The sequence below is a fragment of the Sturnus vulgaris genome, chromosome 26 (genome assembly GCF_052056855.1).
Source record: "Sturnus vulgaris isolate bStuVul1 chromosome 26, bStuVul1.hap1, whole genome shotgun sequence".
Lineage (NCBI taxonomy): Eukaryota > Metazoa > Chordata > Aves > Passeriformes > Sturnidae > Sturnus > Sturnus vulgaris.
In genome coordinates this window covers 30,001-90,552 of record NC_142268.1, presented here as the reverse complement: position 1 = coordinate 90,552, position 60,552 = coordinate 30,001, and the positions used below count along the sequence as shown (strand labels likewise).

The window sequence follows — 60,552 nt, the reverse complement described above, 5'->3', positions numbered from 1 at the left end:
ACAAAAGAATATTTTGGTTTACTGATAACTGGGCAGCTCAGAAGTTACTACTTGACTTAGTTGCTGCTCCCATCTGTTGCACACATAAACAGAGCAAAGCAGACGAATTCTCTCGGAGCCTGAGGTCTTTGACTGGCCCTCCAAAAATGCTGCCCGCTAAAAAACAGACGTGGGGGAGGAAAGTTGTCAGATACAATAGAGCAAGAAAAGGACACGGGCTTCAAAGTGCCCTCCAGCAGACCACGGAAGTGACCTGTCTGGAAGTGAAACCAGCAGTCTGCTTCCCCAGCCTCCTGGAAGCCTCTAACAGCTACACAGGCAGTGAGGGGAGAGAACAATTCAACCTAAAAATAATTTTCAGTAGCGTTCTGCACTGCTGTTAAAAATACTGCAACCAGGGAATGTGGTGTGGTGATAACTATTAGGCCTGTAAGTCTGGTAACTGGGGCTTTTAGCTCAAACATCTCGGTATGGCTACTTTGAGCCTTGTAAAAGCTGCGTTAAGTCCAATTTCTTGGGTAGTTCTACTAGCTCTAGCCTTGCTTTTCATCTCCTCAGTAACAAAGCAACTCCCTCTCGAGAATGTTATTTACTTTCCATATGATGTGCCTACCAATTTCTGGAATTGCAAATGTCTTTGGACACATGCGTAAATTTAAGTTTCAAGAAAGCTGTCAAGCTAAAACAAAGGCTTGCCATAATGCAGAAGAAAATGTTTTATGGAAGAACTGAGAGGTCCCTACCTGGGCATAGAATTTGCTATACTAAGGTGTGTTCCAAACGGATCTGCCATCTAAACAAGCAGAAAAATAGTTGGAATGTAGTGAGTTCAATTTAACTATTGCTAGAAATAGGAATTATTAGCAGAGCTTGGAGCATGATATCACTAGCAGCAGTAAGACGCTTTTAGCTTGCTTCTCATAAATTACTTGTAAAAAGCATTTGTACCTAGTGTGTAGCAATTAATATTTCCCCATTTTCTTCCCCCCCGCCCCCCAGTCTCAGGTACTCCTTTTATTTTACCCTTTTCTGTCTTGTAACATCACCTTCCTTTATTTTATTCTATCTTCTGTTCTCAGAACATCGCAGCATCCTCTGTCAATGTGAAAGCATTTGTTCATCCTGTCTTGGAACGGCTGTCAATGTTGCCCTCTTCTGGATCACTTTTTTTTTTTTTTTTTTTTTTTTTTTTTTTTTTTTTTAACAATATGTTGCTAAATGTCAGGAAAATTAATCCACAAACACCAGCGGTTTATGTCCAAAAAGGAAACAGAGGAGTCCTTTTTGCTTTATTCGAATAAAGGGAGAGGCCATGGGACATTCCCCTGGGATCTCTCAAATTTTTGGAGGACGCAGCCTCCTTTTTATCCTATTTTCCCGGCCGCATTTCCCTCTCTCTTTTCCCATTGGCTGAGGTACTTGAGAGGCACAGACTTCCCGGAACGCCTGATACCTGAAATTCCCCTCTAATGTAGAACCCTCCCTTTTAATTTTTAATTCTTATAGAATTCATAGTTTCCCCCCGTTGCTTCTTTCATCTTTCGATATCCAATTTCATTTATCAGCAGCCCCGCAGTTTGTTTGTAAAGGCAAATATCTCTTTCCATTCATCAATCAGTGGAATCCATCCCATTGTTTCTTTTATCTCTCAGTGCTAGCCTTATCTACAGGCTGATCCACAGCTCATTTGTAAAGACAAATTCAACATTCCTCTCAGCTAATAAATGAGAAGTTAGCTGAAAAAAGTAAAAAGTGGATTTTTTTTCTGGTGTGTGTCGGACAATACAGTGGAGAGAATTTGCGGGAGGATGATCGAGGATATCCTATTGTAATATCGTTCTCGGACATTTTACTATTTTAGATCATCAGTTGTATTCTGAAAGAAATCTATTTTAATGATATGTGTACGTTTGCACGAAGTTATAGTTAAATATAGCTTGCGGCTGGGCTCTTTAATGAATAGGGGTATTTTTGGTTTTAATTCAATATTTTATGCTTGTGGTGTGTAGTGTGCTGATTTATTTTTTAATGTTATTTACTACGTGCGCTTTTGTTTTTGAGTGAAGGTAACTTTCTGGATGGTTTTGTATTTGAGGCAGAATGAATTGAAGTAGGTTTTTAAAACTGATTTTTCATATGTACGATGGGGAGTTTAGTAGGGGCAGCTCTGATGGTGGGGGCTTGGTTGTTAATTTTATCAGACGGCTTTTGTTAGATACAGCTTTTAATTCTGGAAAGTTTTTTTTTCTAATGTCGTGCTTTGAAGGTGGTTTTCGAGGATGTATGGTATAGCTTTATTTTGTTTGTAGATGGTGTATGATAAGGGCTATGGTCTATTTATCTAATGCCATGTTTTTTCATTCAGGTGTTGATAAGGGAGTTCTTGAATGGCGTTTTGTGTTGTTTTTGTTTTTGGTGGGGCGTTGTTTTTAAAGGATACCTTGATAAGGTTTGCCGATGGCGTTCTAGCCTGTAGCATAAGGCATAGGGTAGTTTTTGAATTATTTTGTGGTGGCTTTGATTCTTGCCAGTATGTAGTGTTTGTTTGAGGTAATGCTGTGTAGCTAATTTCTGTTTTCTTATTAATATTAGAATTGGAGTGTTGTAGTATATGGGCTGTTATTATATCCTAGGGGTTCTATTTATTTGGTTGGATTGTTTTCTAGTTATGGATAATTTTTCTCAAAAAACCATTTTCAGAATTTCAGGCGTGACACAAAAGAACACTCAGATTGCTGGAAGGGAAACGTGTGCCCAGATTGTCTCGAAGCAGTGCTGCTGTCGGTTCTCGTTCAGTTGTGTCTTCTGAAAATGAGACTGTTGTATTCATTGCGCTGTGCTAAACACTTGTCATTCTCCCAATGCCAGGAAACAGATGAAGCTTGAAGAAAGAGGAAGGAATTTGGAAGCGTACAAACAAGCTGAGAAGAGGTTCAGAGATCAGGGTGCTCGCTGGCAGCAGGGGCTGGGGTTAGGGCTGAGCAGGAGCAAAGCCGGAGCACATCAACCTCACCTCGTGTTTTCTCGGGGGCTTTATGGCCCTGGCAAGAGAGAGATGTTCACTGATGAGTCCCAGGCCGAGCCGTGAGCACAGCATGTTGTGTTGGAGCTGGGGTTTTTTTTTGAGACGTTCAGCAGCCACACTCTCTAGTCAAGAGTCCTGAGGTTTGTTGCTGCTCCACTTTCATCCTCATATCCAGCTTCCAGCCCTTTTCTTCTCTCTGTCCAGTGTGTCTTTTGTGTTCCTTTCTTGTCCTGTGTGCTCCCCATCCCATTCCCGTTCCCTACGGGGGGGGAGGGTGTGGAGACTGGGGGCTCCGACGTGGTTTGGGGCACCCCAAGGTCCCTGGGAAAGGGAGCCGGGCTGCGCTGGAGGAGCAGGTGAGTCGGGCATGGGGGGGGGGGGGGGGGGGGGGGGTCATGCTGGGTGCCAGAACATTGACAGGGAGGGGTGGGTGTAGAATGCATGAAAAACAGAAGAAAAACAGAACCATAAAAAATAGCTAAATATAGTCTAAAAGGAATGTTTAAATGCTTTTTATTTGGGTAGAGGCACGGTTTTTATAGCTAATATAAAAATAAAATATAAAGAATAGAAATAGATTGGTATACATGTAAAATATAATGAAATATAAGTAGCAAATATCTATGAAAAATCTAGTGTATAACAGAAATAATGCAAATATAAGAATATGTATAAATATAAAATAGAGCTATGAGAATGGTAATAAGAATGGGGTAAAACATCAGTGAGAAATGGAAAAAAACCACATGAAAAATGGTGGGAAAATCAGTGAGAAATGGAGAAAAATCAGTGAAAAACGGGGGGGGGAATCTTTGAAAAATGGGGAAAAAAATCAGTGAGAAATGGGGGAAAAAAAATCCATGAAAAATGGGGGAATAAATCAGTGAGAAACGGGGAAAAGTGGGGGAAAAAATAATTGAGAAATGGGGAAAAAATCAGTGAGAAATGGGGGAAAAGTCGATGAAAAATGGGGGAATATTCAGTGAGAAATGGGGGGGGGGGGGAATCAGTGAGAAATGGGGAAAAAATCCATGGAAAACAGGGAAACAATCCATGGGCAATGGCGGGAACAGAGCGAGCTGTTGTCGCTCGTGCTGTGGTGGCCGATGCTGTGGGGAAAAAATAAGTGAAAAATGGGGGCAATAATCAGTGATAAATGGGGAGAAAATCAGTGATTAATGGGCGGAAAAATGAATGAAAAATGGAAGGAAAAATTCAGAGAGAAATGGGGGCAAATATCAGTGATAAATGGGGAAAAAAATCAGTGATTAATGGGGGGAAAAATGAATGGAAAATGGGGGGAAAATTCAGAGAGAAATGGGGGCAAAAATCAGTGAGCAATGGGGGGGAAAATCGGGAAATATCCATGGAAAAATGGGGGGAAAAAATCAGTGAGAAATGGGGGAAAAAATCAGTGAGAAATGGGGGAAACATCATGGTGAAATGGGGAAAAAAAATCTTTGATAAATTGGGGAAACAAATCATTGAGAAATGGGGGGAAAAAATCAGTGAGAAATGGGGAAAATATGGGAAAAAATCCACGAAAATTGCGGGAAAAAATGCATGAAAAATTGGGGAAAAATCAGTAAGAAATGGGGGAAAAAATCCATGAAAAATGGCGGGAAAAATCAGATCGGCGATCGATAGCTAATGCGTGCCTATGGATTAGATCGGCGATCGATTGATCACGACTACCGATCGATTATATCGGCGTTCGATTGCCAATGCCTGCCGATCGATTAGATCGGCGATCGATTGATCGCGCCTGCCGATCGATTAGATCGGCGATCGATTGGTAATGCCTGCCGATCGATTAGATCGGCGATCGATTGATCGCGCCTGCCGATCGATTAGATCGGCGATCGATTGATCGCGCCTGCCGATCGATTAGATCGGCGCTCGATTGCTAATGCCTGCCGATCGATTAGATCGGCGATCGATTGCTAATGCCTGCCGATCGATTAGATCGGCGATCGATTGATCGCGCCTGCCGATCGATTAGATCGGCGTTCGATTGCTAATGCCTGCCGATCGATTAGATCGGCGATCGATTGATCGCGCCTGCCGATCGATTAGATCGGCGATCGATTGCTAATGCCTGCCGATCGATTCGATCGGCGATCGATTGCCAATGCCTGCCGATCGATTAGATCGGCGATCGATTGCTAATGCCTGCCGATCGATTAGATCGGCGATCGATTGCCAATGCCTGCGGATCGATTAGATCGGCGATCGATTGATCGCGCCTGCCGATCGATTAGATCGGCGATCGATTGATCGCGCCTGCCGATCGATTAGATCGGCGACCGATTGCCAATGCCTGCCGATCGATTAGATCGGCGATCGATTGCTCATGCCTGCCGATCGATTGCTAATGCACACTATTTGCACACTCCTTGCACACCCTTTGCACTCATACAGAGGCAGGAGGTTTGTCAGTTCTGGTCGGGGTTTTTTGGGGCGTTCATTCCGGGGGATTTCCTCAAGGATTGGGACACTCCTTGATTCCATCCCTTGCCTGTCTCCCAAGCGCCACCTTGTGGGCAGAGCGCGGTACTGCGCGCCTGCCTCTCCCAAGATGGCGGCTCGGGTGTCGCGCCCCCGACCTTCTAACTCTGGCTGCAAAAGGAGGGTGGCACAGCAAGGAGCCCGCTCGCTCTAGTGGGATGCCTGCGCACGACGCCGACACCGATCCCACGGGTGCGATTTTCGGCGGCGTTTCCAATCGTGCGGACATCTCCTTCAGCCCGCTTCGGCCCGGGGAAGAGGGGCGGGGCCGCCAGCGATGGTGCCGGCGCAGCCCGGGCAGGCTCGGGGCGGAGCCGGGGCTTGGCGAGGCGGGGCACGGAGGTCCCGGGGACGGGACCGGGCGGGGCCGGGGCGGTGCTTTAGGGGCGGTCCCCAGTGGTCCCGGGCGGCACCGGGGGCGGGGCCGGGTGATCCCGGAGCGGTACCGAGCTGTGCTGGGGACGGTGCTGCAGGGGCGGTGCCGGGCCCGCCTCAGGGTGATTGAATGCCCAGAAATCGCCTCCTCTGCCCCGTGCTCACACTGAGCTGCGGGCTGCAGCGTGCTGTCGGAGCTCCGCACACAGCACGGATTTGGGCTTCCCCTCCTCTCAAACCCTCTCCCCCTTCTTCCTCCTCCTCATCTTCCCCTTTTTCCTCTCCCTCCGCCTCGCCCCCCTCCCCGGGCCCCTGACTCCCCCCGGGATCCCCTCCTCCGGAGGCGGCCCTTCCGAACCGACCCCCCCTCCAAGCCCCGGAGCTCGAGACCATTAAGGTAAGCTTTGGAATTGAAATATCAGGATATTCACTGGCCTGAAATTTCAGGATTGTACGATTTTTTCTTGAAGCAGTTGCCTTTGCTGCAGGATTGTGTGGTCACCAGTCTCCTTTCCTGTGACTCTTGTTGAAATTTGCTGTCAGATAACCGGCTAGTAACGAAATATTTGACAGAAATCAATGCTGTGAACGGACTTCACTGCAGCAGTTGATGAAAGAGCAAAGAAAATGTCTGTCGTGTTTACGCACCCCCCCGAGGCTGAATGAATTCTGATACTGTAATAAATCAGTGCAGTTGGTGCCTGCAAAGGTCTTGACATTGATCAAGAAGATATTACTTTGGATTTTTACTTTTTATCAGCGTTTCTTTAATCTGTACTTCAGCACTCTAGCCTTTCATAAGTCTTCTCCGGTTTCCTCTGGCCCTGCAGAGTAGTCCTCTCTGTTATTGTCTGATCCCAGCTTTGATGCAAGGAGGACTTTTTGTCTTGAAAATTAGCATCCCCCTCCGCATATTTAAATTAGTTATTTGACTTTTGAGAAAAAGCTGGTCAGCTCGAAGTCCACCAGACACCAGAGGCTGCTGTTTTTAGCACCTTATTCAAAGAGGGCATCCTTTAGTTACCTAAGGAGGGGTAGAGATTTACCCCTAGGAATAAGGAATAAATGCAAGCAGACTGTCCTGCCAAGAAAAAAATCCAGTTACAGTGACTGAATTCGGGTTTAGTTGCCCTTGATCCTTGCAAGGGATTAAAGGCAGGTTCACTTGGTCTCCCAGCAATGAATGTCTCAACCGAAAGCTGCTCAAAATGTGCCGTTTTTCTGATGGTTTTGGATTCTTTTGCCAGGTGGGAACATGGACTGCTTGACTTGTTCCTGTGTCCACTTTCCACTTCAGTCCTTTGCATTTTCTCTGAAGGGAAAGCAGGAACAGGGAAGTTGGGGCAGTTCCGTCAGCAGAAAGGCTGCTAAGAATAGATGGTAAGGACTTACTTTTCTGCACAGTGCCATGTAACTGAAGGCTCGTTTTTGGATTTCACATTCTGTTCCTGCCCGGTTTTGTGAGAGCTGCAGGTGCATTTCTGTTTCCAGACCCTGCCAAAAATAGTCGCTTATATTATAATGAATCCTTTTTCCTTCATGTTTTCTTGCTTGAAATGAATTCCCCTGTCAGACTGATGTGAGCAGCAGTTATTTTTAGAGCTGCTGGTGTTGTACACGGAGTAACTGTAGAACAAATGAGTTGTGATGGCTTCCTTGTATTTGATGTGTGGAGAGGAGCAAAGGCACAGATTCATCCTGTGTAATTGCAGTCGTCCAACGTAGGTGCCAGGGTCGGGAAGCTGGGCAAGGTTTCCTCTCTTGCTGGGCCTTAGGGGGAGGGAGCTGAACCATGGTGTCACTCGGATTCCTTCCTCTTCTCCCTCCTCCTTTCTTGCTTGTAGAGCTGGAGCTCGGGGTCACCGAGTTTGGGTGCTCGCAGTCAGAGCCTGAATTTGGAGAGCAGGAAAGCGGGGGGAAGTTTCTAGGCACGTCAAAGCCTGTCTCTAGGGTGTGGGACTTGTTGGTCTTCCTCACCACCCCCAGCAACTTGCACTTCTCTCTGGACCTTGCTGTGGTCACAGCCCACTGCTCATTTATGTGACTGTTCATCCGTCTGCCTGATTGCTTTAAGTACAAGTAGCCTGATTCAGGTTTAATTTAGCAATGATTTTCCTCTGTTTCATCGGTAGTTTTCTAAAACTCCCCTACAGGCTATTTTGAAGGTGCTTTTTTTTTTTTTAACTGCCTGTGATGATAGAAAGCTGTACGGCCCTCTGAAAGCAGTATAACCTGCTTTCCAGAAATTACAGAAGTAGGATTTTTATTGTCCACTATGCAGCTGAAGTCCCCCTAGTGAGCCTCTTGAACTGAGGGTGAGGAGAGCGGCAGATACGCCTCCTCATCAACCTGCTCTTCTTTTCGTTCCTAAAAGAAGGAAGCATGAAGGTAACTATAGAAAAAGATCTGCATCCCTCGGGGTTTTGTATTTTAGGTGTTTTGAGGTTTATTTACACACCTCCTCCTTTGTTTCCTGGACAGGTTTTACGTGACAGTGGAGCGTTTGAGTACACGTGGAAGGAGCTTTCAATTTGGCTGGAGCACTTGGATAATACAAAAGAAGACCAGAAGGAAGCAGTGATTCAGTTTTTGGAAAAGGTAACGGTGTTCAAATCAGCTGGATAAAAAAATGCAAAGAATAGTGTTAGTGGAAACTGGAGGTCTTGTTGCTATTGTTGAGAAACCTGTCAAAGACCAGCGAATGAATTCTGAGAAAAGCCTTGTTTGGGATTCTTTATACGGAGGTGGCATCCTTCTTGTGTTCAGTGGGAGGGCAGCCAAATGATTTGTAGGAAAATGAAATCCAAAAAGATCAGCTGTTATTACAGCATTGTCGGTGTAAGGGTAGAGTGGTGTAGGTGTGGGTAGCTTTGATCTCCTCTTTAGGTGCCAACATTATCAGAGCTCAGTAGATGGTGGTCCTTGACAAGGAAAGGTGACACTTGCTGTTTACTCTTCAGGATGTTGAATGCCCAGTGCTCTGCCTCCACTGTGGTCTGCCCAGGTACTCGGTGTGTGGTCGCAGTCTAGGTGCCAAGTTGTGGTGGGTTTTTGTTTTTCCATCAGTGTGGCCTGTAGAGCAGGAACTGTAGACAGAATCCTGCAGAAGTGCTATGGAAGTTGTCCTCATAAAAGCTGCCCAGCTTTCAGCACGTGGTCGTTCTCAGTACCGTGTGGTTCCCCTGCACTTGCCAGCCAGCAGGTGCACTTACCTTTCTCCCCACCTTTGCTGACAGATCCTGCTGAAGCTGGTGACCAACCCCTGTCCCTACACTGACAAGGCAGCAGACCTGGTTCAGGCAGCCAGCACGCTCCAGGTGGCTCTGTTTAAACAGGACTCTGATAACATCAGCATCCCCGTCTCTCACATTGATGGTATGTGGTAACCTGTCAACATCCCAACTCCATGACTTGGGGATACACTTTCTAGCCCTAATCAGCAAACTGGGGATGGATAACTCTGGCAATCCTGTTAAGTAAGGGCCCTCCAGGATTCAGCTCTCCACGTGTTCTTGGTATCAGAAGTCGAAGTGGAATTGCCAAGTTGCCGCTTTACCTCTGAAAGTAATTTCTGCCGTGGCTGTGCCACTTGAACGGTATTTGAAATCTCTCTTCATGCTCTTGCAGCAGCGTTTTTGAACTCAAATGGAAATCTAGCCCTTCTGCCTGGGACTGTTGACAGAGTCATGGAATCCCAGAGTGGTTTGGCCGGCAAGGCTCCTTAAATCTCATCCAGTTCCAGCCCTGCCATGAACAGGGACACCTTTCAGTAGCCCGGGCTGCTCCAAGCCCCAGTGTCCAGCCTGGCTTTGGACACATCCAGGGATCCAGGAGCAGCCGCAGCTGCTCCGTGCTGGACAGCAGCATTGAAAGGCAGAGTGAAGGTTCAGCTGTAATTTAGGGGTTGCACTTAACGTTGTATTGTGTGACAAATGTGGCTTTCATACTTTTTTTTATTTTTTATTATTTTTTTTTTAATTAAAAAGAATTAAAAAGATGCCTTGTATTCCTGGAGTGTTGCATTCTACGTCTGTTGTTTTTCCTGTTAGTCTGGATTCTTGCTTTGATGTTTTTCTTCACTTATTAGATGTCCTGGATATGGTGGATGTCCTGATCGAGGACAGTGATGGCTTTGATGAAGAAATTGGGTTCTCTTTAAATGAAGACGTGATCATTTCCCTTCAGTGCTGTTGTCCCTGCTGCATTAGAAGCCAGGAATGAACAAGTCCACGTGGGCCTGGATGCTGATCCCTCTTGCTGGTCCATGACAGCATGTGACAGGTGAGATTTCCAGGTGTCTGATTTAGCAGGAAACTGGTTTGTTCCTTCTTGTGAGGAGGCTCATTGGCTTTGCATGGGCAACGCCACTCCACGTTTTCCATGTAGGAACAGAGCTGGGGAGCTGTTTGAAAACAGAGTCCCAGAGGTAAACAGCTTGGCTCAGTATTTCTGTGTGGGAATAGAAGAATATCTGTGTCTTCTGATTTTTCTCTCGTCTTTCTTCCACAGGTGTTTTTGTATTCCTGACTTGGGTTTCCATCGGGGACACGTGGCTTGGAGCTCAGGAGCCGGATCTGTTCCTTGCCCACGGCAGATTGGTCTGCACTAGTGCAGGTGAGGAATTACAGGACGGCTTGGGAACTCGGAAACAAGGAGAAGCAAGTCTTATGTGTCTTTGCAAAAAGATTTGGCTACCACAGGGCATTAATTCAGGGAGTTAAGACTTCATCTTTAACGTTCTGTGCTCTGCCAGCATCACTGCGAGCCCTGAAAGCCTCCTGAGCTGTTCTCATACAGACCTATCTTGTTTGGTCAAAAAAAAATCTTAGTTTAGTTTCGTCCAAGAAAAGTTACTACTCTGTGCGAGCTCATGGGGAAGCTTTTATTCAGCATCTCTCAGTGGGACATTGAAAGTCCAACTTCCCATTTCTTGCACAGTCTGAGAGGCAGTATTACTTTCTATCATTTTTATCACAGGCATTTTAAACTTTTTGAGGAACCGGCAGGACTGTTTGTGCGGAGGCGTGCGGTTCACAGCCATCCTCTGTCCAACGTAGGATGGGAAAAAAAGGCTGGAGAGCTTCCTACAAGGGGCTGTAAGTGCAAATGACCAGGCGCCCGGGGTTTAGTCATGATGATTTAGTATTTCTTAAAAGACTCTGATTGATTTCATGATGCCAAAACCAGTATGGATAGAAGACTGAAGTCGGGAATCACGATGGTCTCCTTGGGTTTAAAAAGCTTTAATGGTGTTTCAAGACATTTGTATGAGACCTGGTTTGTTTTTTCTTACCCTTTTATTCAATCAAAAAAAAAAAAAAAAAAAAAAAGCCTTGATCCATCACTGCTGCTGTGATGTGTGACAAATGCCTGTCCTCCCTCCACGTGGAACAGGTGAGAGGTGGAACTGAAGCCCAAAGAGTTTTCTGCCCACTGATAATATGTGAGTCATATTGGGAATTCTCTGCAGAATGGCAACAGTTGTTCTTGAATGTGGCCATGAGGGGAGTGGAACATGGCAGCCCGGGTCTGAGAAGGTGCAGTGCCAGAAGGAGAAGCTTTGAAATGTAAATCAGGATTGATTCAGGTGACTCGCGACCGCGTGCTGTGCCCAGGTCCTTAGTAGAAATACTGTGCAGGGAAAAGCCAGAGCTGCCTGTGCTATGAGCTGAATTTTTTATTGGGGGGGGGGGGGGGGGCGGTGTGTGAAATAAGAATGAGGTGCAAATGAGAGAATTGCTTGTGTGTGTGAATATTCTTGTCCTAAAGGAGCGCTGCCCGGTGCTCCTCCCTTGCTGTGCCCCTCTCCTGGTGAGCCTCTGTCCTGCTGGCCGTGCCTCTCTGTCTCCGTGCCTGTGCTGCTCCTTGCCCGTCTTTGCCCGCCCCGCACGGGCTGTGCTCGCTTCCTCTCTGGCTCCTGGGTTCCCTCTTTGTCATGGTACCCCTCAGTCCTTGCTGTGTGTTTGGCACTCTCTGTCTTTTCTCCGTCCTTCTCTGTGCCTCTGTGGTGCTCCCTGTGCCGTTGTTTCCCGTGGGATCCTTGTGTCCCGGTCACTGTCTGTCCTAGGGTGATGTTATGGTGTTTCTATCTCCAATCATGTGTCCTGATTATGTTTGGTATTATGTCCTGTGCTTCCAGGACTGACTCTGAGAGTGAAGCTTTGTTTTGTCTTGTTATCAGCCGGCTCACCTCCCCCATGGTCTATGTTTAGGAGAGGTTTTAGGAGAGGTTTTAGCTCGGTTTGCTTGCCTGCTTGCTTGCCTGCTTGCTTGCTTGCTTGCTTGCCTGCTTGCTTGCCTGCTTGCTCGCTTCTGCCTCTTTTTCTTTCCTTCGCTTTGCCCTTGCTTTTTTCTTATTAGTTAGTTCAGCTAGGCAGTCCAACTTTTTCCCTGGACTGTTTTCTCTTCCACCCCGTCCCCTCCCTCTCCTGGATACCATCTGAACCTGTTCCGGACGGGGACCTGGGAAACCCCAAGAAACACCGGGAGTCTACACTCTGTCACCTGCAGCAGCCATTCCCAAGCGCCAGAGACTGATAACTGGGCGACCACTCGCCAGAGAGACTGAACTCGTCATCCCTTCAGAACGGTGAAAGAGTTTTTTGTCAGCTGGTGTTGTCTTTTTTCCCTGTGCTGGGGAGTGTCTTGCTTGTTAAATAAAGAGGTTTTTTTCTCCCACTCTTCTCCGAGGAAATTCTTCCCGAACCCGGTGGGGTGGGGGGGAGGAGTCGTGGGGTTTGCTGTCTGGGGGCTCCTTCTGGAGGTTTTCCCCCAAATTTGCCCAAAACCAGGACACTGTCCCTGTTCATTTTTAATCCCTCCCTCTTGTGCTGCCCATCCAGCATGCCAGGGGTTTCTTTTCGTTTTTTGGTTATTTTTCGTTTTCATTTTTCTTCTTCTTTTTTTTTTTTTAGGGGGGGTTCCATTTCATCGTGCACCTTGATGTTGATTTTCTTCCCGTGTCCTCTCTGCTGCCCCTCCTCCTTTCTGCCCCTTGTCCCCTGTGTCTGCAGGGCTGGGGAGGAACTTCAGCCCTTGTGGGGGTTGCCCTCCCTTTTCTGGTGTCAGCAGAGTCACTTTCTGTGGGATGGACACATGGGAGGGGTTGCAGTCAAGTGCCCTGCTGCTGTCCAGGGCAGTTGGAGTCGTTCTGTGCCTTCTTTGGGGTGAGGAAAAAAGGCTGAGGGGGGCTCCGACGTGGTTTGGGGCACCCCAAGGTCCCTGGGAGAGGGAGCCGGGCTGCGCTGGAGGAGCAGGTGAGTCGGGCATGGGGGGGGTCATGGTGGGTGCCAGAACATTGAGAGGGAGGGGTGGGTGTAGAATGCATGAAAAACAGAACCTTAAAAAACAGCTAAATATAGTCTAAAAGGAATGTTTTATTGGTTTGTGTTTGGATAGAGGTAGGGTTTTTTTATAGATACTGTAAATATAAAAGATAAAGAATAAAAATATAGAAGCAAATATAAGAAACCAATATATAAATATATTACATTACATTATATTTTGTTATGAAAATAGAAATATATAAATATTTAGACTTTAAAAGGAATGTTTTATTGTTTTTTATTTGGTTAGAGGAGGGTTTTTAATAAATAATATAAATAATATTGGCAAAAATATACAAATATGCAAAAATAGATACTGACATAAAATTATTATAACTATATATGCATATATATATGTAAGTATAAATCTATAGAAATAAATATAAATATAAAATACATGTATGTAGTATGTAATATAAATAATTTATCGATTTTAATATGTTATATTAAATAGTATGTTATAATAGAATGTAAATAGCATATAGTATATTAATATACTAGTAAAAACTACATTAAATAGTATATAAATATAGAATACACAATATAGACATATAAATCTACAGATATAAATATGAAAACTAAATAGAAAAATATATTCAAATAGAATTTAAAATAATGGAGTTTTTTGTTTCTATTTGGTTAGAGGCAGAGCTTTTAAAGAAATAATATTAAAAACTATGAACCTCCAAATATAGATGGATATAGATAAAATAGAAATACCATTAGTAATATAAATCTATGTATATAATGAATAATAAAATAATATTGTATATATGATAAATAGAATAGCAATTAAATTGAATATATGAAATATGTCTAGATTATGACTATAAATTAAATATTAAAAAATAGATGATTTCTATATATAAAAGGGTTTTTTTTTTCATTTGGTCAGAGGCAGGGCATTTTTAGTTTGGGTCGGGGTTTTTTTGGGGCGTTCATTGAGAGGATTTTATGACGGGTGGGGACTCTGGTGCTTGGAACTCTCTCCCTTCTCTGTCTGTCCCTGACAGGGCGGCAGTGCCGGGCTGAGTTGGGCGGCAGTGCTGCCGCCGTGTGGACACAGGCGGGTACTGCACCGTGCCCCTCTCAGGATGGCGGAAGGGCCCGCGGGCCGGGACCCAGCCCTGCGGCAGCGCTCAAGATGGCGGCCTCTCTAGGACCCCGGCGGATAGGCGTCTACGTAAAACGCCTGCCCGCGCCCCGCCGGCGCCCTCACGCCCGCGGCACCGCGGACCGCGCGGCCGTTGTCGGCACGCTCTGAAACGTCCGGGAAAATTGTCGGCGAGCGGATCGGCGTCGGCGATGTAATCAGGCATCTTATGCCTACACACCGGGGTCCTGATTTTTTCCCGCCCTTTCTGCCGCCATTTTGGGAAGGTCAGGCGGGGTGCCGCCCGAGGCGCCATTTTGAGAGTGCGGACACACTCAAGATGGCGGCCTCTCTAGGACCCCGGCGGATAGGCGTCTACGTAAAACGCCTGCCCGCGCCCGCCGCGCCCTCACGCCCGCGGCACCGCGGACCGCGCGGCCGTTGTCGGCACGCTCTGAAACGTCCGGGAAAATTGGCGACGAGCGGATCGGCGTCGGCGATGTAATCAGGCATCTTATGCCTACACACCGGGGTCCTGATTTTTTCCCGCCCTTTCTGCCGCCATTTTGGGAAGGTCAGGCGGGGTGCCGCCCGAGCCGCCATTTTGAGAGTGCGGACACACTCAAGATGGCGGCCTCTCTAGGACCCCGGCGGATAGGCGTCTACGTAAAACGCCTGCCCGCGCCCGCCGCGCCCTCACGCCCGCGGCACCGCGGACCGCGCGGCCGTTGTCGGCACGCTCTGATACGTCCGGGAAAATTGTCGGCGAGCGGATCGGCGTCGGCGATGTAATCAGGCATCTTATGCCTACACACCGGGGTCCTGATTTTTTCCCGCCCTTTCTGCCGCCATTTTTGGCAGGTCAGCCGGGGTGCCGCCCGAGGCGCCATTTTGAGAGTGCGGACACACTCAAGATGGCGGCCTCTCTAGGACCCCGGCCGATAGGCGTCTACGTAAAACGCCTGCCCGCGCCCGCCGGCGCCCTCACGCCCGCGGCACCGCGGACCGCGCGGCCGTTGTCGGCACGCTCTGACACATCCGGGAAAATTGTCGGCGAGCGGATCGGCGTCGGCGATGTAATCAGGCATCTTATGCCTACACACCGGGGTCCTGATTTTTTCCCGCCCTTTCTGCCGCCATTTTTGGCAGGTCAGCCGGGGTGCCGCCCGAGGCGCCATTTTGAGAGTCCCGACACGCTCAAGATGGCGGCCTCTCTAGGACCCCGGCGGATAGGGGTCTACATAAAACGCCTGCCCGCGTTCGCCGGCATAAAAATAAATATGCATAAATATAAACTTAGATATAAACATGCACAAACGTTAACCTGCATAGATATAAACATAAACATAAACATAAACATAATCATAAACATGCAAAACAATAATAATAAATATAAATATAAACATAATTAGAAATAGAAATACAAACATTAATAAAATCAGTGAGAAATGGGGTAAAATCAGTGAGAAATGGGGGGGAAAACCCATGAAAAATGATGGAAAAATCAGAGAGAAATGGGGGAAAAATCGGTGAGGAATGGGGAAAAAGATCAACGAGAAATTGGGAAAAATCAGTCAGAAGTGGGGGATAAAAATCAGTGAGAAATGGGGAAAAAAATCAGTGATTAATGGGCGGGAAAATGCATGAAAAATGGGGGGAATAATTCCGAGAGAAATGGGGGCAAATATCAGTGAGAAATGGGGGGGAAAATCAGGAAATATCCATGAAAATTGGGGGAAACATCCATGAAAAATGGCGGAAAAAATCAGTGAGAAATGGGGAAAAATGGGGAAAAAGGAGTGATAAATGGGGGAAAAAATCAGTGAGAAATGGGGAAAAATGGGGAAAAAATCCACGAAAAATGGGGGGAAAAATCCATGAAAAATCAACGGAAAAATCAGTGAGAAATGGGGAAAACATCATGGTGAAATGGGGAAAAAATCAGAGAGAAATGGGGAAAAATCATTGAAAAATGGGGGATAAAAATCAGTGAGAAATGGGGGGGAAATGGGGAAAAAAATCTTTGATAAATTGGGGCAAAAATCATTGAGAAATGGGGAAAAAAATCAGTGAGAAATGGGGAAAATTTGGGAAAAATCCACGAAAATTGCGGGAAAAAATGCTTGAAAAATTGGGGAAAAAATTCCGAGAGAAAATCCCCGGGAATCCCCGGGAAAATCCCCCCGGAATCCCCGAGAAAATCCCCCGGAATTCCCCGGGAAAATCCCCCTGAATTCCCCGAGAAACTCATCCCGGAATCCCCGTGATAATCCGTCCGCTATCCCCGAGAAAATCCCCCAGGAATCCCCCAGAAAATCTCCCCGAAATCCCCGGGATAATCTCCCCGGAATCCCCGAGAAAATCCGCCCCGAATCCCCTGGAAGATTCCCCCGGAATCCCCGAGAAAATCCCCCGGAATTCGCCGGGAAAATCCCCCCGGAATCCCCGAGAAAATCCCCCCAGATTCCCCGGAAAATCCCCCCGGAATACTCTGCAATATCCCCCCGGAATCCCCTGGATAATCCCCCCGGAATCCCCGAGAAAATCCCCCCGGAATCCACGTGAAAATCCCCCCGGAATACTCGGCAAAATCCCCCCGGAATCCCCGAGAAAATCCCCCCGGATTCCCCGGGAAAATCGCCCCGGAAAACCCGAGAAATTCTTCCAGGAATTCCCTGGGAAAATCCCTCCGGAATCCCCATGAAAATCCCCCGGAATCCCCGCGAATATCCCCCCGGAATCCCCGGGAAAATCCCCATGAATTCCCCGGGAAAATAATCTCGGAATCCCCGAGAAAATCTCCCCGGAATCACCGAGATAATGGCCCCGGAATACCCGAGAACATCCCCCGGAATTGCCCGAGAAAATCATCCCGTAATCCCCGAGGAAATCCCCCCGGAACACTCGGGAAAATCCCCCCGGAATTCCTCGTAAAATCACCCCGGATACCCCGGGAAAATCCCTCCGGAATCCCCCGAAAAAATCCCCCCGGAATACTCGGGAAAATCCCCCCGGAATCCCCTGGAAAAACCCCCCGGAATCCCCTGGATAATCCCCCAGGAATCCCCTGGATAATCCCCCCGGAATCCCCGATAAAATCCCCCTGGAATCTCCAGGAAAATGCCCCGGGAATACGCGAGAAAATCTCCCCGGAATCCCCGAGAAAAATCCCCCCGGAATCCCCTGGAAAATCCCCCCTGAATCCCCGAGAAAATCCCCCCGGAATCCCCGAGAAAATCCCCCCGGATTCCCCTGAAAATCCCTCGGAATTCCCCGGGGAAATCCTCCCGGAATCCACGAGAAAATCCGCCCGGAATTCCCGGGAAAATCCTCCAGAAATCCCCGAGAAAATCCCCCGGAGTCCCCGGGAAAATCAACCCGGAGTCCGATGGAAAATCCCCCCGGAATCCCCGAGAAAATCCCCCGGAATTCCCCTGGAAAATTCCCCCGGACTCCCCGAGAAATTCCTCCCGGAATCCCCGGGAAAATCCCCCCGGAATCCAGGCGAAAATCCCCCAGAAATCCCCGTGAAAGCCCCCCCGGAATCCCCAAGAAAATCTCCCCGGAATCCCCGAGAAAATTCGCCCGTAATACTCGGGAAAATCCCCCCGGAATCCCCTGGAAAATCCCCCGGAATCCCCTGGAAAATCCCCCCGGAATCCCCGACAAAATCCCCCCGGAATCCCCGGAAAATGCCCCCCGAATCCCCGGGATACTCACCCCGAGATCCCCGGGAAAATCCCCTGGAATTACCAGGGAAAATCCCCCCGCAATCCCAGGGAAAATCCCCCCAGAATCCCCGCGAAAATCGGCCCCGAATCCCCTGGAAAATTCCCCCGGAATCCCCTGGATAATCCCCATGGAATCCCTTGGAAAATCCCCCAGGAATCCCCGAGAAAATATGCCCGGAATCCCCTGGAAAATCCCCCTGGAATCGCGGGGAAAATCCCCCCGGATTTCCCGGGAAAAATCCCCCCGGAATCCCCGATAAAATCTCCCCGGAATCCCTGAGAAAATCCCCCCGGAATCCGCGAGAAAATATGCCCAGAATCCCCGATAAAATCCCCCCGGAATCCCCGGGAATATCCCCCAGGAATCGCCGATAAAATCCCCCCGGAATCCCCCAGAAAATCCCCCCGGAATTCCGCGGGAAAATCCCCCCGGAATCCCCGAGAAAAACCTCCCGGAATCCCCGCGAAAATAGCCCCAGACTCCCCGGCATAATCCCCACGAAATCCCCTGGAAAATCCCCCCGGAATTCCCGGGAAAATCCCCCCGGAATTCCTCGTAAAATCCCCCTGGAATCCCCGGGAAAATCCCTCCGGACTCCCCGAAAAAATCCCCCGGAATACTCGGGAAAATCCCCCGGGAATCCCCGAGAAAATCCCCCGGAATTTCCCGGGAAAATCACCCCGGAATCCCCGAGAAAATTCTCCCGAAATACTCGGCAAAATCCCCCAGGAATCCACGGAAAATTCCCCGGAATCCAGGAGAAAATACCCCGGAATCCCCATGAAAATCCCCCCGGAATCTCCGAGAGAATCCCCCGGTATCCCCGCGAATATCCCCCCGGAATCCCCGGGAAAATCCCCATGAATTCCCCGGGAAAATAATCTCGGAATCCCCGAGAAAATCTCCCCGGAATCACCGAGATAATGGCCCCGGAATACCCGAGAACATCCCCCGGAATTGCCCGAGAAAATCATCCCGTAATCCCCGAGGAAATCCCCCCGGAACACTCGGGAAAATCCCCCCGGAATTCCTCGTAAAATCACCCCGGATACCCCGGGAAAATCCCTCCGGAATCCCCCGAAAAAATCCCCCCGGAATACTCGGGAAAATCCCCCCGGAATACTCCTGAAAATCCTCCCGGAATTCCCGAGAAAATCCCCCGGAATTCCCTGAGAAAATCGCCCCGGAATTCCCTGAGAAAATCGCCCCGGAATCCCCGTGAAAATCCCCCCGGAATCCTCGGGAAAATCCCCCAGGAATCCCCTGGAAAATCCCCATGGAATCCCTTGGAAAATCCCCCAGGAATCCCCGAGAAAATATGCCCGGAATCCCCTGGAAAATCCCCCTGGAATCGCGGGGAAAATCCCCCCGGATTTCCCGGGAAAAATCCCCCCGGAATCCCCCAGAAAATCTCCCCGGAATCCGCGAGAAAATATGCCCAGAATCCCCGATAAAATCCCCCCGGAATCCCCGGGAATATCCCCCAGGAACCCCCGATAAAATCCCCCCGGAATCCCCCAGAAAATCCCCCCGGAATCCCCTGGAAAATCCCCCCGGAATTCCCGAGAAAATCCCCCCGGAATCCCCGGAAAATCCCCGCGGAATTCCGGTCCATTTCTGTAGGAGAATAGTTTGTAAGGATAGTGCAGAAGGCACTAGTTGCCAACGAGTTACAGCTGTACTGACTAGCAAGGAGTGGAAACAGCCTTGCCTGCCCAGTGAGGCTGGTTGTTATAAAAGCGTGGGTCAGCTGGCTGCCAGTTTCACTAAGCACAGCTCCAGCTGGAGGTGCAGAGCCTGCTGCAGTGTGGGCTGGAGCCTGCTGGCTGTGCTGCGAGGAGGAAGGGACACGTGGCCGTGCAAGGGATGGACAAGGTGAGAGGATGCTGTGTGTGGGACAGACAGGCTCAGGTGGCTGGGGAAGGGACAGGCTGGGGTTTAGCCAGTCGTACAGAGGAGAGGAGGAGTCGGTGCTGTGTGGAGCTGCCTGTGAGAAAAGGAGTCAGAGTTGCCTCAAAGAAATCTGTGGAGAGAAGGCATGAAAAGTGTGTAATGAAAGACTAATGTTGGTGCCTGTCATGTCTGTCTTGATATAATTGCTACACGTTTTCTCGGAATGCTTGAATTTAGACATAAAATGAAAACTTTATTGTAAGAAAGGAATGCATTTCTCACCAAAGTGGTGTAGGGTGGGGGATCACAACTCACAGATGGCCTGGAAGCGGAACGGCCACAGGGGTTACTGTAACTGGGCCTCCAGTACCAAAGCCCCAGTGGGTTTAAAGGCTAGAGCTGGGCTGGGATTAGCACGGGCTATGCAGCTGGGCTCATGCACAGGTCTGTCAGCACTCCTACCCGAGGACAGTCCCTCACCTAGGGAGAGGTTCTAGGCCTGGAGATGAGGCTGAGTTTGGGAAGGGTGATGAGGACATGGTTAGGGAGGGATGTAAATGCATCTCAAAAGACTTAATTTTGAGGGGTGGCAAGCATTAGCTATAAACCAGGAAGTATTTACAGCTAAAGGCTGGAGGTGGGGGCTGTCTGAGGAGGACAGGACTGTTTAAGGCTGAAGTTGGAAGAGAAACCTTGGTGAAGCTTTTGCGTTAGAAACGGCCTCACCTGCCAAATCAGATTTTTGTCTTCAGGATTGCATGAGTGAGGATGCCACAGCCAAGGAAAAGGTTCAGGTTTGGGAGGCAAAGGCGAGTTAGGCAGGGCTGCAGGGCTGGGGCTTGGCTGTTTCCATACTGCTCAGGGCAGCAAAGGGTAGCTGGCTCACTGGGCCTTGGATCTAGAACTCTTTCTGGAACAAGGTGGAGAGCTGAGGTTCATGCAAGGGGCCAGGAATTCTTTGTCTGACTGGAAAATGCCAGAGGGGCAGTGTGTGACTCGGATAGGATGATATGTTCGTCTGGCGAGAGTCACAAAAGAATATTTTGGTTTACTGATAACTGGGCAGCTCAGAAGTTACTACTTGACTTAGTTGCTGCTCCCATCTGTTGCACACATAAACAGAGCAAAGCAGACGAATTCTCTCGGAGCCTGAGGTCTTTGACTGGCCCTCCAAAAATGCTGCCCGCTAAAAAACAGACGTGGGGGAGGAAAGTTGTCAGATACAATAGAGCAAGAAAAGGACACGGGCTTCAAAGTGCCCTCCAGCAGACCACGGAAGTGACCTGTCTGGAAGTGAAACCAGCAGTCTGCTTCCCCAGCCTCCTGGAAGCCTCTAACAGCTACACAGGCAGTGAGGGGAGAGAACAATTCAACCTAAAAATAATTTTCAGTAGCGTTCTGCACTGCTGTTAAAAATACTGCAACCAGGGAATGTGGTGTGGTGATAACTATTAGGCCTGTAAGTCTGGTAACTGGGGCTTTTAGCTCAAACATCTCGGTATGGCTACTTTGAGCCTTGTAAAAGCTGCGTTAAGTCCAATTTCTTGGGTAGTTCTACTAGCTCTAGCCTTGCTTTTCATCTCCTCAGTAACAAAGCAACTCCCTCTCGAGAATGTTATTTACTTTCCATATGATGTGCCTACCAATTTCTGGAATTGCAAATGTCTTTGGACACATGCGTAAATTTAAGTTTCAAGAAAGCTGTCAAGCTAAAACAAAGGCTTGCCATAATGCAGAAGAAAATGTTTTATGGAAGAACTGAGAGGTCCCTACCTGGGCATAGAATTTGCTATACTAAGGTGTGTTCCAAACGGATCTGCCATCTAAACAAGCAGAAAAATAGTTGGAATGTAGTGAGTTCAATTTAACTACTGCTAGAAATAGGAATTATTAGCAGAGCTTGGAGCATGATATCACTAGCAGCAGTAAGACGCTTTTAGCTTGCTTCTCATCAATTACTTGTAAAAAGCATTTGTACCTAGTGTGTAGCAATTAATATTTCCCCATTTTCTTCCCCCCCGCCCCCCAGTCTCAGGTACTCCTTTTATTTTACCCTTTTCTGTCTTGTAACATCACCTTCCTTTATTTTATTCTATCTTCTGTTCTCAGAACATCGCAGCATCCTCTGTCAATGTGAAAGCATTTGTTCATCCTGTCTTGGAACGGCTGTCAATGTTGCCCTCTTCTGGATCACTTTTTTTTTTTTTTTTTTTTTTTTTTTTTTTAACAATATGTTGCTAAATGTCAGGAAAATTAATCCACAAACACCAGCGGTTTATGTCCAAAAAGGAAACAGAGGAGTCCTTTTTGCTTTATTCGAATAAAGGGAGAGGCCATGGGACATTCCCCTGGGATCTCTCAAATTTTTGGAGGACGCAGCCTCCTTTTTATCCTATTTTCCCGGCCGCATTTCCCTCTCTCTTTTCCCATTGGCTGAGGTACTTGAGAGGCACAGACTTCCCGGAACGCCTGATACCTGAAATTCCCCTCTAATGTATAACCCTCCCTTTTAATTTTTAATTCTTATAGAATTCATAGTTTCCCCCCGTTGCTTCTTTCATCTTTCGATATCCAATTTCATTTATCAGCAGCCCCGCAGTTTGTTTGTAAAGGCAAATATCTCTTTCCATTCATCAATCAGTGGAATCCATCCCATTGTTTCTTTTATCTCTCAGTGCTAGCCTTATCTACAGGCTGATCCACAGCTCATTTGTAAAGACAAATTCAACATTCCTCTCAGCTAATAAATGAGAAGTTAGCTGAAAAAAGTAAAAAGTGGATTTTTTTTCTGGTGTGTGTCGGACAATACAGTGGAGAGAATTTGCGGGAGGATGATCGAGGATATCCTATTATAATATCGTTCTCGGACATTTTACTATTTTAGATCATCAGTTGTATTCTGAAAGAAATCTATTTTAATGATATGTGTACGTTTGCACGAAGTTATAGTTAAATATAGCTTGCGGCTGGGCTCTTTAATGAATAGGGGTATTTTTGGTTTTAATTCAATATTTTATGCTTGTGGTGTGTAGTGTGCTGATTTATTTTTTAATGTTATTTACTACGTGCGCTTTTGTTTTTGAGTGAAGGTAACTTTCTGGATGGTTTTGTATTTGAGGCAGAATGAATTGAAGTAGGTTTTTAAAACTGATTTTTCATATGTACGATGGGGAGTTTAGTAGGGGCAGCTCTGATGGTGGGGGCTTGGTTGTTAATTTTATCAGACGGCTTTTGTTAGATACAGCTTTTAATTCTGGAAAGTTTTTTTTTCTAATGTCGTGCTTTGAAGGTGGTTTTCGAGGATGTATGGTATAGCTTTATTTTGTTTGTAGATGGTGTATGATAAGGGCTATGGTCTATTTATCTAATGCCATGTTTTTTCATTCAGGTGTTGATAAGGGAGTTCTTGAATGGCGTTTTGTGTTGTTTTTGTTTTTGGTGGGGCGTTGTTTTTAAAGGATACCTTGATAAGGTTTGCCCGATGGCGTTCTAGCCTGTAGCATAAGGCATAGGGTAGTTTTTGAATTATTTTGTGGTGGCTTTGATTCTTGCCAGTATGTAGTGTTTGTTTGAGGTAATGCTGTGTAGCTAATTTCTGTTTTCTTATTTAATATTAGAATTGGAGTGTTGTAGTATATGGGCTGTTATTATATCCTAGGGGTTCTATTTATTTGGTTGGATTGTTTTCTAGTTATGGATAATTTTTCTCAAAAAACCATTTTCAGAATTTCAGGCGTGACACAAAAGAACACTCAGATTGCTGGAAGGGGAAACGTGTGCCCAGATTGTCTCGAAGCAGTGCTGCTGTCGGTTCTCGTTCAGTTGTGTCTTCTGAAAATGAGACTGTTGTATTCATTGCGCTGTGCTAAACACTTGTCATTCTCCCAATGCCAGGAAACAGATGAAGCTTGAAGAAAGAGGAAGGAATTTGGAAGCGTACAAACAAGCTGAGAAGAGGTTCAGAGATCAGGGTGCTCACTGGCAGCAGGGGCTGGGGTTAGGGCTGAGCAGGAGCAAAGCCGGAGCACATCAACCTCACCTCGTGTTTTCTCGGGGGCTTTATGGCCCTGGCAAGAGAGAGATGTTCACTGATGAGTCCCAGGCCGAGCCGTGAGCACAGCATGTTGTGTTGGAGCTGGGGGTTTTTTTTGAGACGTTCAGCAGCCACACTCTCTAGTCAAGAGTCCTGAGGTTTGTTGCTGCTCCACTTTCATCCTCATATCCAGCTTCCAGCCCTTTTCTTCTCTCTGTCAGTGTCTTTTGTGTTCCTTTCTTGTCCTGTGTGCTCCCCATCCCATTCCCGTTCCCTACGGAGGGGGAGGGTGTGGAGACTGGGGGCTCCGACGTGGTTTGGGGCACCCCAAGGTCCCTGGGAAAGGGAGCCGGGCTGCGCTGGAGGAGCAGGTGAGTCGGGCATGGGGGGGGGGGGGGGGGGGGGGTCATGCTGGGTGCCAGAACATTGACAGGGAGGGGTGGGTGTAGAATGCATGAAAAACAGAAGAAAAACAGAACCATAAAAAATAGCTAAATATAGTCTAAAAGGAATGTTTAAATGCTTTTTATTTGGGTAGAGGCACGGTTTTTATAGCTAATATAAAAATAAAATATAAAGAATAGAAATAGATTGGTATACATGTAAAATATAATGAAATATAAGTAGCAAATATCTATGAAAAATCTAGTGTATAACAGAAATAATGCAAATATAAGAATATGTATAAATATAAAATAGAGCTATGAGAATGGTAATAAGAATGGGGTAAAACATCAGTGAGAAATGGAAAAAAACCACATGAAAAATGGTGGGAAAATCAGTGAGAAATGGAGAAAAATCAGTGAAAAACGGGGGGGGGAATCTTTGAAAAATGGGGAAAAAAATCAGTGAGAAATGGGGGAAAAAAAATCCATGAAAAATGGGGGAATAAATCAGTGAGAAACGGGGAAAAGTGGGGGAAAAAATAATTGAGAAATGGGGAAAAAATCAGTGAGAAATGGGGGAAAAGTCGATGAAAAATGGGGGAATATTCAGTGAGAAATGGGGGGGGGGGGGGAATCAGTGAGAAATGGGGAAAAAATCCATGGAAAACAGGGAAACAATCCATGGGCAATGGCGGGAACAGAGCGAGCTGTTGTCGCTCGTGCTGTGGTGGCCGATGCTGTGGGGAAAAAATAAGTGAAAAATGGGGGCAATAATCAGTGATAAATGGGGAGAAAATCAGTGATTAATGGGCGGAAAAATGAATGAAAAATGGAAGGAAAAATTCAGAGAGAAATGGGGGCAAATATCAGTGATAAATGGGGAAAAAAATCAGTGATTAATGGGGGGAAAAATGAATGGAAAATGGGGGGAAAATTCAGAGAGAAATGGGGGCAAAAATCAGTGAGCAATGGGGGGGAAAATCGGGAAATATCCATGGAAAAATGGGGGGAAAAAATCAGTGAGAAATGGGGGAAAAAATCAGTGAGAAATGGGGGAAACATCATGGTGAAATGGGGAAAAAAAATCTTTGATAAATTGGGGAAACAAATCATTGAGAAATGGGGGGAAAAAATCAGTGAGAAATGGGGAAAATATGGGAAAAAATCCACGAAAATTGCGGGAAAAAATGCATGAAAAATTGGGGAAAAATCAGTAAGAAATGGGGGGAAAAATCCATGAAAAATGGCGGGAAAAATCAGATCGGCGATCGATAGCTAATGCGTGCCTATGGATTAGATCGGCGATCGATTGATCACGACTACCGATCGATTATATCGGCGTTCGATTGCTAATGCCTGCCGATCGATTAGATCGGCGATCGATTGATCGCGCCTGCCGATCGATTAGATCGGCGATCGATTGGTAATGCCTGCCGATCGATTAGATCGGCGATCGATTGATCGCGCCTGCCGATCGATTAGATCAGCGATCGATTGCTAATGCCTGCCGATCGATTAGATCGGCGATCGATTGATCGCGCCTGCCGATCGATTAGATCGGCGATCGATTGCTAATGCCTGCCGATCGATTAGATCGGCGATCGATTGATCGCGCCTGCCGATCGATTAGATCGGCGCTCGATTGCTAATGCCTGCCGATCGATTGCTAATGCCTGCCGATCGATTCGATCGGCGATCGATTGCCAATGCCTGCCGATCGATTAGATCGGCGATCGATTGCTAATGCCTGCCGATCGATTAGATCGGCGATCGATTGCCAATGCCTGCCGATCGATTACATCGGCGATCGATTGCTAATGCCTGCCGATCGATTAGATCGGCGATCGATTGATCGCGCCTGCCGATCGATTATATCGGCGATCGATTGCTAATGCCTGCCGATCGATTAGATCGGCGATCGATTCATCGCGCCTTCCGATCGATTATATCGGCGTTCGATTGCTAATGCCTGCCGATCGATTATATCGGCGTTCGATTGCTAATGCCTGCCGATCGATTAGATCTGCGATCGATTGCTAATGCCTGCCGATCGATTAGATCGGCGATCGATTGATCGTGCCTGCCGATCGATTATATCGGCGGTCGATTGATCGTGCCTGCCGATCGATTCGATCGGCGATCGATTGCCAATGCCTGCCGATCGATTATATCGGCGATCGATTGATCGCGCCTGCCGATCGATTATATCGGCGATCGAGTGATCGCGCCTGCCGATCGATTAGATCGGCGATCGATTGCTAATGCCTGCCGATCGATTATATCGGCGATCGATTGCCAATGCCTGCCGATCGATTAGATCGGCGATCGATTGATCGTGCCTGCCAATCGATTATATCGGCGATCGATTGCCAATGCCTGCCGATCGATTATATCGGCGATCGATTGATCGCGCCTGCCGATCGATTGATCGTGCCTGCCGATCGATTATATCGGCGATCGATTGCCAATGCCTGCCGATCGATTAGATCGGCGATCGATTGATCGTGCCTGCCAATCGATTATATCGGCGTTCGATTGCTAATGCCTGCCGATCGATTATATCGGCGATCGATTGATCGCGCCTGCCGATCGATTAGATCGGCGATCGATTGATCGTGCCTGCCGATCGATTATATCGGCGATCGATTGCTCATGCCAGCCGATCGATTGCTAATGCACACTATTTGCACACTCCTTGCACACCCTTTGCACTCATACAGAGGCAGGAGGTTTCTCAGTTCTGGTCGGGGTTTTTTGGGGCGTTCATTCCGGGGGATTTCCTCAAGGATTGGGACACTCCTTGATCCCATCCTTTGCCTGTCTCCCAAGCGCCACCCTGTGGGCAGAGCGCGGTACTGCGCGCCTGCCTCTCCCAAGATGGCGGCTCGGGTGTCGCGCCCCCGACCTTCTAACTCTGGCTGCAAAAGGAGGGTGGCACAGCAAGGAGCCCGCTCGCTCTAGTGGGATGCCTGCGCACGACGCCGACACCGATCCCACGGGTGCGATTTTCGGCGGCGTTTCCAATCGTGCGGACATCTCCTTCAGCCCGCTTCGGCCCGGGGAAGAGGGGCGGGGCCGCCAGCGATGGTGCCGGCGCAGCCCGGGCAGGCTCGGGGCGGAGCCGGGGCTTGGCGAGGCGGGGCACGGAGGTCCCGGGGACGGGACCGGGCGGGGCCGGGGCGGTGCGTTAGGGGCGGTCCCCAGTGGTCCCAGGCGGCACCGGGGGCGGGGCCGGGTGATCCCGGAGCGGTACCGAGCTGTGCTGGGGACGGTGCTGCAGGGGCGGTGCCGGGCCCGCCTCAGGGTGATTGAATGCCCAGAAATCGCCTCCTCTGCCCCGTGCTCACACTGAGCTGCGGGCTGCAGCGTGCTGTCGGAGCTCCGCACACAGCACGGATTTGGGCTTCCCCTCCTCTCAAACCCTCTCCCCCTTCTTCCTCCTCCTCATCTTCCTCTTTGTCCTCTGTCACTGCTGAGGCTCTGGAAAGAACTGAAATTCTGCAGGGAGACATGTCCTCTCGTGGCCCCAGGGACTGCCTCGGCACGGGCCAGGAGCGCCTCCGGCCCCTGCCTTCTCCTGCTTGAAAAGATCACCTGGAGCCCGAGCTCGGGGGGGTGAAATCAGCTGAAATCCAGGTAACTCTGTCAAGTGCCCCCAGGGACATCGGCGGGGCTGGGGAATGAGGGTTTGAAACAGCAAATTCTTTGGAATATACACCTGTCCCTGTGCCGATGCTGCTGAGCTTCCTGCCACAGTATATCCCCACTCCATGAGGCGCTGTGAGGTTATGGCAGTGGGAATTGAGCAGGGAATTCGGGGCTATGGGCATAATTCACGGGAGCTAGCAAAGCTGACAGCCAACCCCAAATCGGGGCACAGCACAGAGAACAATCTGTGTGCTGCCCTGTCAGCTCAAGCCCCTGGGCTGGGAAGTATTGGGAGTTAAATGTATGGAATTACACAAATCACAGCAACTGGCATCACCCAGAGGGACAAACCAAGTCCCAAACAATTCCTCCCCAGTCCACTCTGGGAAAAACACCCTGTGCTTGCCAGGAGCTCTGACCCTGCTTTTCCTACCAGCTCCTGAGCAGTGTCAGGGCCACCACGACGCCTTTAAAATCCAGATAAACCCCAAATCCTACACAGTGATTAATCCAAAGAAAGTACTGAATTGTTGTCATTAAAAGCTCAAAACTCATTAAGAATTCTATGACAACAGTGTAATGGACTCCCAGGAACCTCATGAATTCTCTCAGTTTCATTTTTGTGTATTTTTACTCCCTCATTTGGCAGCTTGTAAAACTTATCCTGGAATTCAGAGGTCAAGCAGGATCGACTTTGGATTGACCTTCACCTCTGTTCCCACTTTGTGCAAACACAACTGGTGCCCAGGTGGGTGAACTCATCACCTCAGCTTTTCATTCCAGAGTATCCCCTCCTTATTTCCCTGTAGATGAACTCAGATCCACTCCTCACCTCCACTGGTCATCCAAGCGTTCATTCTGTTCCCCACAGGCCCTGGTGGCCCCGGGGAGCTCCCTTGGCCTTTCTCCTGCCCCTCTGCAGCCCGAGGTCGCTACACAAACAGTTCTTGTGTCCCCTCTAAATGACCCCGGGTTTTCTGCTCAATGAATGGCATGACCCGTGCCCACTGCTCATGATTCACCCAACCAAAATCAAGAGCAAATGTTGCTTGGGCTTTAAGAACTTGAAATAACTCTGAAGCAAAAGAAATCACCTTTTTCTTCTGGTTTTTATTTTTATTTTTTCATTTAAGATGCTGGACTTGCCTCTGTGGATGTGTGCTGAGCTCTCACTGCAGGGGACTGTCAGGCCTGAATGGCTGTGAGTTCGTGTTCTTCTCAGTAGGGAATCAGAAATTATTCTTAGACCATAGAATTGTTTTCTGAAACCTTTCCCCTTTCCTCTTTGTGCCTTTGAATTTTTCAGCTGTTCCCTGTTGTCACTTCCCCTGCCTGACTTCTGTGCAGCTCCTAGCTGGGAAAAACTGGGAAAACTTAGGGGGTACAGAGGTGGAATTTTTGGCTGGATTTTTCTAACATTTCTAATTTTGCTGAACTTATTTCCCCAGTGAGAAGAGCACGAACTCACAGCCATGCAGGCCTGACAGTCACTGCGGGAAATCTGACACAGTATTAATAAGTAACCTTTCCTGAGAGCAGTCACCACCCCAGTCCTCCAGCCTTGTCAAATGTTTGCAATGAATGGACCCAAGTTCTAATCCTTAATCTAAATTTATGTCAGCTTTTGTTAGAAAGATACCGGACAGTAAATCATACAAGAGAATTTAAAAATTGCACAAAGAATAACAGGCCCAGACCAAACCCAACCGCCCCCATCAGTGCTCCACCCCAATTTTGGGAGAAACAGTGATACAGTTTATAAATACTCTCCTTCCACACTATTCAGTCCTTCACCGCACATCCCCAGAGAGGAGTCCCTCAGACCTTGCTCCCCTGAACACCAGGAGAGCTGGAGTTTCACCCAGATCCCACATTCCCATGGCAGTTAATCCCAGCAGGGAGGCAAAGAGGAACCCTGCATCCTCTGACATAGCCCACAGCACGGGCAGCACCAGGAGCCCTCCAGGCTCAGACCTCTGGTGCTGAAGCCTCTGGGCTTTGGCTGATCAAACACCACAGCTCTTGGCAAAGATGGCAGGAGAGTCGTGATTCTTCCTGTCCTAAAAGAGAGGAGGAAAAGAAAATTAAGTCGACTGCAGAAGGATTCCAGCTCTCACACTTCTGGGGGGGGGGAGAGGGAGGGGGAAGTGATTTGCCTAATTTCCACTGAAATCAGAGGTAAATGGTTCTAATCTGTATCCTTGGAAATCTGCAATTAGATATTTCGTCAACACTGGATTTAGTCTATTAAAAGCTGTACATTTTTCCCTCAACCATACTTTATGCATACTAGAGAAATAAATTTGCACGTTTTCTGGCTTTTCTGACATTTCCTGGCTTTTTAATCCTAGTCTTTGCCTTCTGAAAAGCATTAATTGACTCAATTTTCACTCATGACAAATCCACCTGGTTTTTAAAATATGAGATTTTACATTCATAGCGACAGAATTTTCATTGACATTTAAACTTGACTGAAAAATGTGCATGATTTCTACTGTGTTACCCTGAATGAGAACTCTATCTGTCAATTTAAATAACTTTCACTCTTTTCTTATTCATCATACAGCTTTTATCCCTTCAGATACCTTTGCTTTCTATCTATATTGTACAGCAAACCTCCACAACTTTAACTTTTCCATCTTTTCTGAGACATGTTTTCTTGTATTTCAATTACCAGTGGCCTGGCGTTTCATTTGCTCTGGCTTTCTTTGTGACTTTTGTTACCTTATTTAGCCCACGAAAACACCCACAGGGAATATAACCACAGCAGCTTATCAGAGCTGTAAAATTGAGGCTACATTTCTGATGTGCAATATGCTCTTGCAGTACCTTCACGAGGGCATTCTGCATACAGCAGGAGAATATTTACTGATGTACTAGTGCAATAATGACCCACCTGCCTCTGCTCCTCTCTGGGGCACTTTCTGTCTGTAGGGATTGGAATTAACGACAGTCTCTCTGTGCTGCCTGATGTCAGAGCTGAGAAAGGTGTCGAGGATATATAAGAGTCGTGAGACTTGCCAGAAAGGAAGAGGGAGAAGGATACTCCAGAGCCAGATGCAAGCGTGGAATTGTTGCATGCACACTTCCTGCTAACCAAGAGGGCTTGCTGGCTTCTCCAGTTAGATCTGTGACCACAAAAAGGTAAATACTTTGCCTTTTTTCTTACTTTCCCTGCAGTGTAAAAGATGCGCCTTTAGAAAAGCACTATATCCCCTATTATTAATCAAGAGCATTTTTTCAGGAAAAGACTAAGACAGCTTTAAAGTAAACTGCACTGGGGACCAGAATTTGAGACTGGGATATGTCAGGAAACGCAAATCAGAGATAAGGGATAGGATTGAAACTACTGGATGGAAAATGAGCATTTACTGCTGAGAGCTATATTTCTGAAACTGAATTGTGTCACTAAACTTGAAGGGATCATTTTTCTCACTCTAGCCCGTGAAAAAGACTAATTGCTCTTGATTTAGGACAGAATGGGCATCGGTGATAGGATGTGCTGAAGAGTATTTGGGTTAGCTTTCAGTTTTGAATCACTGTTCTTTTCAGAAAGTTTGGAAGGGAAGATGCACAACCTGAAGTTGTCAGTTTTCTTCATTGCACTTTCTGTCACTCTGAGCTGTTTGGAAGCTACACCTATTGAGGGGTGAGTGACAAATAATCATGTTTATTTCTTTTTAGGGAAAAAGGTGTTCAGATTATTGCATGAGTTGCTTTTGCTTTCATGTCTTAAATAATATAAAAATAGAGTTATTCAAGCTCACTGTTTTATTGTTGTTCAGAGATTACTGTCTCTGGCTGATGATCTATCTCATGGTACTTCCAAGAGACAAGGATGGATGTTGCCTGTAATGTCACACAATACACTCTCAGGACTCAGTGAGGAAATGCCAGAACAACCAGCAGCAAAGACAAAAAGGTATTGATTTTCCTTGTTTCTTCCAGCCATATCAGACTGAATCATGAAGCAAACTTTGTTCCAGTGATATCCTGCTATTTGAGAGACTTTGCTTCTGCTTTTTTTCCCTCAGGAAAAAAAAAAAAAAGATATTAAAATATCCTTCTACTAAACAGAGCTTTCCTATAAGCATAAAGATCAGCTTTTCTGTAACAAAAAGATCAAAGCATTTAGGGTCGAAAGTGAAATCCAGGGACTTTGTTTCAAATCATTTGATCATTTTACGATTATAAACTTTCTTAAATTAAAGAGGCTGCAAACTCTACATTACCTTGTGAAGAAAGGTGCATTTTGCAAGCGCCTTCCTTTTTAAAAAGTTCATCAGATTTCCAAGCCTGGAGGGGAAAGAAAAGAAAACATACCCTTCTTAATAATACTGCAGCTCTACTGGAATGGAATTATTTTATGGTAAAAATGCTTTCAGTAATTAAGCAATTTTAAAATCACATAATTAAATATTAATCATAGGAAGAAGGAAAAGAAGAAATTGATTCTGAGAGAATTTCACTTGTCTGAAATATATTGTTATTTATAAATTCAATTTCAGGACCTCTGTGAGAACCAGTTGCTATTTGAACCTTGTGTGGTAAGGACTTGAATAAAACCAAAAGAAATATCCATGAAAGTCAATGGGAGGTTATATAAAGCCCTATGCAACAATTTTCTTGTAATGCAATTACACATTTAAAATATTAATTGCTTAAGAACTGCTGCCTATCTACTAATCAAGAACCTGTATAAGACAGACATTCCTTTCATAGCTGCCTTTCCTCTGGTATTATTAGATCAATACAAATAACTTCAAAAGGTTATATGACATTTTAGATGATAGATTTAATAATCAGTAAGCAAAGGAACACATTGGTAACTGCTCAGAGTTTGAAACTGGGATATAGCTGCTCTTCACAGTAAATTTTAGCCACAAAGTGATATCTAATTCATGCCATATCAGCATGAAGAAGTCCAAGAAAATATGCAACAACTCAGTAGGCAATCTCTGCGAGCAAGTATTTCTGTTTGAAGGAAGAACACAGTAATCTAAGAAACAAGTCTGAAAACCCAAGCTAACCATTACATTGCAATTTAAAAAAAACCCTCGTGCTACATAGGTTTTACGTGGAGTTCTGTAAATGATCTGTCGGTTCAGATCATAAAATGTTATTTCTAGATACGGATCCTTCCTCGGACACTCTTTAAAGTATCATTCAGCAAAGGATTTTCTCTCACCACAACAGAACTTTCAATTTGCTGGTGTTTCAAAAGAGATGTGGCAGGTTTTTTTTTTTAGATGAAACCTCTGTTTAGTCAGAGCTAAGTGGGAGAGAGACAGAGCAAAAGACCGTCCTAAGTGATTCTGCAGTTGGCAGAAGCTGGCAATGCCTGCTACTTCTCATGATATGTGGTGCAGATGGGAGAAAGAGTCTTTGGGTTTAATCCACTTGCTGTGGACTGGAATATTACCACTCACTTCAGTGAGAGCAGGATGTAATTCTGTGAAAACATGAGAACTGAATAAATGTTAGTGATCATCATTATGTTAGTAATCCTCATGATATCAGCAAGAGCTCTAAATAGATTTAGAAGTTCAGCTGAAAGTTAAACATTTAATCATTGCTTTCACTTTGTGTCTCACCTATACTATCATTACAGGTTTTCTAGATGTCATAAACTGCTGTGCAGGATATCAATAAAAACGACATATGACAGTTCATGTCTCTGCATTTGAATAACCTCCATCATTAAAACTGATAATAGCACCCAGCACAAGGATTTTTTTCAGGAACAAAGTAGGTGGTGGGAAGATTCTAATGTTCCTGTATTTGTGCACATATTAAAAGAACTCCCACATTAGCAGAGCTCAAATGACTATGAGAAGTGGCACACTCGATGGCTCATTGTTTGACTTACTGCTGGCTGTCTTTGTTTCACCTTGGCAGTCACCAGCTGGAGAAGAGGAGATGCAACACGGCCACGTGTGTGACGCAGCGCTTGGCCGATTTCCTGGTGCGCTCCAGCGGCAGCGCCGGGGCCCTTTACCCGCCCACCAACGTGGGCTCCAACACCTATGGAAAGAGGGACAGAGAGCCCCAGAGCCACGCACAGCTTTAGGCTCTGGAGATGGCTGCTGACACTAGAAGCTCAGTTTTTATTGTATCAACAACCTCTCGGTCATTTATTACTTGTACAGTCTTACCAGTGCCTTGTTTTCTCTGTGTGTGTGGGGGGGTATGTGATTTATGTTCATCATTCCACCATGCATGTACAATGACATGCATAGGCTATTCTTCCAACCCCATTAAGAACTCCAGAAATCTGCTTGTTAAAATCCTTTGTAAAAATCTGTCACGATAATAAATGGAAAAGTAATGGCAACAATGTTATTATTATTATTATTATTATTATTATTATTATTATTATTATTATTATTATTATTATTATTATTATTATTAAAAGGATGAAAAAGATAACCCATGATGTGTATGTCTTTATAGTCACAGTCTGGTAAGAGAAAGAAACCGCCTTAATTAAAGAACAATAAATATCAGAATGCTAGCAAAAGTTATGTCCTAATGAAAGTAAAACAGAAGAATCTTCTGTTTTTTAAACATCTACAGCATCTTGTCTGGTACAGTTGAAGGAACAACTAGATGAGAAAAGATGCTGCATTGTGCACCATAATCAGACAATTATGCAGTTAACTGATTGGCCTGTTTCCACTATAACATACAGCAAGCAAGGAAACGTGGTCTTGCAGCACAGACTTCTGTGCCTACTGAGCAGGGGATTTTAAGGATTTGCAGTTCTTATGTTAAGATGATATCAGTAAAATGTAAGCATAATAAGTATAATAATATATGTAAGTATAATAAATATCAATAAGAGATAGCTCTGATACAATCTAGGAGAAACTCCCATCCTTGGGTATTCCTTTCCTTAACTACAGTAACAAAGGGAAGAGAAAAAACAATGAGTAGCTCAAGAACCAAAACACATCATAGAAACTCAGTAATTTTTTCCACTGGCATACTTAAATTGCTACCAAAATCCAGGGGAAATATTTCAGAGATGGGCAGACCTTAATGAGAATCTGACGGCATTATTTTCTCCTATCTCAGCCCAGAATCAGGGCAGGCTTAAAAACCTTTAAGTTCCTTTAAATTTTAAGCAAATTTTCATAGAGGTGAGCTGTTTCATTTCACAGAAATGGCTGTTTTGTCCACACTTCCTCAGTGAAGGGTTCACTGTTGTCCGAAAAACATTATTGTCCAATTACGAAAAACATTCAGCAGAACCTTAGTTCTGGAGAGGCAAATGAAAGTTCAATAACTGCCTTCAGTTGGTTTGTTTCCATTACAAAGTATACCTCGAAATAGAAACATTTTTGCTAATTTAATGTTAAATGGCATATTCACATCATTTCACACACAAAAAAATGCATGGGAATAAAAAGTACAGGATTCCTCCTGTAAAAAGTGTTATTAATTACTCTCTTTATTGAGGGAAGTTTCAACCTTCATTAAAGTTCTAATGGATATTAATTCTGAATTTTATTGAGAAAACCGTTTATATGCCATTGAACTAATACTTCTGCCAGCTTGAAATGCCTTCCATTCCAGTTACTTTTGAGTTACGCTGCACACACACTGTGCGTTTAATTTGTTTTTAATTTAGAATATTTATTTCATTTATTAACATTTCAGAAAACAAATGAGAGAGAGGACAGCTTTCAAGTGTCTCTGCGAGATTGTTTGTACAGAGCAGTAACCAAGTGGAGCCTTCCCTGTGGGTAGCTGCTGATCTCTAGGCTGATCCCAGCCCGGAATATGAGCCACGCTTTATGCACCAGATTTTGTTTTTTCAGCTACCATTTGACAAACACTAACAAAGCACAGGCTGTCCATGCACAGGACCAGTGAAACTGGGTACATTATTTTCTGCCTCACACACTCTCGAATCTGGTGGATTGGATACCAGCATCTATTTCACACAATCAAACTATTCCACAAATACTGAAAAATCTAACTCGGTTCCTAAGTCAGTGAAACCACCAAGAGAGAAAAGAGGGGGACCATCTCACCTGTCTTTAGCTCCTCTTTGTCTAACCAGTTGTCAGCGCTCTCCTGCTATTTGGTGGAGGAAGACTACTTCCAATTCATCCCAGCTTAGACACCTATTTTAGGATGGGATTAATCACGCCTGAAGTGCCTCTATTTCTTCGCTGATGATAGAGAGTGTCTAGACAATTAGCTGAAAATGAGCACTTAGAATTAAGATAACTAGAGTTAGTTGACAGGAATCTCATCTGCATTTGGTATGAACCGTTCAAACTAAAATCAAAGAGAAAAAGATTTGGTAAAAAAACCCCACACCACCAGCACCTCAGACTCCAAATCAACTTTCATTCTGAGCTACGTTAGTTAATTCATCAGCCAGAGCATCTTGAGAAACTTCCTTCAGTGAGATTTGTTCCCGCCCGTACTCCCTTGAGAAGACAGCTCTGCTCCCTCCCTCCTGCTGTTGCTGCACTTGGCCTCTCAGAGACGAAGCATCTAGCCATAGTAAGGCTGGATACAAGCACAGTCCAGGGCTAAATGAGCCAGGAAAAGAATGGACTGTAATGGAAAAAAGAAAATAAATACATTTATTTAATAATGAATTAATTACTAATAAGCATTTAAGCATTACTTCATCAGCTCTGCAAACAGCATGGCCAGAATTTTCTGTGCATTTTTAAAAATCCCACTATGTATTTCTAGGCTTCTTCAGGGATGTAAATATTACTTGAGAATCGAGCCTTAGATAGATTGGATTCTTTTTCAATTCATCTGGCTTCCCTACACCTTTCAGAGAATATGCAAGGAAACAAAAAATACAAAAGAGGAAAATTAAGAATACAGACAATGTGATAAACATGGCATTATTCCCCTTAAAAAACCGAAGATACTAAACCTCTGCTTTTTAGCATGTAAGTAACGAAGTCACACACGCCGCATATCAGGCAATGTTTAAATACAAAGCCAGTCCTAAAAAAGTCCAAGTGCACAAGCATAAAATAAAGCAGGAATATTTTGTCTAAGGATATATCGCTCAGTATTACCCATTAGCATTCCTTGTTTAACCTTTTATTGCATCTACTTATGTTAGTCACTTATAGACTCTTTAAATCTCTGTTGTTTCCCCCCACTTTCTACACAAGGCTTTTACTTTTTAATGCATTAAAGGCTATTGTTGCAGCCACAGAACACTCCCATTGCACTTACCTATGCCCGATATGCAACAAATAGAAGTAAGAAAGCCTTCTCCTGCTGATATGACCGCTGCTCTTCCGGCCCTGCAGCCTCTCACCCCTACACCCTTCTAGAAACTCATGGCTGCTATCTTGCTGTGCTGCATCAAGAACAAATATGTTATTGAAATATAGAAATCATTGCCACCTGGAATAGGGTTCTGCAGTTGCTACTGCCCGAGGAATGAAAGGAAAACAGAGGTGGCCACACTGGCTGCACACTTGAATGCAATTACACAGCTGAATTCATGCACAAGTAAAATATAACCCGAAGGAAAGAAAAAATACCGGTTTTCTAGTGAAGCACAGAACAGCATCAATTTCCACAAACGAGGCTCAGTCCGAGTAAGAGCTGCAGCCCCACACTGCCTGGGGGGTTCTTCACTCCTTCCACACCCCAGTCCCCTCTCTCCAGCAGAGCAGCAACATCCAAGCTCGGTGTTCCAGCTGCTCATGTCTCTTTCAAAGAAAACTTAGCAATAAAAGCAGCTGTGAGTCAGGAAGACAGCCGAGTTTGCCCTTGAAAGGAGGTGGTCACACACAGTGAAAGACAAAATGCACAGAGAGCTCCTAAGGAAAAAAGGCAGCGACCACGTCTTTTCCCTGGGCTCTGCAGGGGAGGGGCTGTGCCGGCAATGTCCCTCCTGTGCCAAGTGTCACGATCCAAAAAAAAACCAACCCCAAATTATGGATTAGGATTATTGATTAGCAGGAGCGTGACCAGAGCCCCGGCAGGACGGCAGCGCAGCGCCGCCTGGCGGCGGAGCAGGAGAGCAGCGCCGGACCCCGTGCCAGTGTCGGTATCGCCGTGTCCCCTGCTGGCCGCGGCCATGCCGGTCCCGATGCCGCCCACGCCCCCCCGCGCGGCACCGGGTCCGCCCTCCGACCGACTTCGTCGCGTCTCCGCCGTCGCTGTCCCTCCCGCCCCGAACTTCGGCGCCGCGGCCCGCCTCTTGGCATCATCTCGTCAACGCCCCACGGCGTCTCGCCCCCCCGCGGGACCCGAGCGTCCCCCGGGTCACCCGTCCGCAACACCGACGCCCACCGCCGCGTCAGCCGGCCGGCCCACCCCCCCGCGGGACCTCGACAGCACATCCCCGCAGATCATAACGCCGGCGAGCAGAACTTCATGCGGGCCGCCATATTTGTCCGGTATCACGTGACCGGACGGGCGCCGCCATATTTACTGTTAGGGGCGGTCCCTGGCGGCCCGGCGGGGGCGGAGAGTGGGGAGGAGGCGGGGACAGTGGGCGGGGACACGGTGACGGCACTGATGGGGGTGGAGCCGAACGTGGCGGGAATGGGGGGTTCTGATAGGCGGGCCGGAACTGCCTCGGGCTCTGATTGGCTGGCCTGGCCGGCCCTTCCACATAAATAGCGTGTGCTGCAGCGGGTCGGGCACTGCGGAGGCGGCGGCGGAAGAGGTAAGGGCGGGGTCTTGGGGGACGGCGGGGGCCGAGCGGCGTCGCGCGGCGGGGCGTGGCGGGCCGGCGTCGCGCGGCGGGGCGGGGCCGAGAGGCGTCACGCGGCGGGGCGGAGCGCGGGGGGGGCGGCGGTCCGGGACAGCGCGCGGCCGCAGCGTTCCGGGGGTCCGCGGCGGGGCCGAGCGGCGTCGCGCGGCGGGGCGTGGCGGGCCGGCGTCGCGCGGCGGGGCGGGGCCGAGCGGCGTCGCGCGGCGGGGCGGGGCCGAGCGGCGTCGCGCGGCGGGGCGGGGCCGAGCGGCGACGCGCGGCGGGGCGTGGCGGGCCGGCGTCGCGCGGCGGGGCGGGGCCGAGCGGCGTCACGCGGCGGGGCGGAGCGCGGGGGGGGCGGCGGTCCGGGACAGCGCGCGGCCGCAGCGTTCCGGGGGTCCGCGGCGGGGCCGAGCGGCGACGCGCGGCGGGGCGTGGCGGGCCGGCGTCGCGCGGCGGGGCGGGGCCGAGCGGCGTCGCGCGGCGGGGCGGGGCCGAGCGGCGACGCGCGGCAGGGCGTGGCGGGCCGGCGTCGCGCGGCGGGGCGGGGCCGAGCGGCGTCACGCGGCGGGGCGGAGCGCGGGGGGGGCGGCGGTCCGGGACAGCGCGCGGCCGCAGCGTTCCGGGGGTCCGCGGCGGCGGCGAGTGGGGAGGCGACGGGCGGGGACGCCGTAACGGGACTGATGGGGGTGGAGCCGAGCGTGGCGGGAATGGGGGGTTCTGATAGGCGGGCCGGAACTGCCTCGGGCTCTGATTGGCTGGCCTGGCCATAAATAGCGTGTATTTCGCAGGGTCGGGGCACTGCGGAGGCAGCGGCGGAAGAGGTAAGGGCGGGATCTGAGGGGGGCGGGCGGCGGTTAGGGGTGGCGCCGGGGCCCGGCCGGCGCGGCGCGGGGCACGGGGTGGGTCGGCGGGCAGGCCCGAGCGGAGCTGCGGGGCGTGGTGGTGGGGGGGGGGGCGGGGCCCAGGGGGAGGTGGCGGGGCCGGCCCGGGCGGCGCGGGGGGGGGGGGGGGGCGGCGCGGGGGGGGGGGGGGGGGCGGCTACTGGGTCTGGGGGACTGGTTGCTCCTAGTGAGGGCAATTTATATGGTTTCAAGTATTGGGAATAAAGGTGCTTTTTTATGTTTTTCTTATCTCTAAGCTTTATATGATTTAATCGCGTTTTCTTCTTTCTTAGACTGAAACTGAGAGGCTGGAGCTGAGGAAGCAGAGCTGGAGAAATACGGTAAGGTTTGAAAACATAACTGCTTTGGGGCTGTGTTAGGGCATATGGAGGCACGATGGTATGTGTGTGGCTGGATATTAAATCACTAAGGGATATGAAAGGGAGTCTAGAGATGTTAATGGGGTAAGGATTCTCAGACTGTGGCTGAAATATGAGTTCAGGAGGTGCTCAAACCACAGAGAGGTAGAGGTAAAAAAAAATATCCTGCCGTGGAAAGCAGAAAGACCATTACATGGCACAGCCGGAGCAATGTGGATCCAGAAGCGAAGCAGAAGAACTGGCAGTTGAATAAAGCTTGTGGTTTGAAAAAGAGCTGAAATCACAGGGGCTGGGGCAAAAGGGGTGTCTGAAATGATTGACTCTGAAGTTGCTCGTGCCGGGTTAGAAGGGATGGAGGTGAAATCGCCGTAGGAGCGGGATACGGACTGGGGCAGGCTTCGAGGCTCTGGGGCGGGAGGTGAATTGGTGCGGGGCTGGAGCCAAGACACAGATGCTGTGCATTGAAGGTGGAGAAGATTGCTCTTGCAGAGATGGAGAAAGGCTCAGGTGAAGTCAGAAGAGCAGAGCTGGCAGTTGAATAAAGCTTGTGGTTTGAAAAAGAGCTGAAATCACAGGGGCTGGGCTAAAAGGGGTGTCTGAAATGATTGACTCTGAAATCGCTCGTGCCGGGTTAGAAGGGATGGAGGTGAAATCGCCGTAGGAGCGGGATACGGACTGGGGCAGGCTTCGAGGCTCTGGGGCGGGAGGTGAATTGGTGCGGGGCTGGAGCCAAGACACAGATGCTGTGCATTGAAGGTGGAGAAGATTGCTCTTGCAGAGATGGAGAAAGGCTCAGGTGAAGTCAGAAGAGCAGAGCTGGCAGTTGAATAAAGCTTGTGGTTTGAAAAAGAGCTGAAATCACAGGGGCTGGGGCAAAAGGGGTGTCTGAAATGATTGACTCTGAAGTTGCTCGTGCCGGGTTAGAAGGGATGGAGGTGAAATCGCCGTAGGAGCGGGATACGGACTGGGGCAGGCTTCGAGGCTCTGGGGCGGGAGGTGAATTGGTGCGGGGCTGGAGCCAAGACACAGATGCTGTGCATTGAAGGTGGAGAAGATTGCTCTTGCAGAGATGGAGAAAGGCTCAGGTGAAGTCAGAAGAGCAGAGCTGGCAGTTGAATAAAGCTTGTGGTTTGAAAAAGAGCTGAAATCACAGGGGCTGGGCTAAAAGGGGTGTCTGAAATGATTGACTCTGAAATCGCTCGTGCCGGGTTAGAAGGGATGGAGGTGAAATCGCCGTAGGAGCGGGATACGGACTGGGGCAGGCTTCGAGGCTCTGGGGCGGGAGGTGAATTGGTGCGGGGCTGGAGCCAAGACACAGATGCTGTGCATTGAAGGTGGAGAAGATTGCTCTTGCAGAGATGGAGAAAGGCTCAGGTGAAGTCAGAAGAGCAGAGCTGGCAGTTGAATAAAGCTTGTGGTTTGAAAAAGAGCTGAAATCACAGGGGCTGGGGCAAAAGGGGTGTCTGAAATGATTGACTCTGAAATCGCTCGTGCCGGGTTAGAAGGGATGGAGGTGAAATCGCCGTAGGAGCGGGATACGGACTGGGGCAGGCTTCGAGGCTCTGGGGCGGGAGGTGAATTGGTGCGGGGCTGGAGCCAAGACACAGATGCTGTGCATTGAAGGTGGAGAAGATTGCTCTTGCAGAGATGGAGAAAGGCTCAGGTGAAGTCAGAAGAGCAGAGCTGGCAGTTGAATAAAGCTTGTGGTTTGAAAAAGAGCTGAAATCACAGGGGCTGGGGCAAAAGGGGTGTCTGAAATTATTGACTCTGAAGTTGCTCGTGCCGGGTTTGAAGCCGTTATCGGGGTAGACGCCATAGGGGTGCCATCGAGACGGGGCGATCCATGCGCCAAGATTGGCACAGGTCCGGGCTGTTGAAGGTGGGTCTGGGTCGCGTGCCAGCGCATGGAACGGGGACACGAAGGGCCATAATAGGAGGGGGACCGTAGGGCCGGAGGTGAAATATCCGTGGGAGCGGGATACGTACCGGGGCATGCTTCGAGGCTCTGGGGCGGGGGCTGAATTGGTGCAGGGCTGGAGCCAAGACACAGATGCTGTGCATTGAAGGTGGAGAAGATTGCTCTTGCAGAGATGGAGAAAGGCTCAGGTGAAGTCAGAAGAGCAGAGCTGGCAGTTGAATAAAGCTTGTGGTTTGAAAAAGAGCTGAAATCACAGGGGCTGGGGCAAAAGGGGTGTCTGAAATTATTGACTCTGAAATCGCTTGTGCCGGGTTTAGAAGCCGTTATCGGGGTAGACGCTGTAGGGGTGTCATCCAGATGGGGAGATCTGTGTGCCGAAATTGGTGCAGGCGTGGGGTATTGGAGGTGGGTCTGGGTCAGGGGCATGGGGGCTAGGGGGCCGGAGGGGACCAGAGGCCAGACAGTCAGTGCGTTAGGGGGCCTGGGCATCCTAGGGCAAGGTGGCTCACAGGTCAGCAGGGCCAGGTGGTCATGGGGCCTTGCGGCCATGGGACTTGGGGGCTAGGGGGACAGTGGACCCATGGGCCAGGGGTTCAGAGGCCAGGGGCCTAATGGATCATGGGAGCTGGGGGGATGAGGTGCCCAGGTTAGGTTTTGGGGTTGGACTTAGACTTGGGCTTAGTCTACGTCTTGGGGTTGGGGTAAGGGGTAAAGGTTAGGGTTGGGGTTATAGTTGGGTATGGGTAAGGGTACAGGTTAGTGTTAGGGTACGGGTTAGGGTACGGGTACGGCTTAGGGTACCGGTGAGCGTTAGTGTACGGGTTAGGGTATGGTTTAGGGTTAGCGTACGGGTTAGGGTATGGGTAGAGGGTAGGGTTAGGGTTAGGTTTAGGGTTAGGATTTGTGTTAGGGTTAGGGATATTTGGGTTACGGTTAGGGTTAGTTCGGTTAGGGTTAGGGTTATGGTTAGTGGGTTTAGGGTAAGGGTTAGGGTTATTTGGGTTAAGGTTAGGGTTAGTGTTAGGGTTAGTTGGGTTAGGGTTAGGGTTATTTGGTTTAGGGTTAGGTTTAGGGTCAGGGTTAGGGTTAGGGTTATTTGGGCGAGGGTTAGGGTTAGGTTTAGGTTTAGGGTTAGCTGGGTTAGGGTTATGGTTAGGGTTATTTTGGTAAAGGTTAGGCTTAGGGCTAGTGTTAGGGCTAGTTGGTTTAGAGTTAGGGTTATTTGGGTTAGGGTTAGGTTTAGGGTCTGGATCAGGGTTAGGGTTATTTGGGCTAGGGTTAGGGTTAGGTTTAGGTTTAGGTTTAGTTCGGTTATGGTTAGGGTTATTTTGGTAAAGGGTAGGCTTAGGGTTAGGGTTATTTGGTTTAGGGTTAGGTTTAGGGTCAGGGTTAGGGTTAGATTTATTTGGGCTAGGGTTAGGGTTAGGGTTTGTGTTATGGTTAGAGTTAGTTAGTTTAGGGTTGGGTTATGGTTATTTGGGTTAGTGTTAGGGCCATTTCTGTTAGGGTTAGGGTTAGTTGCGTTGTGGGTAGGGTTAGTTGGTTATGGTTAGGGTTATTTCGGTTAGTGTTAGGGTTACTTGGGTTAGGGTTAGGGTTAGGCATAGGGTTATGGTTAGTTGGGTTAGAGTTATGGTTAGGGTTATTTTGGTAAAGGTTAGGCTTATGGTTAGTGTTAGGGCTAGTTGGGTTAGGGTTAGGGTTATTTGGTTTAGGGTTAGGTTTAAGGTCAGGGTTAGGGTTAGGGTTATTTGGGCTAGGGTTAGGGTTAGGGTTAGGGTTAGGGTTATGGTTAGTTGGGTTAGGGTTATGGTTAGGGTTATTTTGGTAATGGTTAGGCTTAGGGTTAGTGTTAGGGTTAGTTGGGTTAGGGTTAGGGTTATTTGGTTTAGGGTTAGGTTTAGGGTCAGGGTTACTGTTAGGGTTAGGGTTATTTGGGCAAGGGTTAGGGTTAGGGTTATTTGGGCTAGGGTTAGGGTTAGGGTTATAGTTAGGTCTATGGTTAGTTAGGGTTATGGTTAGGGTTATTTTGGTAAAGGTTAGGCTTATGGTTAGTGATAGGGCTAGTTGGTTTAGGGTTAGGGTTAGGGTTATTTGGTTTAGGGTTAGGTTCAGGGTTAGGGTTAGGGTTAGGGTTATTTGGGCTAGGGTTAGGGTTAGGGTTAGGGTTATGGTTAGTTGGGTTAGGGTTATGGTTAGGGTTATTTTGGTAAAGGTTAGGCTTATGGTTAGTGTTAGGGCTAGTTGGTTTAGGGTTAGGGTTATTTGGTTTAGGGTTAGGTTTAGGGTCAGGGTTAGGGTTAGGGTTATTTGGGCTAGGGTTAGGGTTAGGGTTAGGGTTAGTTGGGTTTGGGTAATGGTTAGGGTTATTTTGGTAAAGGTTAGGCTTATGGTTAGTGTTAGGGCTAGTTGGTTTAGGGTTAGGGTTAGGGTTATTTGGTTTAGGGTTAGGTTTAGGGTCAGGGTTAGGGTTAGGGTTAGGGTTAGTGTTATGGTTAGTTGGGTTAGGGTTATGGTTAGGGTTATTTTGGTAAAGGTTAGGGTTAGGGTTAGTGTTAGGGCTAGTTGGTTTAGGGTTAGGGTTAGGGTTATTTGGTTTAGGGTTACGTTTAGGGTCAGGGTTAGGGTTAGGGTTAGGGTTATTTGGGCTAGGGTTAGGGTTAGGGTTAGGGTTATGGTTAGTTGGGTTAGGGTTATGGTTAGGGTTATTTTGGTAAAGGTTAGGCTTATGGTTAGTGATAGGGCTAGTTGGTTTAGGGTTAGGGTTAAGGTTATTTGGTTTAGGGTCAGGTTTAGGGTCAGGGTTAGGGTTAGGGTTAGGGTTATTTGGGCTAGGGTTAGGGTTAGGGTTAGGGTTATGGTTAGTTGGGTTAGGGTTATGGTTAGGGTTATTTTGGTAAAGGTTAGGCTTATGGTTAGTGTTAGGGCTAGTTGGTTTAGGGTTAGGGTTAGGGTTATTTGGTTTAGGGTTAGGTTTAGGGTCAGGGTTAGGGTTAGAGTTAGGGTTATTTGGGCTAGGGTTAGGGTTAGGGTTAGGGTTATGGTTAGTTGGGTTTGGGTTATGGTTAGGGTTATTTTGGTAAAGGTTAGGCTTATGGTTAGTGTTAGGGCTAGTTGGTTTAGGGTTAGGGTTAGGGTTATTTGGTTTAGGGTTAGGTTTAGGGTTAGGGTTAGGGTTAGGGTTATTTGGGCTAGGCTAAGGGTTAGGGTTATGGTTATTTGGGTTTGGGTTATGGTTAGGGTTATTTTGGTAAAGGTTAGGCTTATGGTTAGTGTTAGGGCTAGTTGGTTTAGGGTTAGGGTTAGGCTTATTTGGTTTAGGGTTAGGTTTAGGGTCAGGGTTAGGGTTAGGGTTAGGGTTATTTGGGCTAGGGTTAGGGTTACGGTTAGGTTTAGGTTATGGTTAGTTGGGTTTGGGTTATGGTTAGGGTTATTTTGGTAAAGGTTAGGCTTATGATTAGTGTTAGGGCTAGTTGGTTTAGGGTTAGGGTTAGGGTTATTTGGTTTAGGTTTAGGTTTAGGGTCAGGGTTAGGGTTAGGGGTTAGGGTTAGGGTTAGGGTTATTTGGGCTAGGGTTAGGGTTAGGGTTAGGGTTATGGTTAGTTGGGTTTGGGTTATGGTTAGTTGGGTTTGGGTTATGGTTAGGGTTATTTTGGTAAAGGTTAGGCTTATGGTTAGTGTTAGGGCTAGTTGGTTTTGGGTTATTTGGTTTAGGGTTAGGTTTAGGGTCAGGGTTAGGGTTAGGGTTATTTGGGCTAGGGTTAGGGTTAGGGTTAGGGTTAGGGTTAGGGTTATGGTTAGTTGGGTTAGGGTTATGGTTAAGGGTTATTTTGGTAAAGGTTAGGCTTATGGTTAGTGTTAGGGCTAGTTGGTTTAGGGTTAGGGTTAGGGTTATTTGGTTTAGGGTTAGGTTTAGGGTCAGGGTTAGGGTTAGGGTTAGGGTTATTTGGGCTAGGGTTAGGGTTAGGGTTAGGGTTAGGGTTAGGGTTATGGTTAGTTGGGTTTGGGTTATGGTTAGGGTTATTTTGGTAAAGGTTAGGCTTATGGTTAGTGTTAGGGCTAGTTGGTTTAGGGTTAGGGTTAGGGTTATTTGGTTTAGGGTTAGGTTTAGGGTCAGGGTTAGGGTTAGGGTTAGGGTTATTTGGGCTAGGGTTAGGGTTATGGTTAGGGTTAGGGTTAGGGTTAGGGTTATGGTTAGTTGGGTTTGGGTTATGGTTAGGGTTATTTTGGTAAAGGTTAGGCTTATGGTTAGTGTTAGGGCTAGTTGGTTTAGGGTTAGGGTTAGGGTTATTTGGTTTAGGGTTAGGTTTAGGGTCAGGGTTAGGGTTAGGGTTAGGGTTATTTGGGCTAGGGTTAGGGTTAGGGTTAGGGTTATGGTTAGTTGGGTTTGGGTTATGGTTAGGGTTATTTTGGTAAAGGTTAGGATTATGGTTAGAGTTAGGGCTAGTTGGTTTAGGGTTAGGGGTAGGGTTATTTGGTTTAGGGTTAGGTTTAGGGTCAGGTTTATGGTTAGGGTTAGGGTTATTTGGGCTAGGGCTAGGGTTAGGGTTAGGGTTAGGGTTATGGTTAGTTGGGTTTGGGTTATGGTTAGGGTTATTTTGGTAAAGGTTAGGCTTATGGTTAGTGTTAGGGCTAGTTGGTTTAGGGTTAGGGTTAGGGTTATTTGGTTTAGGGTTAGGTTTAGGGTTAGGGTTAGGGTTAGGGTTAGGGTTAGGGTTATTTGGGCTGGGGTTAGGGTTAGGGTTAGGGTTAGGGTTAGGGTTATGGTTAGTTGGGTTTGGGTTATGGTTAGGGTTATTTTGGTAAAGGTTAGGCTTATGGTTAGTGTTAGGGCTAGTTGGTTTAGGGTTAGGGTTAGGGTTATTTGGTTTAGGGTTAGGTTTAGGGTCAGGGTTAGGGTTAGGGTTAGGGTTATTTGGGCTAGGGTTAGGGTTAGGGTTAGGGTTATGGTTAGTTGGGTTAGGGTTATGGTTAGGGTTATTTTGGTAAAGGTTAGGCTTATGGTTAGTGTTAGGGCTGGTTGGTTTAGGGTTAGGGTTAGGGTTATTTGGTTTAGGGTTAGGTTTAGGGTCAGGGTTAGGGTTAGGGTTCGGGTTATTTGGGCTAGGGTTAGGGTTAGGGTTAGGGTTAGGGTTATGGTTAGTTGGGTTTGGGTTATGGTTAGGGTTATTTTGGTAAAGGTTAGGCTTATGGTTAGTGTTAGGGCTAGTTGGTTTAGGGTTAGGGTTAGGGTTATTTGGTTTAGGGTTAGGTTTAGGGTCAGGGTTAGGGTTAGGGTTAGGGTTATTTGGGCTAGGGTTAGGGTTAGGGTTAGGGTTAGGGTTATGGTTAGTTGGGTTTGGGTTATGGTTAGGGTTATTTTGGTAAAGGTTAGGCTTAGGTTTAGTGTTAGGGCTAGTTGGTTTAGGGTTATTTGGTTTAGGGTTAGGTTTAGGGTCAGGGTTAGGGTTAGGGTTATTTGGGCTAGGGTTAGGGTTAGGGTTAGGGTTAGGGTTATGGTTAGTTGGGTTTGGGTTATGGTTAGGGTTATTTTGGTAAAGGTTAGGCTTATGGTTAGTGTTAGGGCTAGTTGGTTTAGGGTTAGGGTTAGGGTTATTTGGTTTAGGGTTAGGTTTAGGGTCAGGTTTAGGGTTAGGGTTAGGGTTATTTGGGCTAGGGTTAGGGTTAGGGTTATGGTTAGTTGGGTTAGGGTTATGGTTAGGGTTATTTTGGTAAAGGTTAGGCTTATGGTTAGTGTTAGGGCTAGTTGGTTTAGGGTTAGGGTTATGGTTATTTGGTTTAGGGTTAGGTTTAGGGTCAGGGTTAGGGTTAGGGTTATTTGGGCTAGGGTTAGGGTTAGGGTTAGGGTTAGGGTTGGTTTAGGGTTAGGGTTAGTTGGGTTAGGGTTATGGTTATGGTTATTTTGGTAAAGGTTAGGCTTATGGTTAGTGTTAGGGCTAGTTGGTTTAGGGTTAGGGTTAGGGTTATTTGGTTTAGGGTTAGGTTTAGGGTCAGGGTTAGGGTTAGGGTTATTTGGGCTAGGGTTAGGGTTAGGGTTAGGGTTAGTTGGGTTAGGGTTATGGTTAGGGTTATTTTGGTAAAGGTTAGGCTTATGGTTAGTGTTAGGGCTAGTTGGTTTAGGGTTAGGGTTAGGGTTATTTGGTTTAGGGTTAGGTTCAGGGTTAGGGTTAGGGTTATTTGGGCTAGGGTTAGGGTTAGGGTTAGGGTTATGGTTTGTTGGGTTTGGGTTATGGTTAGGGTTATTTTGGTAAAGGTTAGGCTTATGGTTAGTGTTAGGGCTAGTTGGTTTAGGGTTAGGGTTAGGATTATTTGGTTTAGGGTTAGGGTTAGGGTCAGGGTTAGGGTTAGGGTTATTTGGGCTAGGGTTAGGGTTAGGGTTAGGGTTAGGGTTAGTTGGGTTTGGGTAATGGTTAGGGTTATTTTGGTAAAGGTTAGGCTTATGGTTAGTGTTAGGGCTAGTTGGTTTAGGGTTAGGGTTAGGGTTATTTGGTTTAGGGTTAGGTTTAGGGTCAGGGTTAGGGTTAGGGTTAGGGTTAGTGTTATGGTTAGTTGGGTTAGGGTTATGGTTAGGGTTATTTAGGTAAAGGTTAGGGTTAGGGTTAGTGTTAGGGTTATTTTGGTAAAGGTTAGGGTTAGGGTTAGTGTTAGGGCTAGTTGGTTTAGGGTTAGGGTTAGGGTTATTTGGTTTAGGGTTAGGTTTAGGGTCAGGGTTAGGGTTAGGGTTAGGGTTATTTGGGCTAGGGTTAGGGTTAGGGTTAGGGTTAGGGTTAGGGTTATGGTTAGTTGGGTTAGGGTTATGGTTAGGGTTATTTTGGTAAAGGTTAGGCTTATGGTTAGTGTTAGGGCTAGTTGGTTTAGGGTTAGGGTTAGGGTTATTTGGTTTAGGGTCAGGTTTAGGGTCAGGGTTAGGGTTAGGGTTAGGGTTATTTGGGCTAGGGTTAGGGTTTGGGTTAGGGTTATGGTTAGTTGGGTTAGGGTTATGGTTAGGGTTATTTTGGTAAAGGTTAGGCTTATGGTTAGTGTTAGGGCTAGTTGGTTTAGGGTTAGGGTTAGGGTTATTTGGTTTAGGGTTAGGTTTAGGGCCAGGGTTAGGGTTAGGGTTAGGGTTATTTGGGCTAGGCTAAGGGTTAGGGTTAGGGTTAGGGTTATGGTTATTTGGGTTTGGGTTATGGTTAGGGTTATTTTGGTAAAGGTTAGGCTTATGGTTAGTGTTAGGGCTAGTTGGTTTAGGGTTAGGGTTAGGCTTATTTGGTTTAGGGTTAGGTTTAGGGTCAGGGTTAGGGTTAGGGTTATTTGGGCTAGGGTTAGGGTTAGGGTTACGGTTAGGTTTAGGTTATGGTTAGTTGGGTTTGGGTTATGGTTAGGGTTATTTTGGTAAAGGTTAGGGTTATGATTAGTGTTAGGGCTAGTTGGTTTAGGGTTAGGGTTAGGGTTATTTGGTTTAGGTTTAGGTTTAGGGTCAGGGTTAGGGTTAGGGTTAGGGGTTAGGGTTAGGGTTAGGGTTATTTGGGCTAGGGTTAGGGTTAGGGTTAGGGTTATGGTTAGTTGGGTTTGGGTTATGGTTAGTTGGGTTTGGGTTATGGTTAGGGTTATTTTGGTAAAGGTTAGGCTTATGGTTAGTGTTAGGGCTAGTTGGTTTTGGGTTATGTGGTTTAGGGTTAGGTTTAGGGTCAGGGTTAGGGTTAGGGTTATTTGGGCTAGGCTTAGGGTTAGGGTTAGGGTTAGGGTTATGGTTAGTTGGGTTAGGGTTATGGTTAAGGGTTATTTTGGTAAAGGTTAGGCTTATGGTTAGTGTTAGGGCTAGTTGGTTTAGGGTTAGGGTTAGGGTTATTTGGTTTAGGGTTAGGTTTAGGGTCAGGGTTAGGGTTAGGGTTAGGGTTATTTGGGCTAGGGTTAGGGTTAGGGTTAGGGTTAGGGTTAGGGTTATGGTTAGTTGGGTTTGGGTTATGGTTAGGGTTATTTTGGTAAAGGTTAGGCTTATGGTTAGTGTTAGGGCTAGTTGGTTTAGGGTTAGGGTTAGGGTTATTTGGTTTAGGGTTAGGTTTAGGGTCAGGGTTAGGGTTAGGGTTAGGGTTATTTGGGCTAGGGTTAGGGTTATGGTTAGGGTTAGGGTTAGGGTTAGGGTTATGGTTAGTTGGGTTTGGGTTATGGTTAGGGTTATTTTGGTAAAGGTTAGGCTTATGGTTAGTGTTAGGGCTAGTTGGTTTAGGGTTAGGGTTAGGGTTATTTGGTTTAGGGTTAGGTTTAGGGTCAGGGTTAGGGTTAGGGTTAGGGTTATTTGGGCTAGGGTTAGGGTTAGGGTTAGGGTTATGGTTAGTTGGGTTTGGGTTATGGTTAGGGTTATTTTGGTAAAGGTTAGGATTATGGTTAGAGTTAGGGCTAGTTGGTTTAGGGTTAGGGGTAGGGTTATTTGGTTTAGGGTTAGGTTTAGGGTCAGGTTTATGGTTAGGGTTAGGGTTATTTGGGCTATGGCTAGGGTTAGGGTTAGGGTTAGGGTTATGGTTAGTTGGGTTTGGGTTATGGTTAGGGTTATTTTGGTAAAGGTTAGGCTTATGGTTAGTGTTAGGGCTAGTTGGTTTAGGGTTAGGGTTAGGGTTATTTGGTTTAGGGTTAGGTTTAGGGTTAGGGTTAGGGTTAGGGTTAGGGTTAGGGTTATTTGGGCTGGGGTTAGGGTTAGGGTTAGGGTTAGGGTTAGGGTTATGGTTAGTTGGGTTTGGGTTATGGTTATGGTTATTTTGGTAAAGGTTAGGCTTATGGTTAGTGTTAGGGCTAGTTGGTTTAGGGTTAGGTTTAGGGTCAGGGTTAGGGTTAGGGTTATTTGGGCTAGGGTTAGGGTTAGGGTTATGGTTAGTTGGGTTAGGGTTATGGTTAGGGTTAGGGTTAGGGTTATGGTTAGTTGGGTTAGGGTTATGGTTAGGGTTATTTTGGTAAAGGTTAGGCTTATGGTTAGTGTTAGGGCTGGTTGGTTTAGGGTTAGGGTTAGGGTTATTTGGTTTAGGGTTAGGTTTAGGGTCAGGGTTAGGGTTAGGGTTCGGGTTATTTGGGCTAGGGTTAGGGTTAGGGTTAGGGTTAGGGTTATGGTTAGTTGGGTTTGGGTTATGGTTAGGGTTATTTTGGTAAAGGTTAGGCTTATGGTTAGTGTTAGGGCTAGTTGGTTTAGGGTTAGGGTTAGGGTTATTTGGTTTAGGGTTAGGTTTAGGGTCAGGGTTAGGGTTAGGGTTAGGGTTATTTGGGCTAGGGTTAGGGTTAGGGTTAGGGTTAGGGTTATGGTTAGTTGGGTTTGGGTTATGGTTAGGGTTATTTTGGTAAAGGTTAGGCTTAGGTTTAGTGTTAGGGCTAGTTGGTTTAGGGTTATTTGGTTTAGGGTTAGGTTTAGGGTCAGGGTTAGGGTTAGGGTTATTTGGGCTAGGGTTAGGGTTAGGGTTAGGGTTAGGGTTATGGTTAGTTGGGTTTGGGTTATGGTTAGGGTTATTTTGGTAAAGGTTAGGCTTATGGTTAGTGTTAGGGCTAGTTGGTTTAGGGTTAGGGTTAGGGTTATTTGGTTTAGGGTTAGGTTTAGGGTCAGGTTTAGGGTTAGGGTTAGGGTTATTTGGGCTAGGGTTAGGGTTAGGGTTATGGTTAGTTGGGTTAGGGTTATGGTTAGGGTTATTTTGGTAAAGGTTAGGCTTATGGTTAGTGTTAGGGCTAGTTGGTTTAGGGTTAGGGTTATGGTTATTTGGTTTAGGGTTAGGTTTAGGGTCAGGGTTAGGGTTAGGGTTATTTGGGCTAGGGTTAGGGTTAGGGTTAGGGTTAGGGTTGGTTTAGGGTTAGGGTTAGTTGGGTTAGGGTTATGGTTATGGTTATTTTGGTAAAGGTTAGGCTTATGGTTAGTGTTAGGGCTAGTTGGTTTAGGGTTAGGGTTAGGGTTATTTGGTTTAGGGTTAGGTTTAGGGTCAGGGTTAGGGTTAGGGTTATTTGGGCTAGGGTTAGGGTTAGGGTTAGGGTTAGGGTTAGGGTTAGGGTTATGGTTAGTTGGGTTTGGGTTATGGTTAGGGTTATTTTGGTAAAGGTTAGGCTTATGGTTAGTGTTAGGGCTAGTTGGTTTAGGGTTAGGGTTAGGGTTATTTGGTTTAGGGTTAGGTTTAGGGTCAGGGTTAGGGTTAGGGTTAGGGTTATTTGGGCTAGGGTTAGGGTTAGGGTTAGGGTTAGGGTTAGGGTTATGGTTAGTTGGGTTAGGGTTATGGTTAGGGTTATTTTGGTAAAGGTTAGGCTTATGGTTAGTGTTAGGGCTAGTTGGTTTAGGGTTAGGGTTAGGGTTATTTGGTTTAGGGTCAGGTTTAGGGTCAGGGTTAGGGTTAGGGTTAGGGTTATTTGGGCTAGGGTTAGGGTTTGGGTTAGGGTTATGGTTAGTTGGGTTTGGGTTATGGTTAGGGTTATTTTGGTAAAGGTTAGGCTTATGGTTAGTGTTAGGGCTAGTTGGTTTTGGGTTATGTGGTTTAGGGTTAGGTTTAGGGTCAGGGTTAGGGTTAGGGTTAGGGTTATTTGGGCTAGGGTTAGGGTTAGGGTTAGGGTTAGGGTTATGGTTAGTTGGGTTAGGGTTATGGTTAGGGTTATTTTGGTAAAGGTTAGGCTTATGGTTAGTGTTAGGGCTAGTTGGTTTAGGGTTAGGGTTAGGGTTATTTGGTTTAGGGTTAGGTTTAGGGTCAGGGTTAGGGTTAGGGTTAGGGTTATTTGGGCTAGGGTTAGGGTTAGGGTTATGGTTAGTTGGGTTTGGGTTATGGTTAGGGTTATTTTGGTAAAGGTTAGGCTTATGGTTAGTGTTAGGGCTAGTTGGTTTAGGGTTAGGGTTGGGGTTATTTGGTTTAGGGTTAGGTTTAAGGTCAGGTTTAGGGTTAGGGTTAGGGTTATTTGGGCTAGGGTTAGGGTTAGGGTTAGGGTTAGGGTTATGGTTAGTTGGGTTTGGGTTATGGTTAGGGTTATTTTGGTAAAGGTTAGGCTTATGGTTAGTGTTAGGGCTAGTTGGTTTAGGGTTAGGGTTAGGGTTATTTGGTTTAGGGTTAGGTTTAGGGTCAGGGTTAGGGTTAGGGTTAGGGTTATTTGGGCTAGGGTTAGGGTTAGGGTTAGGGTTAGGGTTATGGTTAGTTGGGTTTGGGTTATGGTTAGGGTTATTTTGGTAAAGGTTAGGCTTATGGTTAGTGTTAGGGCTAGTTGGTTTAGGGTTAGGGTTAGGGTTATTTGGTTTAGGGTTAGGTTTAGGGTCAGGGTTAGGGTTAGGGTTATTTGGGCTAGGGTTAGGGTTAGGGTTAGGGTTACGGTTAGGGTTATGGTTAGTTGGGTTTGGGTTATGGTTAGGGTTATTTTGGTAAAGTTTAGGCTTATGGTTAGTGTTAGGGCTAGTTGGTTTAGGGTTAGGGTTAGGGTTATTTGGTTTAGGGTTAGGTTTAGGGTCAGGGTTAGGGTTAGGGTTAGGGTTATTTGGGCTAGGGTTAGGGTTAGGGTTAGGGTTAGGGTTATGGTTATTTGGGTTTGGGTTATGGTTAGGGTTATTTTGGTAAAGGTTAGGCTTATGGTTAGTGTTAGGGCTAGTTGGTTTAGGGTTAGGGTTAGGGTTATTTGGTTTAGGGTTAGGTTTAGGGTCAGGTTTATGGTTAGGGTTAGGGTTATTTGGGCTAGGGTTAGGGTTAGGGTTAGGGTTAGGGTTAGGGTTAGTTGGGTTTGGGTTATGGTTAGGGTTATTTTGGTAAAGGTTAGGCTTATGGTTAGTGTTAGGGCTAGTTGGTTTAGGGTTAGGGTTAGGGTTATTTGGTTTAGGGTTAGGTTTAGGGTTAGGGTTAGGGTTAGGGTTAGGGTTAGGGTTAGGGTTATTTGGGCTAGGGTTAGGGTTAGGGTTAGGGTTAGGGTTAGGGTTATGGTTAGTTGGGTTTGGGTTATGGTTTGGGTTATTTTGGTAAAGGTTAGGCTTATGGTTAGTGTTAGGGCTAGTTGGTTTAGGGTTAGGGTTAGGGTTATTTGTTTTAGGTTTAGGTTTAGGGTCAGGGTTAGGGTTAGGGTTAGGGTTATTTGGGCTAGGGTTAGGGTTAGGGTTAGGGTTAGGGTTAGGGTTATGGTTAGTTGGGTTAGGGTTATGGTTAGGGTTATTTTGGTAAAGGTTAGGCTTATGGTTAGTGTTAGGGCTGGTTGGTTTAGGGTTAGGGTTAGGGTTATTTGGTTTAGGGTTAGGTTTAGGGTCAGGGTTAGGGTTAGGGTTCGGGTTATTTGGGCTAGGGTTAGGGTTAGGGTTAGGGTTAGGGTTAGGGTTATGGTTAGTTGGGTTTGGGTTATGGTTAGGGTTATTTTGGTAAAGGTTAGGCTTATGGTTAGTGTTAGGGCTAGTTGGTTTAGGGTTAGGGTTAGGGTTATTTGGTTTAGGGTTAGGTTTAGGGTCAGGGTTAGGGTTAGGGTTAGGGTTATTTGGGCTAGGGTTAGGGTTAGGGTTAGGGTTAGGGTTATGGTTAGTTGGGTTTGGGTTATGGTTAGGGTTATTTTGGTAAAGGTTAGGCTTAGGTTTAGTGTTAGGGCTAGTTGGTTTAGGGTTATTTGGTTTAGGGTTAGGTTTAGGGTCAGGGTTAGGGTTAGGGTTAGGGTTATTTGGGCTAGGGTTAGGGTTAGCGTTAGGGTTAGGGTTATGGTTAGTTGGGTTAGGGTTATGGTTAGGGTTATTTTGGTAAAGGTTAGGCTTATGGTTAGTGTTAGGGCTAGTTGGTTTAGGGTTAGGGTTAGGGTTATTTGGTTTAGGGTTAGGTTTAGGGTCAGGTTTAGGGTTAGGGTTAGGGTTATTTGGTTTAGGGTTAGGGTTAGGGTTAGGGTTAGGGTTAGGGTTAGGTTTAGGGTTAGAGTTAGGGTTAGGGTTATGGTTAGTTGGGTTTGGGTCATGGTTAGGGTTATTTTGGTAAAGGTTAGGCTTATGGTTAGTGTTAGGGCTAGTTGGTTTAGGGTTAGGGTTATGGTTATTTGGTTTAGGGTTAGGTTTAGGGCCAGGTTTAGGGTTAGGGTTAGGGTTAGGGTTCGGGTTAGGGTTAGGGTTACGGTTAGGGTTAGGGTTATGGTTTGTTGGGTTAGGGTTATGGTTAGGGTTATTTTGGTAAAGGTTAGGCTTAGGGTTAGTGTTAGGGCTAGTTGGTTTAGGGTTAGGGTTAGGGTTATTTTGTTTAGGGTTAGGTTTAGGGTCAGGGTTAGGGTTAGGGTTATTTGGGCTAGGGTTAGGGTTAGGGTTAGTTGGGTTAGGGTTATGGTTAGGGTTATTTTGGTAAAGGTTAGCCTTAGGGTTAATTTTAGGGCTAGTTGGTTTAGGGTTAGGGTTATTTGTGTTAGGGTTAGGTTTAGGGTCTGGATCAGGGTTAGGGTTATTTGGGCTAGGGTTAGGGTTAGGTTTTGGTTTAGGTTTAGTTCGGTTATGGTTAGGGTTATTTTGGTAAAGGGTAGGCTTAGGGTTAGGGTTATTTGGTTTAGGGTTAGGTTTAGGGTCAGGGTTAGGGTTAGATTTATTTGGGCTAGGGTTAGGGTTAGGGTTTGTGTTATGGTTAGAGTTAGTTAGTTTAGGGTTAGGGTTATGGTTATTTGGGTTAGTGTTAGGGCCATTTCTGTTAGGGTTAGGGTTAGTTGCGTTGTGGGTAGGGTTAGTTGGTTATGGTTAGGGTTATTTCGGTTAGTGTTAGGGATACTTGGGTTAGGGTTAGGGTTAGGCATAGGGTTATGGTTAGTTGGGTTAGAGTTATGGTTAGGGTTATTTTGGTAAAGGTTAGGCTTAGGGTTAGTGTTAGGGCTAGTTGGGTTAGGGTTAGGGTTATTTGGTTTAGGGTTAGGTTTAAGGTCAGGGTTAGGGTTAGGGTTATTTGGGCTAGGGTTAGGGTTAGGGTTAGGCAAAGGGTTATGGTTAGTTGGGTTAGGGTTATGGTTAGGGTTATTTTGATAACGGTTAGGCTTAGGGTTAGTGTTAGGGTTAGTTGGGTTAGGGTTAGGGTTATTTGGTTTAGGGTTAGGTTTAGGGTCAGGGTTGCTGTTAGGGTTAGGGTTATTTGGGCAAGGGTTAGGGTTAGGGTTATTTGGGCTAGGGTTAGGGTTAGGGTTATAGTTAGGTCTATGGTTAGTTAGGGTTATGGTTAGGGTTATTTTGGTAAAGGTTAGGCTTAGGGTTAGTGTTAGGGCTAGTTGGTTTAGGGTTAGGGTTAGGGTTATTTGGTTTAGGGTTAGGTCTAGGGTCCCGGTTAGGGTTACGGTTAGGGTTATTTGGGCTAGGGTTAGGGTTAGGGTTAGAGTTAGGGTTAGGGTTAGGGTTATGGTTAGTTGGTTTAGGGTTATGGTTAGGGTTATTTTGGTGAAGGTTAGGCTTATGGTTAGTGTTAGGGCTAGTTGGTTTAGGGTTAGGGTTAGGGTTATTTGGTTTAGGGTTAGGCTTAGGGTCAGGGTTAGGGTTAGGGTTAGGGTTAGGGTTATTTGGGCTAGGGTTAGGGTTAGGGTTAGGGTTAGGGTTAGGGTTAGGGTTAGTGTTAGGGTTAGGGTTAGGGTTAGGGTTAGTTGGGTTAGGGTTATGGTTAGGGTTATTTTGGTAAAGGTTAGGCTTATGGTTAGTGTTAGGGCTGGTTGGTTTAGGGTTAGTGTTATGGTTATTTGGTTTAGGGTTAGGTTTAGGGTCAGGGTTAGGGTTAGGGTTAGGGTTATTTGGGCTAGGGTTAGGGTTAGGGTTAGGGTTATGGTTAGTTGGGTTAGGGTTATGGTTAGGGTTATTTTGGTAAAGGTTAGGCTTATGGTTAGTGTTAGGGCTAGTTGGTTTAGGGTTAGGGTTATGGTTATTTGGTTTAGGGTTAGGTTTAGGGTCAGGTTTAGGGTTAGGGTTAGGGTTATTTGGGCTAGGGTTAGGGTTAGGGTTAGGGTTGGTTTAGGGTTAGGGTTAGTTGGGTTAGGGTTATGGTTAGGGTTATTTTGGTAAAGGTTAGGCTTATGGTTAGTGTTAGGGCTAGTTGGTTTAGGGTGAGGGTTAGGGTTATTTGGTTTAGGGTTAGGTTTAGGGTCAGGGTTAGGGTTAGGGTTATTTGGGCTAGGGTTATGGTTAGTTGGGTTAGGGTTATGGTTAGGGTTATTTTGGTAAAGGTTAGGCTTATGGTTAGTGTTAGGGCTAGTTGGTTTAGGGTTAGGGTTAGGGTTATTTGGTTTAGGGTTAGGTTCAGGGTTAGGGTTAGGGTTAGGGTTATTTGGGCTAGGGTTAGGGTTAGGGTTAGGGTTAGGGTTAGGGTTAGGGTTAGGGTTAGGGTTAGGGTTATTTGGGCTAGGGTTAGGGTTAGGGTTAGGGTTAGGGTTATGGTTAGTTGGGTTTGGGTTATGGTTAGGGTTATTTTGGTAAAGGTTAGGCTTATGGTTAGTGTTAGGGCTAGTTGGTTTAGGGTTAGGGTTAGGGTTATTTGGTTTAGGGTTAGGTTTAGGGTCAGGGTTAGGGTTAGGGTTAGGGTTATTTGGGCTAGGGTTAGGGTTAGGGTTAGGGTTAGGGTTATGGTTAGTTGGGTTTGGGTTATGGTTAGGGTTATTTTGGTAAAGGTTAGGCTTAGGTTTAGTGTTAGGGCTAGTTGGTTTAGGGTTATTTGGTTTAGGGTTAGGTTTAGGGTCAGGGTTAGGGTTAGGGTTAGGGTTATTTGGGCTAGGGTTAGGGTTAGGGTTAGGGTTAGGGTTATGGTTAGTTGGGTTACGGTTATGGTTAGGGTTATTTTGGTAAAGGTTAGGCTTATGGTTAGTGTTAGGGCTAGTTGGTTTAGGGTTAGGGTTAGGGTTATTTGGTTTAGGGTTAGGTTTAGGGTCAGGTTTAGGGTTAGGGTTAGGGTTATTTGGTTTAGGGTTAGGGTTAGGGTTAGGGTTAGGGTTAGGGTTAGGTTTTGGGTTAGGGTTAGGGTTAGGGTTATGGTTAGTTGGGTTTGGGTCATGGTTAGGGTTATTTTGGTAAAGGTTAGGCTTATGGTTAGTGTTAGGGCTAGTTGGTTTAGGGTTAGGGTTATGGTTATTTGGTTTAGGGTTAGGTTTAGGGCCAGGTTTAGGGTTAGGGTTAGGGTTAGGGTTCGGGTTAGGGTTAGGGTTACGGTTAGGGTTAGGGTCATGGTTTGTTGGGTTAGGGTTATGGTTAGGGTTATTTTGGTAAAGGTTAGGCTTATGGTTAGTGTTAGGGCTAGTTGGTTTAGGGTTAGGGTTAGGGTTATTTTGTTTAGGGTTAGGTTTAGGGTCAGGGTTAGGGTTAGGGTTATTTGGGCTAGGGTTAGGGTTAGGGTTAGTTGGGTTAGGGTTATGGTTAGGGTTATTTTGGTAGAGGTTAGCCTTAGGGTTAATTTTAGGGCTAGTTGGTTTAGGGTTAGGGTTATTTGGGTTAGGGTTAGGTTTAGGGTCTGGATCAGGGTTAGGGTTAGGGTTAGGGTTAGGGTTAGGGGTTAGGGTTAGGGTTAGGGTTAGGGTTAGGGTTAGGGTTTGGGTTAGGGTTAGGGTTAGGGTTAGGGTTAGGGTTAGGGTTTGGGTTAGGGTTAGGGTTAGGTTAGGGTTAGGGTTAGGGTTAGGGTTAGGGTTAGGGTTAGGGTTAGTTGGGTTTGGGTTATGGTTAGGGTTATTTTGGTAAAGGTTAGGCTTATGGTTAGTGTTAGGGCTAGTTGGTTTAGGGTTAGGGTTATGGTTATTTGGTTTAGGGTTAGGTTTAGGGTCAGGGTTAGGGTTAGGGTTAGGGTTATTTGGGCTAGGGTTAGGGTTAGGGTTAGGGTTAGGGTTAGGGTTAGGGTTATGGTTAGTTGGGTTTGGGTTATGGTTAGGGTTATTTTGGTAAAGGTTAGGCTTATGGTTAGTGTTAGGGCTAGTTGGTTTAGGGTTAGGGTTAGGGTTATTTGGTTTAGGGTTAGGTTTAGGGTCAGGGTTAGGGTTAGGGTTAGGGTTATTCGGGCTAGGGTTAGGGTTAGGGTTAGGGTTAGGGTTATGGTTAGTTGGGTTAGGGTTATGGTTAGGGTTATTTTGGTAAAGGTTAGGCTTATGGTTAGTGTTAGGGCTAGTTGGTTTAGGGTTAGGGTTAGGGTTATTTGGTTTAGGGTTAGGTTTAGGGTCAGGGTTAGGGTTAGGGTTATTTGGGCTAGGGTTAGGGTTAGGGTTAGGGTTATGGTTAGTTGGGTTTGGGTTATGGTTAGGGTTATTTTGGTAAAGGTTAGGCTTATGGTTAGTGTTAGGGCTAGTTGGTTTAGGGTTAGGGTTAGGGTTATTTGGTTTAGGGTTAGGTTTAGGGTCAGGGTTAGGGTTAGGGTTAGGGTTATTTGGGCTAGGGTTAGGGTTAGGGTTAGGGTTAGGGTTAGGGTTAGTTGGGCTAGGGTTAGGGTTAGGGTTAGGGTTAGGGTTAGGGTTAGGGTTAGGGTTAGTTGGGTTTGGGTTATGGTTAGGGTTATTTTGGTAAAGGTTAGGCTTATGGTTAGTGTTAGGGCTAGTTGGTTTAGGGTTAGGGTTATGGTTATTTGGTTTAGGGTTAGGTTTAGGGTCAGGGTTAGGGTTAGGGTTAGGGTTATTTGGGCTAGGGTTAGGGTTAGGGTTAGGGTTAGGGTTAGGGTTAGGGTTAGGGTTAGTTGGGTTTGGGTTATAGTTAGGGTTATTTTGGTAAAGGTTAGGCTTATGGTTAGTGTTAGGGCTAGTTGGTTTAGGGTTAGGGTTAGGGTTATTTGGTTTAGGGTTAGGTTTAGGGTCAGGGTTAGGGTTAGGGTTAGGGTTATTCGGGCTAGGGTTAGGGTTAGGGTTAGGGTTATGGTTAGTTGGGTTAGGGTTATGGTTAGGGTTATTTTGGTAAAGGTTAGGCTTATGGTTAGTGTTAGGGCTAGTTGGTTTAGGGTTAGGGTTAGGGTTATTTGGTTTAGGGTTAGGTTTAGGGTCAGGGTTAGGGTTAGGGTTATTTGGGCTAGGGTTAGGGTTAGGGTTAGGGTTATGGTTAGTTGGGTTTGGGTTATGGTTAGGGTTATTTTGGTAAAGGTTAGGCTTATGGTTAGTGTTAGGGCTAGTTGGTTTAGGGTTAGGGTTAGGGTTATTTGGTTTAGGGTTAGGTTTAGGGTCAGGGTTAGGGTTGGGGTTAGGGTTATTTGGGCTAGGGTTAGGGTTAGGGTTAGGGTTAGGGTTAGGGTTAGGGTTAGGGTTAGGGTTATGGTTAGTTGGGTTTGGGTTATGGTTAGGGTTATTTTGGTAAAGGTTAGGCTTATGGTTAGTGTTAGGGCTAGTTGGTTTAGGGTTAGGGTTAGGGTTATTTGGTTTAGGGTTAGGTTTAGGGTCAGGGTTAGGGTTAGGGTTATTTGGGCTAGGGTTAGGGTTAGGGTTAGGGTTAGGGTTAGGGTTAGGGTTAGGGTTAGGGTTAGGGTTATGGTTAGTTGGGTTTGGGTTATGGTTAGGGTTATTTTGGTAAAGGTTAGGCTTATGGTTAGTGTTAGGGCTAGTTGGTTTAGGGTTAGGGTTAGGGTTATTTGGTTTAGGGTTAGGTTTAGGGTCAGGGTTAGGGTTAGGGTTAGGGTTATTTGGGCTAGGGTTAGGGTTAGGGTTAGGGTTAGGGTTAGGGTTAGGGTTAGGGTTAGGGTTAGGGTTAGGGTTAGGGTTATGGTTAGTTGGGTTTGGGTTATGGTTAGGGTTATTTTGGTAAAGGTTAGGCTTATGGTTAG

The 60,552-nt window shown here is 46.8% G+C and overlaps 1 protein-coding gene and 2 long non-coding RNA genes across 12 annotated transcripts; 2 read left to right on the top strand and 1 right to left on the bottom strand.

Annotated features, from left to right (window-relative positions):
* The first annotated feature begins 5,931 nt into the window (after window positions 1–5,931).
* On the top strand, window positions 5,932–11,607 carry LOC148221170 (nucleolar pre-ribosomal-associated protein 1-like). Of its 7 annotated transcripts, XM_088179376.1 has the most exons (7): window positions 5,954–6,305; window positions 8,190–8,296; window positions 8,390–8,506; window positions 9,145–9,283; window positions 9,996–10,189; window positions 10,418–11,004; window positions 11,379–11,607. In XM_088179376.1, exons 2-5 carry the CDS (start codon window positions 8,291–8,293, stop codon window positions 10,127–10,129), a joined length of 396 nt encoding a protein of 131 aa, XP_088035502.1. In that variant the 5' UTR covers window positions 5,954–6,305; window positions 8,190–8,290; the 3' UTR covers window positions 10,130–10,189; window positions 10,418–11,004; window positions 11,379–11,607. The 7 variants fall into 7 exon arrangements, 5 of the variants coding, with proteins under 5 accessions (XP_088035499.1, XP_088035502.1, XP_088035501.1 ...); XR_015808544.1 differs by lacking the exon at window positions 8,190–8,296 and having other exon boundaries at window positions 5,932–6,305; XM_088179373.1 differs by having other exon boundaries at window positions 5,953–6,305; window positions 8,190–8,506.
* Window positions 11,608–27,661: 16,054 nt separating this feature from the next.
* On the top strand, window positions 27,662–34,447 carry LOC148221169 (uncharacterized). 2 transcript variants are annotated; one of them, XR_015808488.1, is made up of 5 exons: window positions 27,662–28,006; window positions 28,668–31,162; window positions 31,571–31,667; window positions 31,804–31,940; window positions 33,630–34,447. It is a non-coding gene; the product is annotated as an uncharacterized LOC148221169 (long non-coding RNA). The 2 variants fall into 2 exon arrangements; XR_015808487.1 differs by having other exon boundaries at window positions 27,664–28,006; window positions 33,917–34,447.
* LOC148221168 (uncharacterized) lies at window positions 32,054–38,018 on the bottom strand. 3 transcript variants are annotated; one of them, XR_015808489.1, is made up of 3 exons: window positions 37,555–38,018; window positions 33,888–37,367; window positions 32,054–32,314 (listed from the first exon to the last, which is right to left on the bottom strand). It is a non-coding gene; the product is annotated as an uncharacterized LOC148221168 (long non-coding RNA). The 3 variants fall into 3 exon arrangements; XR_015808491.1 differs by lacking the exon at window positions 37,555–38,018 and having other exon boundaries at window positions 33,888–34,042; window positions 36,058–37,548; XR_015808490.1 differs by lacking the exon at window positions 37,555–38,018 and having other exon boundaries at window positions 32,055–32,314; window positions 33,888–36,592; window positions 37,241–37,548.
* Window positions 38,019–60,552: the final 22,534 nt, after the last annotated feature.

Coding starts and splice junctions, on each gene's coding strand:
- LOC148221170 (XM_088179373.1), top strand. CDS start 8,291: ATGAAGGTAACTATAGAAAAAGATCTGCATCCCTCGGGGTTTTGTATT. Junction 8,507..9,144: donor TGATTCAGTTTTTGGAAAAG/GTAACGGTGTTC, acceptor CTTTGCTGACAG/ATCCTGCTGAAGCTGGTGAC. Junction 9,284..9,995: donor CCCCGTCTCTCACATTGATG/GTATGTGGTAAC, acceptor TTCACTTATTAG/ATGTCCTGGATATGGTGGAT.